The 68,899-nt window shown below is 34.1% G+C and overlaps 2 protein-coding genes across 2 annotated transcripts in view; one reads left to right on the top strand and one right to left on the bottom strand.

Moving 5' to 3' along the window:
- Positions 1-25,173: 25,173 nt before the first annotated feature.
- On the top strand, positions 25,174-37,349 carry LOC133190659 (uncharacterized; the record flags this gene model as incomplete). The annotated part of the gene is made up of 6 exons (XM_061326351.1): positions 25,174-31,340; positions 31,964-32,021; positions 32,163-34,470; positions 34,559-34,642; positions 35,242-35,325; positions 35,417-37,349. Coding segments are annotated over 6 exons (8,751 nt in total), but the record flags the coding sequence as incomplete, so codon positions are not given.
- Positions 37,350-49,041: 11,692 nt separating this feature from the next.
- LOC133190274 (ankyrin-2-like) overlaps positions 49,042-68,899 on the bottom strand; it is a 103,559-nt gene continuing 83,701 nt past the window's right edge. The window contains exons 52-59 of the mRNA XM_061325793.1: positions 67,813-67,857; positions 60,987-61,352; positions 60,398-60,484; positions 53,602-60,030; positions 52,041-52,136; positions 51,848-51,934; positions 51,070-51,115; positions 49,042-49,804 (exon numbers count right to left, since the gene is read on the bottom strand). Coding sequence (XP_061181777.1) covers positions 49,603-49,804; positions 51,070-51,115; positions 51,848-51,934; positions 52,041-52,136; positions 53,602-60,030; positions 60,398-60,484; positions 60,987-61,352; positions 67,813-67,857 — 7,358 coding nt within the window. The 3' untranslated portion in view covers positions 49,042-49,602. The remainder of the gene's footprint in view (positions 49,805-51,069; positions 51,116-51,847; positions 51,935-52,040; positions 52,137-53,601; positions 60,031-60,397; positions 60,485-60,986; positions 61,353-67,812; positions 67,858-68,899) is intronic.

The raw sequence follows: 68,899 nt of genomic DNA, 5'->3' as shown, positions 1-68,899 counted from the left end.
TGATTTCCATGTTTGCTCAAGTCACAGTCTTTTGCAGGGATTTAAGACCCATCTTACTTCTTGCTTGCCCAGTAGTGACTGTGGTTATTTAAGGAACCACTTTCTAGTATGTTGGGTATGCCTGGCCATTAACGACAGTCGAAAATGTCCCATGTTTCCAACTTGCGTCAATGTTCCTGGCACACCCAAGGAATTAGACAGCGATTCCTTATATTTACATTTATATGTGAAATAAAAATATAAATCAAAAAATGCTCTCTAATATAGAATTGAAATTCGCAAAGCATTCCATGTTTATTAATTCCAGTGTTTGTTCCTACAGCCGATGCATATATTAGACATTTGACCTTTCACTTAGCGAAATTTACTTGTTGTAAATATCGAGAAAATAGCACACTTAACTTTCAGAGGAGTTATCACAGAAAAAAAGTTGTAAATATCTTCAGATCATCCAAGGGTGAGGTGATATTCCCGCGGCTGGAAATGCCATTTTTATACGACCTTCAGGGCATTTTCCTACATCAATAATTAATGATGACTACGATTCATTATTGGACACATGAAATATTAATCAAGTAAGAATGAAATATTTAGTGTCAGTCACATATCCTGAAAACAATGGTACTGTGCTATTTATATCCATCTGAGAAATATTTATTGTTTGTAAAATTTGGTTATGGAAGCTCTGAACACTGCTCACTGACGAGTTAGCTTTATGTAGAGAGAGTGATTTGCCCTTTGACGTAGAAATCTACAGTAAATGACACTATACACGCTATATCTGAAATAGATCAAAGTATTCTTTACACTTTTTAGACCAATGTAAATTATTTAAGAACATTATTTGCATGTATTTTTCCCAATGTAAGTAAACAATAATGATTTCGATTGAAAATGTTTCCTGGAGAAATATGGCGGGTTCCCTATGTGGAATGTGAAGTAGGTAAACTCGAGATATACGCTTAATTTGATAACATTTTCTCCTAAAAAAATAAAATAAAATAAAATGAGTGTTGAAAGCTACTTTGATACATGTCTAACAGTGGTAATTATGATCCAGAGTTTAGTTTCAATAGTCTAAAGCTATTAAAGAAGTCATTATCTAAGGAGCTAAGCCCACGAAGGGTCAAAATATGCCCTGTAAAATGGTGAAAATGAAACTGAAGTTTTGGCCAAATATTTTTTACTTAAAAGATAGTCTAGGTATTGTAGTTTATCAAAGTGGAAAAAATCTTGGAGTTCTGTACCTACATCATAAGTGTTGCTGAAGGGATTTTAAATTAGGAAAGGAGCTGTATGGCAAAAGCTCATGCTAGGGATTCCTTTAAAATTGAAAAAAGTGTTAATAAAAGAGTGTAAGGAAGCATTAGTTCGATACACTGGTTTCCATCTAAATACATGTACACGACTCTTGCAGTGGACCCCTACACGGAACTACAAGTAATAAAGAAGCGCATGTCTCATTGCTTATTTATAATTCTTGAGATTAGTAGTATTAATCAGCCTAATGGTTTTGCGATGGAATTAAATCAACATTTAATTTTAGGAGGTCAGTGGGATTTGGGTCTGGTAGATCTGTCTTGTTGTAATTTACGTGATGGACGTAATGTGATTTTGGAATGAACATAAATTCAAAATTTACAACATACATGTATTACCCTCGGCCAAGGGGCCTCTTTCTATAACGTCTTATCCGAAGGTTGGATTCCGCTATCAAAAGTCTTAAAGAATTATTTTGTCAGGCATATTGTTAGTATCTACACATAAATTTAAAATTCAAAACAAACAATATGTGTTTGTGAAACACTAATGCCCCCGTATAGCAGCTTATGGCGAAGGTTAAAGTTTCTCAAATGCAAATCAAACTCCAGGTCAAGAGACCAAAAATGTTGGTACCTAAGGAAAGGTCTTGTCTAGAGGAATATACCTGTAAAATATGAAAGCCCTTGCACAACCGTTGAAAAGTTATGGTGATGGTTAAAGTTTTTTCAAAGTAAGTAAAACGGCAAGGTCAAGGTCAAATGGTGCCTAAGGAAAGGTCATGTTACAAGTGATACACATGCATGATCGTGAAGTGTGAAAGCCCTAGAACCAAACGTTCAGATGTTATGGCCAAGGTTAATTTTTTTTTAAGTAGGTCAATTTCCAAGGTCAAAGTCAATGCCAAAATCGTTGGTATCCAAATGAATGTCTTATCACAAGGAATTTACATGTGAAGTATGAAAGCCCTAACACCAACTGTTCAAAAGTTATGGCCAAGGTTAAAGATTTCAAAAGTAAGTCAAACTCCAAGGTCAAGGTCAAAGGAGTCAAAGTTGTTGGTATCTAAGGGAAGGTCTTGTCACAAGAAATACATATGTGAAATATAAGTCTTCGCACCAACTGTTTAAAAGATATGGACAAGATTAAAGTTTTTCAAAAGTATGTCAAACTCCAGGGTCAAGGTCAAGGGTCAAAGATGTTGGTAATCAACGATGGTCTGGTCACAAGGAATACACATGTGAAATATAAATCCCTAGCGCCACGTTTAATTTATGGCCAAGGTTAAGTCTTTCAAAATTTAAGTACGTCAAACTCCAAGGTCTAGATCAACGATGTTGGTATCCAAAGGAAGGTCTTGTTACAAGAAATACACTCGTAAAGTATGAAAGCCCAAGCACAAACTGTTCAAAAGTTATGGCCAAGATTAAAGTTTTTTCAATATAGGTCAAACTCCAAGGTCAAGGTCAAAGTTGTTGGTATCCGAAGGAAGGTCTTGTCACAAGAAATACACATGTGAAGTTTGAAAGCCCAAGCACCAACTGTTCAAAAGTTATGGCGAAGGTTAGCGTCTCATAAAGTTTTGCAAAAGTGGGTCAAACTCCAAGGTCAAAAGGTCAAATATGATGGTACCCAAAGAAAATCAAATATTCGATCTTTCAGCACTCACAAAATGTCATTTTATTTTTATAACAGGTATTAAAGTTATTTTGAAGTCTTAACCATTTACTGAGTTTGAGCAGAATGGTCAAAGTCATTTTATATCTTCAAAAAAGAAAATTAAAGGTGGGGGTCTATGATGTAATTTTTTAGAATTACTAAAAAAGTGTTAATTTTAAGCTAATTTGGGGCTGTTTTTCTGGGCATGTATTTGTCACAATATGATGATAGCATCCCAAGAAATCTTGCGCATTTTCTCCAATTTAGATTTAGACAGAACTACTCAATCAAAGCGCAGTTAACCCTAACATGATTGATTGATTGTATGTTGTTTAACATCCCATTCGAGATTTATTCACTCATAAGGGCTTCAAATTTAGACCTATGCTGGCACTTAGGGCCATTGAGCAGTGAGGGTTCTTTATCGTGCCAATGTCTACCGTATCACGGAGCCTCGGTTCTTAAGGTCTCATCCGAAAGACTCTTGACTTTCACTTCTAGTGCCGGGCGCTTAGCGAAGGATTTTACGTCTTCGGTTTGACGCGGCGGGGCGGTGAGAATCGAACCGGGGCCTCCCGATCATGAAGAGTGTCTACCACTAGGCTACCGTGACCGGTTAAATTTAACATGTTTAAACTTTAAAGCAGAAATTGAAATTTTCAGAGAAGAGAACAATTGAAGGCTTTTTAATCTCCTTTTTGGGGGGGGGGGGGGGTCTTTATCTGTTGTGCTCTGAAATAAAAATCGATAAATTTTTTCTTAAAAAATGAAAAAAAAAAAAAAAAAATAAATAAATAGCAGGCTAATTGGTCACTAAACATTTAGTTTTTAATGAAATATAAAATATGGGGTCAAGAGACACTGGAAAAATGAAGGGGATTCACAATACAAGGCTTGATCCATAAGTAATGGCTATCTTTTATTATTAATGGGAAATCAACCAAATTTTATATGCTAATACTTTTGGCTGTTGACTTAAAATTTCATTTAGATACATGTATATGTAATAAGTCTTAAAATCAAAGATAAACACAAAGTTTGGTTTTGTTTTTCGCCGCCCGACAGCAACGTTAACCTTATGACTTTATTTTTCGGAACTCGTTTTCATTCATCAATAAATCGATGAAATTTTACCCACGAACGTCTTATTCGCATGCGTTTTAATAATCTTTACAGCCAACTTTGCCTTAAAATGTTTTATTAAAATTATTTCCGACTTTAAACTGTAAAGTCCATTTCCATATTCTTTCTGTTGCACGTAGATCTCGTGTAAAGTCGGATTCTATGATAATTAAGTGACGCTTCAAGTTGACTCTTCCAGTTCCATGCACTTTTTTTTCTTCCTCGAATTGGTGTTTCTCTCTCTATAAAGTTTATTTTTCCCTTACTTAGTTAAAAATGTTTTAAAGTTACAACTTGGCATTTATATTAGGTATCAAACTTTTTCTCCATTTCAAAAGAGGAAGATGAAAGGTGTGTGGTAAATCAATCAACCTTTACTGTCGCTTACTCTTACGTTGGACAGCTCAAATAATCCTAATAGAACATCTCAAAGAAAATAATTTATAGCAATGAAAATTATTAAATAAAAGCATGGAAATTAAGACGCATGTGAGGAATTTTATAGATCTGTGGGTGAACTTGGGATGAAAATATATTTTAATGAAGGTCAGGGAATGAACGTGAAAGTTTGCATTTTGAAAAAAAAAAGCACGTAAGGTCACATATAACAAAGGCAACCACAATTCATACAACTACACATACACATTTTTATTTTAAAACTCGGAATAGTCCAGAGTAAAACTTTGTGTTTTCCTGATGACGGAATATCCAGTGCATCTATAACATTCACGTCCGGGATAGTCTTAACACTTTTATGCAATTAATATATATCACACATACGAGTGGGACACTTTGAGACAGAGGATTGACACTAATTCCTTAAATAAATATTGAGTGACAATTTCCTTTCTACTGTCTAAACAATTGTTAGACAAATAATTTTAAGCATATGTCAAAAATAAGCATTAAAAATAATTCTTTTTATAAAATCAAAGTCTGTTACAACGCCATAACCTTTAGGTACAAACCCTATCGAATACCGTTCGGTATCCAACACGTGGGAATCTTCCGAATTTTCAACCTTGTTAAAATGTTGGTTTTTAGTTTTTCTTTGTTTTGTTCTTTAATAATAAGAATAAAGATGTATATTAAAAATATTTGAATTTTTTTTTTATACACTGGATTCCCTATCTGATCACTAGATAATATAAAGTCAATCATAAATTATACGTCAATATTCAGAAAATCTATGTAAAAGTAACTTGAAAGCTATATATTGCGTATCTGAGCTAAAAAAAAAAAAATAAAAATACGAGATTGAGTGTAGATAAACATGATATATTTTATTTACGTTCAAATTAAAAACTTTCACCGGCTTTGAACTTGAATGATCTCATGTGTCCATAGTTATATTGACTTTAAACGGTGTTATTTAAGGTCAAGATCTAGTAAATGAGTTTAGACTGTCTTTTTTGATGCGAGATCAATTATGACGTCATAATCAATTTAAACTTTCTTTTTCCCATATTTTACGGCTGTAATAGAATTTTGTAGAAAATGAAGCATTTTCATGGAATTCAATTTGAAATCGTGTCAAAAGTAACCCCGATACCTACATTCAATTTAATATCATTTGAAAGTAGAGGTCAAGAAGATACGAAAAATCATTTTCTGAGAGACTGTGGGCAATACTGATATATTTCCTTTTTCTGAGATGAAAAAAACTCTGAAATTTATACCTGACTTTCTTCATTTTCATTAAAAATGACTGCTTAAAATATGTTTTTTCGTTGAGTTTACCTAAAAACTATATCCCGATACACCTTATTTTGCCAAGCTATATTTGTAAATGATCATTAAAAGAACTCGTTTCTAAAATTTGAGAAATCTGTAGGCACCTTTCATTTACTATTGTCCTTAATGCGGAGTCGGTAAATAAATCGATTATTGTTTTAAATTTCTAATATCTTTGAAACATGATTGATTTAAATTGTGTAATTTACAGGAAAGTCCTATCTTTATATAAAGTAATAAAACAAATGGAAAGTTTTTTTTTAAGTTTAAGTTAGTCTGAACTTATTCAAAAAAAAAAAAAAAAAAAAAAAAAAAAAAAAAAAAGCCATATATTACTTTGAACTATGGGGAATTTCAATCATTTTTTTTTTCATTGAAGATGTGAACACTGTAAAAATTGTGTTTAGGAAATAAACACTTCTATTACATGTTTAGATCTAAACGTGTATAGCATTGTGTTTAACAACTAAACACTTAGGTCTTAACATGTTTTATATCTAAACGCGTTTAGAAATTAAACACGTTTTACTGTAAAGTGCAGAGTTATCTTCCCGGAAATGACACACATATATTTGAACGTTAATTTGAGCGGCTATCTAAACAAAGAAAACACAACAAGCTAAGGTGATGTATCAATGAGAGTTATGACAATCCAATTCAAGGGATAACCATGACGAAATAGTGAAATACGTGAAAGGGCATCTTATTACTGAAATACACTAAAGGTTTGTTTTCTTTTTCTTTGCATTAAATAACCACGATGAGCAACGTAAATAAACAGTTAAACAAGATAAAGTTGACTTGGGATATCTTGAATTCGTTCATAGACTTGCAGGAGAGGAAATAATATTAAATGTCATTAAAAACATCTATATTTATATCAGTATACTTTCACTAAAACTTGAACATTTTTTGTTTTTTAAAGTTATGTAAAATATCAGTGATAGTGTACTTTTTCTAAAATCTGGCTTTCTTTCCTACAGGTGCTGTAGTCCAGATCGAACTCAAAATACACGTATCAGAGTACCTGGTGTCATCTTCAAGTGCAATTTTGTTGTTCCATAATCAACACTTTGAAACTTCATTTTGTGAAGACTACTGATCATGAGTAATTCGACAGTATTTACATTTATACTCGTGCATTCGAAATGGATTACTTTCCGGCAGTTATTGATGGGATATAGATTATAATATGTGGTGCTTTGGGACTTGCTGAAAGTTAATAAAATTTGATATTTTTGTGATTGACATGGGGAAAACTCTGCAGCCGATTCAAATTATAAATGTTTATAATAAATATATAATTATATAAATATACATTTTGTATTTTTAATTTAAAAATTCTTTAATAAAGCCTTTTAGAAATAGTCAATGAAGTTTTGATATTAAATTGTTAGCTTAATATTTTTTCTTAATAATTTTGAATATTAAAAGTTTGTTATCTATGTGTAGGTTATAAATTATGTGTCATTCTGACTGAATTGTTGAGACTAATCAAATCTATTGTTCCATATCCTACATTATTTGTGTAAATTAAGTACATGTACATCGCACAGTGTCCATTGTATTGTATAATTAAATACATATCCAAACGTTCAGAGTCTTTATGGAAAATAATTTAATATCGGTTACATATTTTGAAAATTTTGACAATTATGCGCATTGAAAAGATATATACTTTCTGTGCCTACATTTACGAGAGTGTTTTGTTTTTCTGCAGGTACAAATTATACTTATGATGTGTTTAGATATTAAACACTTCTGCTGTTACGTGTTTAGAATTTAAACGCTTGTGTTTATGTGTTTAGATATGTTTAATTTCTAAGCACACAAGTGTTTAAATTCTAAACACTTTCTAAGACATGTTTAGAAATTTAACATGTTTAGGAATTAAATATATAAAAAAGGAGGTGACAAGAAAGTGTTTAGAAAAGTGTTTGAATTGTAAACACATTTCTTACAGTGAAGGTATTGATCATATGGGGAGAATGCAAGAATAAGGATAACCTAAAAGAAAAACTTCATGTGTTTTAAATAGCTAGATTAAAAAAGTGTACATCAAGTGGAAATACGAAATAGTCACGCTCTACAGGTAAATTTCATGCATTTTAAACACTACAGGGGTTCTGACCATATCATGACCGTGATTACATAATGTGTTACACCCCCACTGGAGCCGCCCAGGGTGAGCACTGAGTCAGTGGTCGTAACCACGTGATAATAAGCTCATATATAAGCCCATATGCAGGCACTTGTTTTCTGTAATAAAAGAATTAATAAATAAATAGTAGGGGGGGGGGAGTTTTATTGCAAAATAAGTGTCCGTGGATAATCCACACCTAGCATGCCTAGGCATCTGTTTACACACTGTCTTTTTTTTTGGTTAATGTTCATAAACGTTTAAGTATTGGCTTACATTAATTAAAAGTAAATAATAAACACGTTCAATCTGTTCAACAGGATTCCGAAATTTAATCGGGATCGACAATTAGTTTACAGAACTACTGTCAACACAGAGCAGAGGCGCGGTAAAATTGAAGACAAAACAAACACGACTAATTCTTTTCAGAACGTCGCCGATGATGCGATTTAAAGATAGGTATGCATTTTTTTTAAAACCTTTGGAACATGTCATGTAGAAAACCAAATATCGACTACTGACTTTTTTTTACTTGAACATGTTGAACTAAAAAATGTAGACACTGTAAGTTTCAATCAGGTGGTCGTTGACCTATATCAGTAAAGAATGCAGTAAAGAGAGCTCAGTAAGATATCGTCAGAAATTCTAGCGCATACAAACCATGCACATGCTGCTGTTTCTTTAAATGACAAAGCTGTTTCATTAAAACTCACTCACACACACACAAACTTGAAGAAAACCATAATGAAACTGGTGAAACCTAGGCTTTGTTAATAATCAAACTGAAATTTTCTGAATGAGTAGGAATTTTTCCCAAAGCTTTCAGGTATGAGTTTTTTCCTTAACATCTTTTCATCCAAGGACAGGTATTTTTCGTGAAAACTTGAATAGCCTGCAATTCTCAAGGCAAATAGTTCAGTTTGTTGTTGGTTAATCTTTTAATGAAACAAAATTTACAATGAGAATGTGTAGTGTTACTTTTTGATTATTCTTATTCAACAAAATTACTAAGATAAGAAAATGGATTAGATATTTTTGAGCAAATAATGTTGTGATTGAAATTTTAATGAAAAATTAAGTAAAAGATGTGGAAGAACAAAGCTCTAGTAAAAAAAAAAAAATCAGACAAAATTAATTGTTGTGGGACTGAGATTACTGCCATAATGTTATTTCAATTTTGGCATTGTCTCTAGCTTTCTTACAGGATCTTGCTTTGAATAACTCCTAAATACCAAATTTCCTTACCAATTTTATCACATAAATACACAATTATTGTTTTCAATTTTCAGTGTCATTTAACAGGGTTGATGTTTCTGTATTTATCCCATGTTTACCCCTTTATCCCGTGGATATGACTCATTGGATAATTTTTTCATATCCCACAGTTAAGTGCAGTTGTGATGTCACAATGGTTTTTGCGTTAGCGTGATGAAGTAAAATAAAGTGGAGTCCTATATAAAAATGTGTAAAACATTAGTTGTGAAGTATTAAACATGGGATAAAAAGAATCTTCCATGATTTGTAGTTGGATATGACTTTTATCCAACTCGTTGTGTGTTTTTATCCCCTTGCCAAGGCTCGGGGATAAAAAACACACAACTCGTTGGATAAAAATCATATCCAACTACAAATCATGGGAGATCCTATATATATTATTTGCCCTCACTGAAATGTGTTGGTGAATGCTGCCACTGTTTTTTTTTTTATTCAGGTCAATTTGATGTGACAAAGAACAAAATAAAGGAGTTACTGTATACAATATTTAGTGTTTGTGAGCTAAATGAGTTCATTGACTCAGTTTATTACAGAAAGCTTAAATTTTTGTTTACTGATTTCTGATACATGTATTTCCATGTAAAATTATTTTGGCAGTGTTAAAAAACAGAATATTTAAGTTTTGACCATCATGTAAAATTTTGGTGTTCAGAAGTTATTTAAAGTTTCCCAAGCAAATCTTAAGAGTTCATTGACTGCAAAATAAAATACCTTGACCCTGTAGTTTTAATTTCTTTTGTTACAAATATATAAATATATACAATACCCCATGTTTATTCATAATTTCATGTAAAATAAGCAAGTTAATGTGTATATGAGTTAAGATATCATTTTAAAGTTACCCTTTTTTCCTTTAAAAAGGTGCTTGGATATTTTAAGACAATTATAATAAATTCTATTTCTTATTCTTGGAAAAGAAAGTGTGTCACTAAATGCACTACATAAATTTATAGCTCTTAGTTTGGCTTTTTACAAGTGATAGCAGTTTTCCATCTTCATCACAAGTTTATTTGTAAATATTGTTAGGATTATTTGTTTTTGTAAAAGAAAGCTTTTTACTTATAATCTAAAAGCACTTGATCAATAAATACTTGTACTTTAATGATAAACAGTGTGTGTACATTAGTTAGTTGATGCCATGATAAAACAATAATAGCAGGGGGTATGTGTTTATTACAAGGGGTTGACCCCAGACTCAGACACCAGCTTGGAGCTGAGAGTGTGAAGTTTCCTTTGACCTAGATGCTCATAAATCTCTGGGGATGGGAATGATTTGATTAGGGAAAGGGGGCTTTTGCTGAAAATCAAATATAGGACTCACACGCCTATTGAAATTTTAGTGCATGCTGCTGGGAAAAGTGCACCACTTTGAAAAAGAACAGGTATTTATTTGATTGGGCTCTTCAATAACTTTATTATTTTACATTTAAAAAAAAAAGATGGTAACCTTCTCTGATATGTGTCACTGGAACATATATAAAGAGGATTTTCCCACTGTTATAAGATTAATCTATTCAAGTAAATTTTATTCATGAAGAGGTATTGTGAATGACAGCTGGAGAATCTATAATGAGTATGGTAATGATAATTAGGTTTGTTACTCCTAGTATTTGAGGAGCTAAGTATCTCATCTACAAGAATTTATTCATATCTATGAGTTTTATATTAAGGTGTAATTTTCTGTTAGGCAAACCTTCTTGTTGTTGATAGTTATAAAAGAAAAACAGCAGGAGCATTGTAAATCTCACAGAGGATGCTGATTCATAGTGAATTTTAAAAGTTGTTACAGGCCATTTAAGAGTTCTTGTCAATATATTATTACCCATTTAGAAAATCCAAGTCCGAGAATAATTTAATTAAACCAAAGGGGTCAGAGAAAAAAATTCTTGTTCTTTTTTAAACTAAAACAGAAAATAGGCAGTTTAAAAGGAAAATATTTCCTAGAGTCATCCTAATTTTACCAGACCTTCATGCATTTTGTTTGGTTCATTAAATAGAGCTGAGTATCATATGTACTCGCCTATTCGTTTTTTCTTTGGGAATTAAATTTTGGTCCAAAACTTCATGTCTGATCTATAGGCAAGTCGTAAAAAGATTGGTATTTTTCTGAAATGCGAAATATGTATGCGGCACATTAAGCTTGCCGCCAAAAACAACAATTACAAAGTTTTCAAATAATTGTTTAATTCAGCAAAGACAATAGATATGATGGCATATTGATCTATATTATAAAGCAGTTCAAGTGAATAGAATTTATTTTAACCGGTATATATATAGTAACTCTTGTTCACACTGACACAGTCATACAGATTTGTCAAACACAAATTGATTCCATAATACATCATTGTTCTTAAAAACAAAGAAATTATCTGAAAATAAATATTTTTGCTATGTAGACAGTTCAGTTAACTCTCTAATTTATGTAAATCATATGTTGCACCTGGATCTTTGCTGTCTTTATCTTACGCAGACATTGTCAATTTCAATACTTTGAGTTTTAGAGATCCATCATTGTCATTGACTCAAAATCAGGTGTTCAATTGATCTTGATCATTTCCATTTGATGCTAATTATATAACCATACTGATTAACCAATAAAAAAACAAATTTGAATTTTGATGCATAAAATGGCCAATTTACAGTACATGTATTTTAAAATATTTGATTTCTACATTGTGTTTTGTATTTTTTAGCTCACCTGAGCTGAAAGCTCAAGTGAGCTTTTCTGATCACATTTTGTCTGTAGTCCGTCTGTCCGTCTGTCCGTCTGTCTGTAAACTTTTCACATTTTCGACTTCTTCTCCAGAACCACTGGGCCAATTTCAACCAAACTTGCCACAAAGCATCCTTGGGTGAAGGGGATTCAAGTTTGTTCAAATGAAGGGCCACGCCCTCTTTCAAGGGGAGATAATTAAGAATTAGTGAAAAATGAATAGCATCTTTAAAAAATCTTCTTCTCAAGAACCACAGGGGCAGGAAAGATGAAACTCATATGGAAGCATCCCCAGGTAGTGTAGATTCAAGTTTGTTCAAATCATGACCCCCGGGGGTAGGGCGGGGCCACAATGGAGGATCAAAGTTTTACATAGAAATATATAGGAAAAATCTTCAAAAATCTTCTTCTCAAGAACAGTAAAGCCATGAAGAGTCATATTTATATGGAAGCATCCCCAGGTAGTGTAGATTCAAGTTTGTTCAAATCATGACCCCCGGGGGTAGGGCGGGGCCACAATGGAGGATCAAAGTTTTACATAGAAATATATAGGAAAAATCTTTAAAAATCTTCTTCTCAAGAACAGTAAAGCCATGAAGAGTCATATTTATATGGAAGCATCCTCAGGTAGTGTAGATTCAAATTTGTTCAAATCATGACCCCCTGGGGTAGGGCGGGGCCACAATGGAGGATCAAAGTTTTACATAGAAATATATAGGAAAAATCTTTAAAAATCTTCTTCTCAAGAACAGTAAAGCCATGAAGAGTCATATTTATATGGAAGCATCCTCAGGAAGTGTAAATTCAATTTTGTTCAAATCATGACCCCCGGGGGTAGGGCGGGGCCACAATGGAGGATCCAAATTTTACATAGAAATATATAGGAAAAATCTTTAAAAATCTTCTTCTCAAGAACAGTAAAGCCATGAAGAGTCATATTTATACGGAAGCATACTCAGGTAGTGTAGATTCAAGTTTGTTCAAATCATGACCCCCGGGGGTAGGGCGGGGCCACAATGGAGGATCAAAGTTTTACATAGAAATATATAGGAAAAATCTTTAAAAATCTTCTTCTCAAGAACAGAAAAGCCATGAAATGTCATATTTATATGGAAGCATCCTCAGGAAGTGTAGATTCAATTTTGTTCAAATCATGACCCCCGGGGGTAGGGCGGGGCCACAATGGAGGATCAAAGTTTTACATAGAAATATATAGGAAAAATCTTTAAAAATCTTCTTCTCAAGAACAGTAAAGCCATGAAGAGGCATATTTATATGGAAGCATCCTCAGGTAGTGTAGATTCAAATTTGTTCAAATCATGACCCCCGGGGGTAGGGCGGGGCCACAATGGAGGATCAAAGTTTTACATAGAAATATATAGGAAAAATCTTCTTCTCAAGAACAGCAAAGCCATGATGAGTCAAATTTATATGGAAGCATCCTCAGGTCGTGTAGATTCAATTTTGTTCAAATCATGACCCCCGGGGGTGGGGTGGGGCCCAATGGGGGATCAAAAGTTTTACATAAGAACATATAGAAAAAAAAATTTCTTCTCAAGAACAGAAAAGTTATGTTAGTCTTATTGATATGGAAGCATCCTCGGGTAATGTAGATTCAAGTTTGTTCAAATGATGACCCCTGAGATAGGGAGGAGCTACAATGGGGGGGTCAAATTTTTACAAAGGAATAAATGGGAAAATTCTTTTAAAATCGTCTCAAGTAGAACAAATTCATTTGTTATATTGACATGAAAGCATCATCATGTAGTTTAAAATTCAAGCCCCCCCCCCCGTTCATTACTGAACTGATTTGTGCCTTAGTCTAGTCAGTGTGCTCAGGTGAGCGATGTGGCCCATGGGCCTCTTGTTTTCATTTTCTTATATATTTATTTTACTGATATAAATGCCTATTTGGGAGACTTCAGTGTCCTTTGAAGTGTTGATTTAAATTTTGTGGTTGAAAAAGTAATGGTTAGTACATGTAGAATTGAATCAGTTCAAATATGTTCATGAATATATATTTTACAATAGATTGGTAAAATTGTATGAAATATTAATGCACTAAAAGTTCATAAAGTATTGAAAATAAATACATACAGAAAAAAAACATGGAAAGTGTACTGACATTGAGGAGAGGGAATTTCTCTTATGTATCATGCACAAACACTGAGGAAGAGGCTACACTGAGATATCACTATTATCAGACACAGGCAGAGTTGGGAAGGTTATACTTGAGATATCACAAGCAACTTAGCACTGGGGGAAAATATTACACTGAGATATCAGACACATTAATATGCACTAGAGAAAAGTCTACAGGTAAATATCACATATGATACTAGCATTGAGGAAGGTATGAGATCAAAGCTAACTGACACTAGCACTGCAGGGGAGAAGGCTACACTAGCTGAGATATCAGACAGACAGACACTAGCACTGGAGAAGGTTTCACCAAGATATCAGACACTAGCACTGGGAAGATGGCTACACTAGATGAGATATCAGGCACTAGCACTGGGAAGAAGGTTTCACCGAGATATCAGGAACTAGCACTGGTTAGGTTACCCATTAGATATCAGACACTAGCACTAGGGAGAAGGTTACATTTATAGATATTGGATACTAGCACTGGGGAGAGGTTACAGTAAGATACCAGGCACTAGCACTGGTTAGGTTACCCATTAGATATCAGATACTAGCACTGGGGAGAAGGCTACACTAGCTGAGATATCAGGCACTGGCACTGGGGAGAAGGTTACACTTAAGATATCGGATACTAGCACTGGGGAGAAGGTTACAGTAAGATATCAGGCACTAGCACTGGTTAGGTTACCCTGTAGATATCAGATTCTAGCACTGGTTAGGTTACCCTTTAGATATCAGATTTTTGCACTGTTTAGGTTACCCTTTAGATATCAGATTTCAGCACTGGTTAGGTTACCCTTTAGATATCAGATTCTAGCACTGGTTAGGTTACCCTTTAGATATCGGGCACTTTCACTGGGGAGAAGGCTACACTGAGATATCAGACACTAGCACGGGGGAGAAGGCTATAGTATCTGAGATATCAGACACTAGCACTGGGGAGAAGATTATGCTGAGATATTGGACACTAGCACTGGGGAAAAGGTTTCACCGAGATATCAAGCAAGTCAAATGTGCTTATAATGCTCATGAATCATTTGGTCAAATTCTAATGAGATTTTGAGCATTTGATTAAAGATGTTTTGGAATGGTATACAACAATATTGGAAGAAGTATTTGAATAAATAGCATTAAATCATCTCAATGTTTACATTTTTTTTCTCACATTATGTAAAAGAGCTGGGTTTACTTGCTTTGCATGATACTGGTTGGTACCTGATTCTTATGTACTGCTTTGATTAAGAAGTCTAATAATAACATATATATATTACTAAAATAGAGTTGCTGATCGTTAAAGAAATTTTAGAGTCATGAATGAGTTCCTTGAAATAAAAGGGCATCTATATTAGCAACTTTACACTACCAAAGTATTTTCATGTATAGCTAACAATTTCACCTTTGCCAAGGTGCCACCAAACTAGTTTGTAAGCTTTGCTTTATACAATAATGACACGAGTAAGGGGAGTTGATTTTCAATGCATCAACACCCTTTCTTTTCTATGTGTAGTAATATAAAGTTCGACTAATTGGCCCCATCTTGATATCTCAACAACATTGCAATTTCAGTTCATTGTATCTTCTTCTTTTTTTTAGGTTTATCGACTCATTTTCCTTGAAAAAAAAAGGATTTGACAGTTTCAAATGAATGATAAGGTATGTAAATTTTCATTGTTTTTGAACTTAAGGAAACCTTTGATGAACTGGATCATCCTAAACATTCTGTCCACATAAAATTATCAGTCCTGTACTCGGAAGTACTTGATAGTCAAGTGCAATTAGGATAACATCATAACTGATTCATTACATGTAGTAGGTTGTTTGAATGCTGGGGTCATTAGTTTGAGGTAGTTTTAAGATAACTTGTGGTATTATCCCAATTGTTTACTTCCTTTCGATTGTAGACATGTTCAATCACTTCCTTATCAATATGCAATGTACTTGGAGAGCATTGTGTGTTGCAATCATCTTAGTTTTTATCCATGTAAAATCCATTGATTATGTAAGATTTAAGATGATAAGATTAATTTATTTGAAGGCATCTAAAGCATAAAGTAACAATACTGAAGAAAAAAAAGGATCCAAATGGTCTGTCATAAAAAATTAAAACTCAATTATAGCAGATTGGGGTTATGCAATAAAATGCACAGTGCTGTATTTTTTATTTTAAAAATGTTGAGGAAATTTTTTTTGCCTAAGCAGTTTAACAACAGATCATCTTCATTTAACATATAATCCACAGATTTTTTTTATTTGATGAACAATATGATAGCAATGAAAGGAATGAATTATTGGTCTTGAAAAAAAAACCAAACAATTATTTTGTGACACTGGAGTTGTAAAATGATATTAACCTTGCATTTGCAGGTCACTTACCTCTGTTTGGTGTGGAGAAAAAAATTGTCTAAATTTAACTTTGGGTGCTAGTAATTGAAATTGTTGCCTATAATTATTATTCCCCTTTATTCTTACTGCTCAGTCTGTCAACCAACTGTTCATGAGTAAATTAGATTTGAAAGCTCACCAAACAATTTTGTTATTTTAATCTCCATGACTCCCTCAGTTTTAGGGACTTTCCTGACTTTTGTTTCAATGTAATTATTGTTAGTTAGTCTATCTTGATTATATATTTTGGTTTCATATCCTTGGAACTTAAGTTCTCAGGGACAGAGTAAATGTCATTGATATTCTGAGACAGGAAAGATTACAAATTACTAACATGTGCAAATTAAATGCCTTTTCTGAACATCAAATGAAACAATTAAACTTCAATTACAGATGTCATTTATAAACCCTGAATATACGTAATCAAAACACCATTTTCGAATTCAAAATGTTAAGTCAGCATTTAAACTTAGTTACAGCAATCAGCAAATTATTAGCACATTTATAGTTAGAACAGAACAGAATACTTGTAACCCTGCACCGAAGGAGAGGGGTGGGGGTATACTGTTTTTTCCTTGTGTGTCAGTGTGTGTGTCTGTCAGTCTGTCTGCCTTTGTGTCTGTGTGTCTGTCCATAATAAATTTCTGTCGCAGTTTCCTCAGCAACTACTCATAGCAGATGCTTGAAATTCTAGCACACTCTTTGTCTAGGCATGCCATATGATTGGATTCATTTTTGTACAATGTCAACTTTCAGTTTATGTTTGTGTCTGTCCGTACCAAATTTCTGTCGCAGTTTCCTCAGCAACTACTCATTGCAGATGCTTGAAAATTTAGCACACACTTTGTCTAGGCATCCCATATGGTGGGATTCGCATGAGCATATATTCACATCAGAGTGGGGGTATTACTAATACTAGTGAGCATTGGCTGACATACTTCTTGTTATTTCTAATTTAGAGCCCAAAATAGTCAAATATGAAATGATTACAATAATTAGAAAAGACATGCCAATGAAAGAACAATGAAGACAGACAAGCTTGAGAAAGGGGAGGAGGTTATACAAGTTCTACTTCCAAATTATTTTTTGCTGTATATTCTTTATATCCATTTTGGAGTCTCCATCCTCTACATTTTACACCAAGCCTTCTTTTTAGTGAAACTTGGGGTTAAGCTGCACAAAATTCTGAGGATAATCTTCTTCCATGGCTATTTTGATCAGAATTGCATGAATGATACATCTTCCTCTACCAGTTAGGCTTCAGAGGCTGCATATTAAATCAACATTTCCCATAAGAATAACCAGATTAATGTTTTTAAGCAGATTAAAGTTTTTGGAGCAGGGTAAGTGTTTAGAGCAGGGTAAGTGTTTAGAGCAGGTCTTATTCCCAAGTACTGGTAACTATAAGCTGTGCACGAATCAAACTTGCATGGATTTTACATCTAGGGATGCATACTATCAGAATTGCTTCAGATGCTGTATTTGACCGCCATTTTTCATGTGATGGAACAGATTTCAGTTTGCAGCAGCAGGTCACTTTCTAAGTATTAACTGTAAGCCCTTTTGAGACCAAACTTGCATGGATGATGCATCTAGAGATACACACTCACAAACTTGCTTCAGAGGCTGGATGTGACCTACATTAACCAGGTCAAAGTTTTTTTTTATATAGTAACTCTAAGCCCATAATGACCAAATTGCATCCAGTGATATGCTTTAGATGCTGAATCTTAAATTTAGTGGTTGAATGAAGAGAAAATGCTTTCAGAGCAAGTCAACTAAAATCCTTCCCAGTCCAAACTTGCATATATAATTGTTGCATCTAGGGAAAAACACTACCAGAACATTTATCTGGTGTGAGAATTTGCCTTACGTATGGACAACATTCCTTGCGGTGAATTATGTAATCTTTGATTACCTATGCTTAATACTTATAGGTGTATGTGTTTAAATAAATAAAAAATTGTCTTTCAAATGACTGGTTTAAGTTTTACACTCCCTATTTAAAGTTTGGTGCCATTCACAATGCAAAATATTTAGAGTTATGAAACTCATATCTTTGACTGTACACATAATTTATAACAATCATCCAGTTGTTCTAAATAGCATTCCTGTTGGTATAGAAATGGCACTTTAATTATAACAGTGTCCTATTGTCACTGGATTTAGATAATTGCTGATGTGATAAGATCGAAGTTTATTCTGGATCACAGGTTTTGTGAAGTTTTGTCATGGATTTTTGGAGTAAGTTTCCCAGGCAGTTGAAGCAAATTTGAACTATATTATAATCTTATTAAATCTATAACACCCCCCCCCCCCAAAAAAAAAAAGAGAAAGAAACTGCATATTTCAGGTAAATAATTAAAATTCCGAAATGATTAAAAGAATTAAGAATATTAAAAGTAAATGTGCATATACTAAAAGAAGTTTTAAAAAAAAAACAAACAAAAGAAAGATTTTAGTGAAGCACTTTTTCCTGGGTTGTTGACATACTTAGTTGTTTTTTGTTTTTGTTTTTTTTTTGTTTTGTTTTTTATTGACATATATTACTTAGTTTTTATGCTCAAAGCTTATTGTTCTTTGAATTTTTACAAGGACTCTTCATACCTGTGATTATTCATTAGTTCTCCATGTACAGAATAAAGTACACTTTTCTTATTTAATATGAGTAGACATTTTTGGTTTTTGGGAATTCTTAAGGCAGGAACAATCACACAGGACTTTATCATGTTCTTCATTATGGTTTATGCAGATACAAGTGAAGGGTATACAGTGTAGTCTTATTGTGAATAATGAACAATAATATATATAAGTTGTAAAACTTTTCGAAGCACATATTTTCAGTAATACTTTGCTTTTAAAATTATCATATTCTTTAATATTATTGTTTCTAATACTATGCAAATAAAAAAGCTAAAAGCACAAACTCAGCTGCTTATATAAAATAACTGAAATTTCATGAATTGTGTAAAAAAAATTTTGTAAATGAATCTTTACAAAAAATGTTTTCTTTGTTAAAAATCAGGTTTCTATGTGATCAATTTAACTATTCAGAAAGAAGTAGATTTCATTGATAATGTCCTTTTTGCTGACATTTTTTTTTTATCTTGAATGGCGGGAATTTAAAAGTCGCTCAGGCGTGTAAGAGGCAGGTGAAAAAGAGTAATGCATTGTTTATTCTATCTGGTAAGTTTATTACATTAATTATACTGATATAATTAAAAACACTGACATAATAGTGGATTGAAAAAGAGTTTGGCCAGGAGCATTTGGACAAAAGAAGGTGGGATATGGGAGAGTCTATTATTGTCCAACCAGTGGAACATTCCATGTAAATAAAAATCCATGTGCTGCTATTTATAGTTGCCTGTGAAGAAGGGCTGATGAAAGTGTGTAAGCTATAAAGAATGAGTTTATGTTGCAAGAGTTTTGCTGAAATTCTAAATTTGCTGCAGAGACAATGAAGATGTTTTACCAGAATTTGAACACTTAGCATTAGAATTGCTATTGAGAAATTGGAACAGATGTAAAAATACCTATATTAAAAACAAGGAATGAATCCTTTATCAAGCAGTAATGGGCAATTCTGTCTTTGGGAAAGGAGTTTGCAGAGTTTATATGATGAGCCAGGTAAGCTGTGTCAGTTTGCATGCTTTTGCAAGTATTTTCCTATTGAATGGATGGGTTTTATAATGTATGTTAGTTAAATTTCTGCAGGTATTTTTGGCTGCTCTTTTAAAATGTGTAACTGTGTAAAAGATTTCCAGAATAAAATGTATCACTAATTACTGAATCCTTGAGAGGTCATAAAGTCAAAACAGTTGTTCTGGAATGTATAGTCGCTAATGCAACTGTCAGTCTTATCATCTATGTCAGGGAGTGAGCAGGAAATCTATGAATATGTGTTTGGAATACTTAGAGCCAGTTGTAATTGAAGTGTTTACACATACTGGTGTATTCTCCCTGTATGCTTAGTTTACTCATTTACTAAGGAGAATTCTGCCTGCATGGTGATAAAGTAGCTTACAAGCTGTGAATTATAAATTTGTGTTGTAATTGTTCATATGGAAGGCAGGAGAATAATTGGAAACATAATACTCTTAAAATGTGAACATGAGTACTCTGTAGAATAGGAAAAGGTGTTTTTAAAAAAATTTGTAAGAAAGCAACCATAAAGAGGCATTTTTAATTATTCCTTGTGAAAATGAATCTTCATTCTACCCAAGGAATTGTTAACTGAGGGAATTTTAATATTAAAACTACCTCCAGATTATGGCATTGGCAAAGAAGTTACTCTTTGTCTTGTTCCTAAAATCAAAATGACAATAATTGATTTAATTGATAAAATTTTATGTATCATTATGTTGTAAGTCAATTTAAATCTATAATTATCATTTATAGCATTTTTTTTTAAAATTCTGTATTTAAGTTATTTTTAGAAAGAAGAATGGTGTATTACTAAGTGAACATTTAAAGATTTCCACAAATAAAAGTTTTGATAAGAGTTTTTTCTTGACTATAACTGAAAACACTCCATTTCAAGAAGAACGGATACTAGTGAGGAGTCCTAATAATGATTTTTACGAGTCATCCTTGAGTTTGACTTTGTAAATTTACTTTTTTAATAAAAGGAAATAGCATTAAAAGGCTAAAATATTCAATAGAATCATATTAGAACGTGTCAGTTTTTGCTGACCAGAGTGAAAAATTAACAAAAGCAAACTTCATAGTTGTCATTCACAGGACAAGAATATTGTTTGATAATTAAGGTGCCAAGGAAAATGGAATTACATAATAAGTCTTAACAGTCCAAATAAAAGCCTCATAATTGATGGGTTCACCTTCTATAAAAATTTTAAGGACATTGTAATACAATAAAGGGTGAATGCAGGACAGGGATTGATTTTAGAAAATTGTGTCAATAGAATTTAAGGACATTGATTGTAGATAAAGGATGTTTAAATGATGTAAAAGTTATTGGTGGTTTAATGAATCATATTGAATCCTTAGTGCACTGGGAACACTTAGGTTCAGTTGCACTGGTTTTAATGAGGGTACATGTAGTCGTCTAGGAAGCAATTTAAGTGATATTTTATGAAAAATTATATTTTACTGGTATCATGAGTTGCAGGAATTTGTTATTCACCGGCCTTTTGTATGAGGAGAGCAATGCTAATGGGAAGGAATGCAATCGTGGGAAGCTTGACCCACATTTGACAGGTACATTTAGCTTGTAATTTCTTTCTCCTTTTGAATAGATCTGCTCTCTCCATTGAACTCTTTGCTAATCAGCCAAGTAAAACATATCTTCTCGGCCTGAGATGCAAGAGACTAATTTTAGAACAATATTAACTGTAGGGGTACTAGCTGTATTTTCATGTTATGTAAATGCATTGGAACAGTGATCTGGAAGTAGATATTGGACATTTGAAATTAAGTCGGATTAAAATTAGTAAGGTATTAACAGAATTTAATTCTACTCATATGCTATTGATTATTCTATCTTTCTTGTTCTCAGAATGTTAAAAAAACGTAAATTATTTACAAAAGATATGATAATACCATACTTAAAAACATTTAATAACAATGCAGATATTTAAGCCGTTTGATTCCTTTTGACATCCCGTCCTCCTCCTGTTTATTCAAATTCTCTGTTTTTAAGTTTGCAAAATCTCTGTTTAGTCTGCTAAATGTAAAAACTCTTTAAAACAGGCAAAGGTATTTAAGTGATAATTTGATTGACTCAATATGAATTGACATGATAGAACTTTAACAATGAGTAATTGGTAGGTACAATTGATATCACACCTTCTTTTCTTTCTCTGTCACTCTCTCTCTATAGAGTAATTAGAGAATAAGTAAATTAATTAACAAAGATATTACAGTACCATACTTCAAAGACATTTGAAAACTGTACAGATATGTAAGCCATCTGAAAAGTGTTTTATTGAATAATTATTGGATAAGTGAACATAACATCAAAGATAGCAAATTTCCAATTTATCCTGCAACCACCCCTTGCATTGACCAATAAGGGTGACCCAATAAACCAAACCTATATTCAATCAATGCTGAAATATAGCCTTGTGGATTTTGACGTCTAAATGCATTGTAACTCATCGATATTGCATTATTTATGCCATAGCATTATAGTTTCAACTGCAGAAATGTGCCTAAATTTGTTAAAAAATATTTCATTTTGGAGGTCACATGAATAAAAAATTTGGCAAAAAATGTTTTTGCAGTAATCCAAAAAAGTGAGAAAATTTTTCTATGTCATTCAATTCCACAAAGTTTATTAAGAAAGTGAAATGCCCAGATTACCAGTATTGGAGTCCAGGTACAGGTATTAATTGCCATCTATAATTAATGCTTTGTGTATGCGTGTGTTGGTTTTTTGTTTTTTTTGTTTTTTGTTAGAGTGATGCTATCTTTTAATTTTCTGTACATACTTAATTATACCCTCAAGGATTGGTTTAATAATTGAATTTTATCTTAAGGATAAATAGCACAAACAAACTTTTTACAGAAATCAGCAATATTTCTCTAAGAATAACATTCAAATAGGTAACCTAGCTGAATGATATTTTCTGGGTAAAGTGGGAGAATTTTGTAAGATTTTGTCACAATGTCAAAAATATGTGCAAAATTTTGTATAGAATTACATAGAAAATGATACAAAGTTGCTTATCTAAGCACCAAAGAAAACTCATGATTTCTTTATATTTTAGGGATTGATTATTTATGTCATTTCCATTCAAAATCATGCAGTCAAAAAATATATATCAATCCATGCATTGAATTTTTGTTTGTGGTATGTAGTACTATGTACCCTTAATAAGTTATCTTATATGTATCACTTTAAAGCTAAGGTTGTATCCATTTAATCATGATGAAAATTGCCAAGAATGTGATTTAGATTTAGAAAAGATAATGCATACATCTACATAATCTATAAAACCTATCTTGTAGTTACTTCAAAAATGTCTTATTCTTTTACAGTTACCCTGAAGACATTTTGTTATTCAGCATTACATAGGTTGTCATTCCAAAAAACCTCTTTCTTTGACAAGAGAAATATTTCTCTTCAAATTTTCCCAGAAGAAAACTTGTCGACATTGGTATTTTTAAAAGTGGAAACTTCATATTTTATGTTATTCTTTGCAGTGTGAGAATGGGGGAATGTATTGTGAGAATTTGTTGATTGATACTTCGGGAATGCTGGGCAAGCTAGCAGTCAGATTAAGTGTTTTATTGCCTTGACCAGTACACATAACATGACCTATAAAGAACTTTTTTTTATCGATTACAATATCTAAAACGAATAAAAATGAAAATAATTTTTTTTTTTTAGATTTTGGATTTTTAAAAAACAACCTCTGTTGTATGCACCAACAAAGAAAATTATTTCTTTCAATAAAGTAGATTCTTCAGATAATTTAAGTGGAGCTGGCTGGTTCATTGTACTAACAAAATTTATTTTTGCAACCATGGCATCTAGAAATTGAGTAAACAAATCTTTGTTAACTATATGCTTTGACCATTAGAATCCTATAATGGGATTTTATGGTTCAGTGACTTTCTATCAATGTATATTGTGGTAGAAATGCTTTAACTATTAGAATATTATAATGGGGTTTTATGGTTCAGTGACTATTGTGGTAGAAATTCAATGGAATTTACCTGACTGTGGGAAAAGCCCTATAACCTTTACCAAGGTGTCAGATTATTATTTCAAGGTTATTTTCCTTCTTTGGTTACCAAGATTTCAATGGGATTTAGCTTTCAGTACATAATACCTTTTGAGGTAATGGATTTTTTTTTTTTTTTTTTTTGCTTTTGAACTTGAAATAAACTGTAATCAGTAAGTGTGATGGAAAAAGACCCCTTTTCCTCCAAATCTGATGGTTGATTAGTGAACCATGATCATGGCATATATCCATTCATGATGGAATTTTTTTTTTGTAGACTGAGGGGATTTTCCAGTAACCTTGAACTTTGAACCAGATTTTAGACTCTATTTTCATTTGCTGGTAAAAATAGAAATATGTCATGGAAATAACCCAATGTTAATCCTTGATATTCATACCTTCAATTGAAAAGTATATTTTTTCAGTATCCTAAGGATGAATTTTTTTATTTTGGATAATAGGGAAGTGTTTTATGATGGAAATACTAGTTTAAAATAAAGGTGAAGTAGGACCATTTTATAGACATTTTTTCCCTTATTTTCCCCAATGCTTTTGTGTCAGGTTTGATTTGATGTGAAACAATTGACCTGAATATAAGCAAATTTTGGTTCCCAGAGGGTGGTATAATGATAAAAGCAAGTAAAATATCAACAAAGGAATAATTTACAATATGATTTCTGTTAGTTTCATGTATATTAAAACAATAGTACATCTATATGAAAACAGGTGTGTAAAGTTTGTGTTAACTATGAGGGTTTTCATGTACACATTCATTAGTCAGGAACTTGGGTGAGCAATGTAGGGTACCCTTTCTTTGCATTTAGTATAGAACATTTAAGAATTTAAAACAATTTACAATTGTACATTAATTTTTTTTTATTTTTGCAAAACGTATGACTTTTAATTTTTTGTTTTTTTTTTGCTTTTCAGATGTAAAAAATAGCATGGCGTTCCAAGAGAAGGAATATGACAACTACTATGGAAGAGAGAAATTAACAAAAAGCTATGACAGTGATTATTCAAGGGACAGTCCTAACTATTCACCACGTACCTATGGCTATTCCAGGACAAAAGTAAACTCAGATCAGCGTGATTTTCGCAAAGTCAGACCTTTTGATGAATTAGATGAATCTGTGCAGGAATTTAATACAACAGAATATGATCAATCATTCAGAAGAACAAGAGGCAATCTGAACAGTAGAGGTAGAGGTGTGCTTAATTTTCAAGGTAGAGGACTTCCACACAAAATTTCTCTCCAAAACAGAAACAGAAATCCCTCTCCAATTAAAACATTTCTTGAGAGCCTGGAACAGTCTACGTCAGAATATTACCCAAAAAATATATTAAAAGACAATCGTCGGTCAGCAGAATTCCGTAACAACAGTCCCTTCCAGTATGACAATCAAAACAGGAAAAGACATTATACTTATGATGATGTTAACCCGTACCAGTCAAAGAAAACGAGAAGCAGTTCTGGATTGAGAACTCAAGATCGAGTAAGATACAGGTCTGGTTCAGGAGGTCAATCAAGTACGCATTCTCAGAGTCCTTTCCGAAATGACGGATATAAATCATATCAATATCAGAGAAATTCCAAGGAATTCTTACGAACACAATACTACAGATCAGGAAGTCCATCAAGTTTAAGTTCTAGGAGTTCATCTAGAAATGGTAGATACCGATCACGTAGTAGACAAAGATCTAGAGACAGACGTGACAGAACAAGAAGTCTGTCAAGTTCACGTTCACAAAGTTCATCAAGGAGACGTTACAGGTCAAGAAGTTTATCAAGTTCACGTTCACGAAGTTTTTCTAGAAATAGTGGATACAGATCATATAGTGGACAGGGGTCAAGTGACAGGAGAGACAGGCGCTACAAAACAAGAAGTCCATCTAGTTCACGAAGTTCATCAAGGAGTAGTGCATACAGGTCAAATAGTCGGCGAAGGTCAAGAGACAGAAAAAGAAGAGATTACAGATCAAGAACTCCATCAAGTTCACAAAGTCCATCAAGGAATAGAGCATACAGATCAAACAGTCGACAAAGATCAAGAGACAGGAGAGAAGATAGACGATACAAATCAAGAAGTCCATCAAGAAGGTATTTTAGTCCATTGAGATACAGATCACAAAGTCGTGAAAGAAGTTCCAGACGGAGGTCAGGTGACAGAGCTCATAGATCAAAAAGTCGATCACGAAGCTATTCACCTGCCAAATATAGTAATGCAAGATACAAGAGGAAAAGCAATGAAAGATCACCTTCCTCTAAAAATCAATCTCATGGACTTCAAAGGAGGGAATCAGAAAGAAGTTTAAGTAGTATGTCATCAACAGAGTCCTCATCAAGATCAGGGTCTTCATCAAGAAGTGTAAGTCCAAACTCAGAAAGAAGTAGAAGCAAGACACCTATTCGCAGAGAGAGAACAATTTCACCATCACAGAGAAATAAAAATGTAGGTGAAAAAAAGACATTCAAGCGTGGAAGATTTCTTGATCGAAAACCAAGCAGAAATGAGGCCTTTGTTAGGAGAGAGTATGAAAAATATGAGAAAGAAAAGGAAGAACAAATGCTGGCAAATGTTGATGATCTGTTAGGAAAACTTGTTGGAAATGTTGCAGAGCATAGTCAGTTGGAGCTAGGAAATGGAACAATCACTTCTAAAGAAATTGGAGAATCTTCTACATCTGAAATAACAAAGAGTCAAGCAGTGGAGAGTGAATACAGAACTATTCAAATTAAGCCAAAATCACCTACAAATACAAGTCTTCCCATATCTCGAGATGTCAATCAGCATCCATCATCTCTGCATGAAAATCTACGAATTTCTCTTCATTCAGATCAGGAGAGAAATGTAGTGTGTGAAAGAGACCTAGCAGAAAAAAAAGAACCATGTAGTGCTAAAAAGCGAAAACATTCTTTGGAAGGATTTGACAAAGAAAATCTGTCAGACTTTACTGGTGCAAAGAAAAGTAAAAAGATCTTGATTAATCTGAAAAACAGACAAAAGTTAGATGATGGAGGAGTCAACAAGAGGATGGATTCTACAGATAATTCCATTGAATTGGAGATGGGTAAAGGAAATGCAGCTCCAAATATGAACTGTCAATTAGGTTTACATCAAAGTAATAGTATTCAAGAGAAAGCAACACCAAACCTTGCAAGTGAAAACAGGGAATCACAAAAAATAAAAGTTCCGGAGGCTGAAACTAAAATCATACAGACACATGAGAGTGCAAATGAGATCATGCTGAATAAAGAAAATATGACTCAAGAAAAGGTAAAACAATCCATTGAGTTATCAATAAATATTTCAAAGCAACAATTACCTCCTTCTTTGTTGAAGAGCATTGCTTTGATTAAAGAACCTGAAAACAGAAGCACAGTAGAAACTGCTCCTACAGAACAAATGCCATCTCTTGGAATACAAGTTGAAAAAAATCCTCAGCTGAACTCTGATTCCTCAGACTTAGGATTGTTGTCATTTGATGAATTCACAGATTCTGATCAGGAATTAAGTTCTAAGGCTTCCAATAAAGAAGGAAATTCCAGCAATATTTCCAAGACAAACCAAGATGTGATTCAACCAAAATCTAATGAATTATCATCCAATGTTGAGACAATGAAAGCGATGGGCATGGAAAAGTCAGTGAATCAAAAATCAGATAATGCACTTAGTAACATAGCTGATTTTTATGATGAACTATCCAATGATTCAGTAGATGAAGCGGGAAAAAATTATGGTCAATCATCAGGACCTAATGATCAAGCAATGGTTAAAACATCTACACCAATCAAAAACATTGAGGTCTCTAATGGAAAAATAAAAGAGAGAGACAGCGAAGTTGTGAAACATAGCCTATTTACAACAAACTCTTCAGTGATTGATCACAATAAATCAAGTCGCAGTGAAATGCAGAATAGCCTGGATGCTTTGAATGAACCACAGATAATGAAGAGTGCTGAAGATCAAGAATCCGAGATAACTAACATATCATGTGTGGAGTTTCAGGAAAAGTCTTCTAAAGAAAAAAGCCTCAACTCTGCTATGGGAAGCTCAAAAACTTGTAAATCAGTTGTAGATTGTTCAGGTGGGAAGGAGTTTCAGGAGAAGTCTCCTAGAGAAAAAAGCTTCAACTCTGCTGTAGAAAGTTCACAAACTTGTACATCAGTTCTAGATTGTTCAGATGGTACCAATAGTGATCAGAAGAGGAGAGACACTAGTCAGAAAAAGGATAACAGTGCTACCAAAAGTGAGAAAAGTCTTAAATCCAAAACACCAGAGAATAAATCTTCCAAGGAACTCTCAGTGGATGTTACAGCAACAAAAGACAAAATCAGTGATAAACCTGATGAAAAAGGTAAAAAGATTTTACCTAACAAGACACGAACAGATAAATTTAAACCCAAGTTAAGTGAAGTACCACCTAAACTCAGTTCACACACAATAAAAGTGCAAAATACTAAAGATATTAAATCACCAGAATCTAAGAAAGAAAACAAGAGTGGGCATAATTCCTCAACAAATACTATCTGTGATGAAACTTTGCCAAAACTTGTGTCAAGGAAGGACAAGAAAAGAGATGCATCAACAACCTCTATTGAATCAAGTGACATGGAAAATTCCAAATCAAGACTGAAAGAAGGAGCAAAGAAGAAAGATAAAGAAAACCACAAAGAAACAGATCAAGAAGCACTGAAAGCCTGTACTAAAAACTTAACCGATACAAGTGATACTGAAAGAAAACAACTGGCACCCAAGGGAAATGATAAGAATTCTTCTAAATTTAACAACAAAGAAATACTGAAGAAATCAAGGAAACAAAATCAAAAATTACCGAAGATTAAACTGATTGATCAAGAAGACCTATTTCAACCAGATGCTCCACTGAAAAGATCTCATTCTGGTTTATTGAAATCAAAAGAAACGAAAAGTAAAGAACATGGAACCTCTTCATTCACAAAAGACAACAAAATGAAGTCATCTGCAATGATATCCTCAAAAACTACTACTAAAACAGCAAATAAACTGCTAAAAAATACTGCATCTGCTCTTACAAGTAAACCAAGCAAATCCCTAAATGCAGCAGATCAGTCAACAAAGGTATGTGATAAAGAATCCACTGATGACACAGAGAGCACTTCAGAAACAGACAAATCATCTCCATCAAAGAAAGCAGGACAGGAAGAAAATGGCTCTGAAAATAGAAAAACGGAAACCACAGAGAACAGTATCTCAAGAAGTCAAGTTGCAGATGGTAATGACAAAGAAAATGGAAGAAAAGTTGATGAAGTTCCTAAAATTTCCCCTCTTGGAGGAAAGAGGCAAAGTAGAACTTTGTCTGTGGAACAGCTCAAGGTTCTGGAGAAAAATAAGGAAGTAAGACAAAGAACTTGCATGGAATTAAAGCATGGGCACACAGGTGGAAGGAAAATGTTAAAATCAGAGAAGTTCCAAAAATTGAAACATCGAGTACATGCAGAGGCTCTTCATGGTAAAATTGTGAATAAACATGGAGTCTCAAAACTTAAATGTCAAAGTAGAGATGAAGGGAAAAGGAAAGTCTTGTCGAATTTATCAACCCAGAAAACCTCAAATGAATCGACTAAAACTCAAGAAATTAAAAAGCCATTGCCAAAAAGTAAACAAAGTGAAACAGATATTATTGCCAAAAGCATTTTGCAAAAAGTACCTGGTAGAATAGAAATTTATGACACAAATTTTGAAAAAGTGGCATATTCATCAAAGGAAACAACTAAAGAAGCTACCAGTAATGCCATTAGAAGAGAAACTGAAACAGATGAAATTCAGGTTTCTGATGGGAGCCTAAATCTGCAAGAGTATAGAAATGTTAATGAAGATGTAGAAGATGCAGATATTGCCTCTGATGATGAAAATCTTCAAATTGATCTAGAATCAAAATCGCCAGACAAGAGGAATGCTTCTAGCAACAGGGAGCAAAATCACCAAGAGAGAAACCAAGTAGATGGCAAAGAGAAGGCAACTAATATCCAAGACAAAACAGTGGAATTTTCTCAGGACTGTGCCAAGACAAGTAAACAAAACATAATAAAACCAACCATTAATGAAGAGGTGAGGAAAGATGTCACTGAAGAAACATCAAGAGGGCCTGCTAAGAACCTATTAGATATAGAATTGTTTTCTCCAGCAAACCCTTTGGGTACCATAACAGAAGATCAAATTGACTACAGTGACATACGGATAATGTACTACAATTGTGGTATACCCCAAAGCCCATATGTGGCTGAAGAAGACATTGGCAGTGCACCAACACCTGGTAAAATAAAACCTCAAAGAGAGATTATACCAAGCAGCAAACCAGGGACACCTAGTAAAAACAGCAGCCCAGGAACAGATCGGACTACCAAAAAGATTTTGAGTGAAGAGGACTTCCCAATGTTATCTATTCCTGATACAAACACGCTGCAAGGGCAAGAGAGTCAAAAAGACACAATCCCAAGCAGTAGACCAGAAACCCCCAATGTAAGTGGCAGTACAGGGACTGAACAAACTGCAAGGAAAATTCTACCAGAGGAGGAACTTCCAATGTTGTTCACAACAAACACAACTTCACTGCAGACAGAAAGTAATAGTGGAGCAACTAATGTTAGCAATTCCCAAGAAACAGAAGCATCATCAGATTACGGAACAGACAGTAACAGGGGAACTCCTTATTCAGATATATCTGAACCTTGTGATGAACCCGACAACATAAAAACTGATAAACCCTTTGTATCAAACCTACCAACAATTATGCCAGGCCATAGAAATTTAGGATTGAATGCAAATGAAAATTTTCAACATCATACAGATGCACAGCGAGTGCTCAGTTTTCTTTCAAAATTGAGGAGAGAGAATCTGGAGAACTTCAAACCTATTGGTTTTACCCACCGCAAGTCTTTTAAAAATATGCAGCTGCCAAATCCAAATGCCAGCTTGACTGTTGGTTTTCTGGAGCCAGAAAAATTCAAGGATCCAAAACTGCAGTGCATAAGGTGCAATTTGTGCAGTAAATATTTTGATCCCTGTGGATTCCTGCTGCACTATGATAGTGAGGTGATGAAACTTGATGAGAAGAAGTGTCTTCTGACTGAGCCCCAGCCTGCAGTGGGTGACATGGAGCCTCAGGTCAGGAAGATCTGGGATTACCTGATTACACTGAAGAATTTCTTGGTTGATGCAAAGATAAGTAGTCTAGGGTGAGTATCCATAAAAAGTTTTTTAAAAAATCAATTCTGGTAAACAACATACTGAACCTTTCAGTTTTAAATCACAAAGTATTTGAATTATAACATAATAAAATGGATTGATTTTTTAGTTTTGAAAAGTTTGACTAAGAATTAGAGTGAAAAATTTTTATTAACTTAAGCACTGTGTATTTTCCTAAGTCAGTTTAATACATAGAAGGTCACAGTATGAGGGATTAGCATTATCCAACTTCAACTTTATATAGAAACAACTTCCTGTCACAAAAATACTTGTATTCTTGATTTAGGATGTACATATTGTGAGTTGTACAGACAACTGAAATGCTGGTCAAGAGTAGACAAAAATTCTGTTACAGTACAAGGTCACTGTTCTTGACAAGGAATTTAATCCTTTTTTTCAGTTTTCATTATATAAGGGTATATAACCATTAATAAAAACAGTTGAGAGTTTTATCATCATAAATTTTATTTGTAAGAGTGCAACAGTTTTTATTGACGAAAATCTTAGAAGTCATTGAGTTGGGCCACATCAATACATTCAGTCAGCACATTGTATATTGTATGCAAATAATATGTATTAAGGCATTTAATGTATTTTGTTTATAATTTTTCAGTTTGCATATGGAAAAAAATACAAAGAAAGGAAATGGCGATGAGACACTTGGAACACAGGTAAATCTAATCAATTTGTATTTTATAATGCCCATACATCAAAGTGTGAGAATCTGATAAATTTGTGTTTTGTTATACCCAGATGAAGTTGGCAATATCTGTGTAATTTAAATAAGATATTATTCATTCATCTCTTTTCAGGAAGAAAATATGTTAGATATCCAAAGCAACAGGAGAAACTCATCAACTGATGAAAGAGGAAGGCATACTCTTGGAAATGAAAATGCACCAACTGCTAAAGTTTCATCATATGACATAATGGGGAAAAAATCGGTACAAAATACAAATGCTCCTAGGCAATTAGAACAGTTGTTGAGATATAGTCAATGTGAGGTAACTACAAATCAGTCAACAGTTACAACAGATTTACCAACCACAAGGATGCAAGCTTCTACTACTATTGGAGGATTTAACTCCTTAGAAGTTACTAATGTGGAATTTGTGCAACGGCAGAATGCTGCCAAGAGAACAGGTTATAATCATGTGACACAGGGTTCCACTGATTCTCTATCTACAGGAATGTCTCATCCATCATTAAGAGCCCAACAGGTTCAGAATATAATGCCACCTCCTGCTCAAATGCGAAACAGCTTCCTGCTTCCTAGCTGTACTCAAAGTGATCAAACCAGAAGGAGATCTCTGGAAAGTTTTCATCCAAATTCAAATAATGTGGCAGCTGAGATCCGGAACACAAGATCTGTCAGTGATGATTTGATGGCAGCTAAAAACTTCAAAAAAGACCTGCACCAGAGGTATCAAGAGCAACGAAATGCAGCATATTATCAGCAACCAAATTTAAACATTCAGACATCAATGACATTTTCTGGACCTCAGAATTCTTCTCAGTTTTTGATGAGGTCAATGGGATCACAAGAAACATTGAATCTGAATGAAAATCCATTAAACAGGACAACTCATCAAAATGTCAATTATCAAAACAACCCATCTGTAATACAAACATTGCACCAGCAAGTAGCAAATAGGCTAATGGCACAGAATGTCACACAGTCATCAGAGCTGCAAATAAACCAGCAAAGGGCATCTAGTTTACAGCAATCTGTGGAAAGTCATACAAGACACCAGATGAGACTTCCACCTCCACCCTATCAAGCAGCTTGTATGAATAAACATTCCACTGGGTCTCCTGCTCAGGTAGGACCAACCAATCATGACCAGTTCTTTATGACACATCCTCATCTTCAACAAATGGGAACTACCCAGATTCAACCTTCTGCAGTGCATCTTTCACAGCAACAAATGGGAACCAACCAATTTCAATCTTCTGCAGTCCATCTATCACAGCAACAGATTGGAACCAACCAAGTTCAAACTTTTGCAGTGCATTCTTCACAGCAACAAATGGGAACCAATCAGGTTCAACCTTCTACAATGCATCCTTCACAGCAACAGATGGGAACTAACCAAGTACAAGCTTCTACAGTGCCTCTTTCACATCAACAAATGGGAATCAACCAAGTTCAAACCTCTGCAATGCATCTTTCACAGCAACAAACGGGAATCAACCAAGTTCAACCATCTGGAATGCATCTTTCACAGCAACAAATGTACAATCAAGTGCCGCCATCTACTATATCCCCAGCTCATCAAAACATTACCACAGATAATCAGGTTCCATCAACTATGATTGCTTCAGCTCATCTGAACTTGTTAGCCAATCAAGTTATATCAGCCAGCAATCATTCCTCTCAGCAAAATATGGGCTTCTACCAGCATCAGCATCCAACCATGCAGACCTCTGTTACCAGTTCCACCACCACTCATTATTCAAAATCTACCCACCAACAGCAAATCAGTCATATTTCTCAAAGACAAAATAATGGCCAAGGAATGCATTCTGACAGAGCATTGACAGTTAGTAATCAACCAGTCAGTAATCATAATTGTAGATTAGACCAGTCTAGTTTCAGTGGTCAGATATATCAGTCAAAGCCAAGTCAAAATTCTAACACCCAGGGTGCTTCACCACAAATGAGCAGAAGTGAAAACAACCAGTTAACTAGTGGACAAGTTATATTAAGCAGAAGTGAAACCAACCAAACAACCAGTGGGCAAGCTAAGGTTAGTCCAGTCAGTGAAGCCAATCAATTATCTTCTAGACAAGTGGAGAAGATTAGCCCTGCCAGGGATGTGCAGAGCTTTCTTCAGAAAGCCAGTAAAAAGGTGTCCAGCTTCAATCCAGGTTGTGTGGATTCAGCAAGTGTTAATCCATCAAAGTCAGATTCTTCAATTGACAGCCAACAGCAAAGTTTGTTAGCACAGGAAAATGATGGAAAACAAAACCATCTTTCAAATGAGAATACTCCTGTTTCTGCAACCAATGCAATATCCAGCAAACAAGGAATGAACACCTGTTCCAATGAACCAAACAAAAGTAAAAGTCTCCTTGAATCTGCAGCAGAGTTAGCACAGAGGATTAATGGGCCTGCAGGTACATTCCCTGAGTAATATTATGTTGTGTGCAACCAGTTTGAAATAAATACATTTAGAAAATAACATCCATGTAATTTTTTTTTCAGAAGTACAAAAAAGAGTGGTAGGTTCCTGTGTGAATATGATGGCCTCTGTGATGTGGTTGTATGAACAATTTAAGGAAACAAGAGGTAAATGAATTTTCAAATGTATTACATGTGTCGTCAATTCTAATAGATTCACTGGTTGCAGCAATGACTTTTTGCATTTATTACAAATGGGTCTATCCTTCCGTAAGTCTGTAACACTTGGGGATACCCATCTCTTATCTGCAACTCCTCTTACACCAGTGGATGAAATTTAATGAGACTTTCACAGAATCTATATTTTATAGTGCCATTGTGCACCTCTTATTGTTTTTTTTGATCAGACAGATAAATAGAGGTTTCCCATAGCAAAACGGAGACACTGCAACTTTTTCTGTGATGTGGGATACCCATCTCTTATCCCCAGTTCCTTCTATACCACTGATTAAAATTTAATGACACTTTCACAGAATCTTTATTAAATAATGCCATTATGCACCTCTTATTTTATGTTTTGAGTTCTCATGATCGCACAGATATTTGAAGTTTCCCACAGCAAAACATGGACTTCCCAGTTACATGTATATGGGAGCGGGGGTATTATTTTATTTTTTGAGCCTTGTGCTCACAGTATCGCTAGTTTTTATTTTACTTCTCGCTGTTTTATATTTTTTTGTGCACAGTATATATGTTATATTTTGCAGCTGAAGTGACGACAGCAAAGCAGGAACTGCAGCACTGTAAGGGAGAAATAACAAAGGCAGTGAATGAATATCATGCTACAGAGGGTATGCTTAGTGATGTGGAACTCTTGAGTTTATTCAAATATGTGTATTTTGGTGTGAATTAACTAATGTTGAGCATTGTTTAATATCATAGAGTTGATGACACAGAAGATAAATGAAGTTTTAGCCAAGATGCCGAAGTAAAAGAACTGTTTGCCATCAGATAAATGATCTGAAGCAACACAGGAAAAGAAGACAGAAAATACCTAGTGCAGAATTTTTTCCTCCATGAATTATGGTGAAAAATTGGAGAAAAAAATCCCAAACAGATAAATAGGACAAAGGATGAAAAGCTATGGAAAGAGAAGGACTTTTTTCAGCCCTTTTTGCAGCCACAAGCTTATTAGTTTGTAGAATAATGGATATTCCCATGTGACAGTATCATGAACAGTACTGTTTGTAAAGAATTTATCTTAGTAGGAATACCAGCATGGGCTTTGAAAAATTGTAGAAAAATAAATACTGTATACAGGAAAATTTTTGCCGCTGTTTTATTGTCCCCTTTGTTGCAGGTGGGCAGATTTGGGGGAAAAAAACAACTAAAAAAAACAGCACCATCTCTCAAACACAACTGTGTCTGCGCAAATTTAAAATAAGGCAAAATTGAAAGTGTGAAATGGCAAAAATAAAATAGGGTGAAAGATAACCTTGTATACAGTATTTACATGTGAAATTGTTATGAAAGTTACTATATGTACATGATGTAGTTTAGTTGAAACGGCAGCATATTAACCTATGTTGAATGGTGCATTCTTGTAAATTAGTTTAGTCTCAGGATGTATATACTTGTAATCAACTGTATGTTTCTCTCTTGTTTTAAATTCAAACTTTCTACTGCCATGTTTGATATTTTTGGCATACTGTTAGTTTGGATTTTAAGATGAAAAAACTTCAGCCTTGCTTTAAATATCACAAAAGACAAAGAAATTCTTTTGTAAATAAGATATGTGTGTGTTTTTAATAGCTAGATATGCTACACCATTGCTTTTTTTGTCATTGATTTTTGTATAATTACCTCTTGATTATTCTCCGTCCCATGTCTTTTTAGGTTTGAATCTGAAGTAGACTGTTACCACTCAATCAGTGTGTTCATAGAAAAATACTGGAAACAAAATATGCATTGTTTTATGCAATTTGCATTATCAGCCAATACCAGATGTGTTCAGCTAATTTTCTTATCAGCAGTTACGGGTATATATCTAACATTATACATTAAAAGACAATCTCAGATGTAATAGACTCCGTGTTCTCAAGTGTTTATATGAGAGGAGGTTATAACCTTCACATACTTTGAAACCAGTTTAGTGCTATTTCTATCTTTCTGTATGGCTTATACCTGCGTACATGAACAATGATTAGCATAATAATTATTTAAATTCAAAACAAATATTATATATATTTGTTATATAGCAGAGGTTCACTTTGTAACAATTGGTTAAATTGGTTATGTCAATTTTTGCTAATGAATTGTAAAGTGATTTTTTTTTTTTTTGGTGAAAACAATGTTAAGGTATACATCAAAACATGATTTTTTTTTTTTTTATAATTTTCAGAAAACTTGAGATTGAATTTCTAAAGTAGAGAGTACACCAGAAGTTACATTTTATTTGTGGATTTGAATGGGATATTGTTTCTGTTTGTTGTCGAGCTTAAAACCTGTATCATCCTTTATTTTTGAAAAAATATAACCGAGTGAAATATATGGTACTGGCATTGTGATTATCTGATCTGTTCTTTACATTTTGAATCCATGTTGTGAAATATTAAGGGAGATACTACAAATTTTTGAGCACTATGAACACATTAAATATATTTTGTTTATTTAATCTTGTCTGAGAATTTAAAATATGCTGTATAATAAGGCACTAAAGAGTGTGCCATGTATGATTTTAATTGAAATGTGTATTTGGAGAGTACTTTTAGCAAAAATGTTGTTGTCATTGTTGAAAATCTAAGAAATCCATAAAAAGTGTTTTTTAAGCTCTTTTACACTTTTATACTGCTGGAATAAATCAATTTACCCATGATACTTTTCTTTTTTTCTGAGTTTAAGGACTAATATTGTTTTAAGGTTCATCAATCCTCTATTTTCACGCATATAAAATTTTAGTTTCATACTATTAATTTTTCCAAAAGAAATCTCATTAAAAAAAAATCAGCATGTTGTGCAGAAAAAACTTTGACAGAAATTGCCTTTTGTCAATTTTATAATGAAATTATATTGGTCATTTATCCTAGAGAGAGTTGTCGGAGGGTCAGTGGACCTTAATTTAAAAAAAAGAAAGAAAAGAAAAGCAGTTTTTTAAAACACTTTAGTTGACACGAGATACATAATTGTGAAGAAGTGTAGGAGTTCTACTCTACGTAAATAGAGAGATCTTATTCAAGGTGCTCACCTCGCTCTTTGTCATCTTGTGACCAAATACATGCATATTTTTTGAATGAAGGTATTTTAGTGTAGGTAAATGTACGGTTGACACACACTTCCATCGCATTTTAAGAGGTGAGATGTTAGATGTCTATGCCCCCCCCCCCCCCCCAATGAACAGGATGCAAACAATATGGTATTGGATGGGGGTAAAACGAGATTTTGACAAGAAAGACAGCTGATGGAAACGGTTTTATACAATCTAATAAGTGATACCCCATTTACTAGAACATGTACTAAGAATCATAACCCTTTGTGGACTTTGGTTACGTTTTAATGCAGTTGAATCAATGTTAGAGTGGTCACTGTGTCATTTGTTGAAACGCTTCCTCTTATTGTACTGAGTATTTGAGGATCCAGTACAGGTACCTATGTGCCAGATTGATACATTACATAATTTTTAGGTCGTCTGAGTCACTAGGTCACCTATTACCATCTGTTTTTGTCCGTCGTCGTGCGGCATCCAGCGTGGGTTGTCATTTGATCATTTTCTGCTTCTCTGGAACTGCTGAACCAATTTCAACCTTTTATGGTATATAACATCAATGGGTGAAGGGATACAATAATTGTAGATTTTATGGGCCCGCCTCCCCTGGGACCTGAGGGATGGGTGAAAACCATCATAATTTAAAACTTTCTTTACTCCTGGACATCACATAGTCAAACTGCTGGCATGATTGTAATAAGCATTGAGTCCTCCACCAAAATTGTTAATTTCATGGCCCCGGGGTCAGGGGTTCTGGAGTAAGGGCGGGGCTCAAATGATCACATAGTGAAAATACATAAATTCTTTAAAAATCTTCTCTCCCCCCCCCCCCTCTATATTTAGCAGATAAACTATGTGCATGATTAAGAGCAAGGATACCTCTTTCTAAATTGTCAAAGGACAAGGTATGGTAACGCCGAATCTGGCCCTTAAGTTGATGTAAAATCAACACAATTAAATTGTGATAGTTTGTTGTTAAGAACTTAAAATGATGCTTGTTTTAAAACCAGCACTAATTTTGATTCAAAGCTTAAACGGAGGCCACAAAAGGGTGCAGAAGTAGGACATTTTCCCGGATTTCTTCAATTGTTGTGGAATTTCGTCAAATTTGAGGTAATTTTCACTCAGAGAAACATAGAGCACAAGCTTGCCTCTGAGATTTTTATACTCAAGATGAATCTGATACTAGTTTATGAAATATATGAATTTTGTAGATAGGTAAGTTTGTGCTCTATGTTTTCTGAAACAAAACGTGCTGTAAAATCGAGGAAAATTTACATAAAAATGAGAAAATTCGGAAATTGACATATTTTCTGTCATTCCTGTAACCTCTGTGTATCCCATAACTTAGAATCAATACTCATTTTGTGACAGGTTTGACAACAGGTTTTTATTGAAAAACTGTTACATCATTCTAAAAGACACATCAAACCAGGGGCCAAAAAGCGGTCTTAGCCTATCTTGTCCTTTGACCCAGGTCAGGAGTTCTGGTGTTGGGGGGCTATTGATTTATAATGAAAATGCATTAGTTCTGTGAAAATCACTGCTCCTGCATATTAAGCAAACAAAGTAAGCACATAGTTATAATGAGCAAGGGTGCCTCTTCCAAAATTGTGAATTCAATGGACCCTATGTCAAACTTTCTGGTGATAGGGCAGGGCTCTATTGATTATACAGTGAACATGCATTAATTCTTTGAAAAATTCTGCTGCTGCGTACTAAGCAGATAAACTAATACATAGTTATGGTGAGCAAGATTCCTTCTTCCAAAATTGTGTTCTTTATGGCCCGATGGTCTTGGATGGTGTTAGAGCAGGTCTCTAAAGATCAGATATTGAAAATGCATAAATTCTTTAAATATTTTTCTCTGCTCCTGGACAAACTAATTGCATGGTTATCATGAGCAAAGGTGCCTCTTGCAAAATTATGAGATGAATAGCCCCGGGTCAGGAGTGTTGGTGTTAGGGCTCTCCTCTGTTGAATACATCATGAAAATACATTATTTCTTTGAAAATCTTCTCTGTTCCTGGTTATTTAGCAAACATAGTGCATGGTAATGATGAGCAAGTGTGCCTTCTCTAAAATTGTGAATTTCATGGCCTCTGGGTAAAGGGGGTTCTGGTGTTAGGGCAGAGCTGTGTTGAATCTATAGTAAAACGCATTAATTCTTTGAAAATCCTCTTATCAGTGGACCGAATAAGAGAAATCATTGCTGCATGCCATATGCACTCGTTAATCACGGGATCTGAAACTGTTGTGATAGAGTGACCAGTTGTGTCCATCAATTATAATTTTTAATCAAAAGAAGTCCCAGAGGGAGAGATAGTAGATAAGTTGCAGGTGCGCGGCGCTGGCGCTGTAGCACTTTTCCCAGAGTGTCGTGTGAGTTGGTTAGAGAGAAAGAGAGTGAGCGAGAAAGAGTCTATAATTTGTTAGTTTGTCATTTCTGCTGTCGTTTGTTTATTGTGGATGATAGAGTTCTCAGAGATGAAAGTGAGCATTAGATTGATTTGTGTGAAAAACTAGGGAGTAAGAGATTTGGTATGGCCATGCCCTGAGACGATGTGAGAAAAAGAAGTTAGAGTGAGTTTGACTGTGAATGTATGCAGACATAACGTTTTGTGAAGTATTATATATTATATGTACTGCTGTAAATATGTAAATAAACTTGTAAGTACATAAAGTGCGTGATTATTACCAGTGACCAAAAGACGGGAAGGACCCCTGTCACAATGTCATAAAACCAAGCCATGGTTCTGTGACAGTTTCACATCCCTTGATTACATGTAACATGTAACCGTTTTGAATTCCCCTTACTTGTATTTACAAAATTGAGATATGCCACACCATTACTATAGGGTCTTACACTCTAACTAAACTAAAGTAAGTCGAGCTGGTGTAGTATTACTATAATATGTCATTTAACAACAGAGGAAGAGATTCTAATTTAAGGTAGTCTGATCCCCAGGTTCTGAAAATCATCAGTTACGTAATTGAAAATGCTTTAATTACAAAAATTGTCTCTGAATTCACAGTGTGTATTTATCCATGGTACACGTATTTCTACAAAGTTCATCGTTAAAGTTAATCAAATAATAAAGGGAAATTATCAGATCTCTGACATATTTTCAGGGAATGCGAATAAAAGCACCAGCTATGCATTTTCTGATTGAAAATTGATCAACAAACATATTTTAGGATCAAATAGTATAGGTATCCAGGCATTCGGAGAAAATTGCATTTTTTAAAATACATTTATACGGTAATTTAGTTCTTCTATCTACTTAAATTGTCATATAATACAAAGTGTTAAAACTTAGTTTTTTCATTGCAAGACAACACAAATCACTTGTAATTTCATCTCATGCTAAACTTTGTTGTTGGTGATTAAGGATGCATTATGACCTTGACTCGTGTGACATTTAAAGGTGTATAAGAATAATAATACGAAGTTTATTTAATAAGTATTGGACTGTCTTTAAAAATATTTTCAATCCCTGCATTGCATTGGATATTTATTTTTCATAATTCAAGGACATGTATGTCGTCAAGTTCATACAGTGATGGCCAGTAAAGAAGAAGAAGGAAGCTTAATTAAAGAGCATAGTATTTGACACTAATTTGATATTTTTTTTTTTTTCGTTATAAGCAAACTACATCTTTATAGAGTCTGATAAGAAGTCTGTGAATTAACTTTTAGGAGAGAAATATTTGTGACTGATTTGCTCTTGCAAATTTTTGTAGCCACCAAATAGTGTCATCATTAACTTCTAAAATCAAATAAAAAAAGTTCAATTTTTCAAAACTTATTGGTTTTTTATTGGTTTGAGATAAAAAGAAATTTGTATATTCTCTGAGATAAATTTTACGTACTCTTTGAAGGTTATACTTATAAAAATATTTGGGTTGATATATTTCTCGAAATTTAGGATAAAATTGCTCCAAAAGCGCATTATTTTTAAAACGGAGACATTTCACCGGACACCTAGAAAGGATTTAAGTACATTTTGTAGATTCCGAACTTGAAGCCATCATTTACCAATTGAAAGCGGACGCTGGCTTAATATACCAAGACAAGGCAGAATTTGTTCCCATTGTAATCTAAAAGAAATCGGAGATGACTTTCATTATATACTAATGTACAGTTCACTAAAAAAAGAAAGAATGCTATGTTTAACAGAAAAACACATAAGATTTAAGAATATAATAAGTTTTAAAAACATCATGAATAGTAATAAACACTGTTTTCTGAGAAAAAATATGTTCGTTTATAAAGAAAATAAATAAAATATGCTCCCCGGCCTAGAATTCCCGTACTCCACATCTATAGCAACGTACTAATTTTTGTTCATGCTATTGCTATGTATTAAATCACCCATATGTTGTAAGTCTCTATATATACATGTAGCTATACACTATTGTAAAATGGTGAAGAGATTCAAATAAATGATTGATTGACCTGCTTCATACATATAACACTGGTTTACATTGTGTTCTTTCATACATGTTCATTATAAGTGTGACATGAAAAGTTATTAATCGTACTGGATTTACATGTATACATTCAGTCTAACAAGATCTAAAGAAACGGACACCATGGTCTTGGCCATTTCTATGGCCCTATTTCAATTTCACCAACTTAATTATGGCACCCTTTTTAGAATACATACATATTTGTATATACGCTATTTGGCGTAGAATTAATAATTTTAATAATCTCCTGCATGTCTAGCGCATGACCACAGTTTGTAATGCTGGACATCCAAAAATGACTTACTGGTATATTAAGCAACAACAACAGCTTTACTTATTAAAAGCGTAAAAAGTATGTTTGAAAGTTGCTTTTATGCTACTTTCTTTTTAAATACGTACATATGTCAAAAACAAACACACATTTTAAGCGACATCTATAACGCTTTGAATAAGGACATACTTGCATCACATTGAACATTGTGACGTCCAAGAGGTGTTTGACCAAATGATGTAACAATGACCATGTGACGTAATCATAGCATCTTTACAACCAGAAGAAAGGGCGAAAAAATGTGAGTAATTTTTTAATGCCTAAGCAACAAATAGCTTCAAGTTTTCTTTTCTTTTGTCTTAAGAAAAAATATTCCTTTAACAGCTAACATATATATTGTATAAACACAAGCAGATTTTTGGTTTTTAAAATATGATAGTGATAATGTATACACCAGGGTCTGCGATATCCCCATAAAATAAGAGGATCAAATTCTCCTACACTGTAAAAAATGTGTTTACAATTCAAACACTTTTCTAAACACTTTCTTGTCACCTCCTTTTTTATATGTTTAATTTCTAAACATGTAAAATTCCTAAACATGTCTTAGAAAGTGTTTAGAATTTAAACATATCTAAACACATAAACACAAGTGTTTAAATTCTAAACACATAACAGCAGATGTGTTTAAAATCTAAACACATCATAAGTTTAATTTGTACCTGCAGAAAAAGCATATGTTTTTTTAAATGCGCATAATTGTCAAAATTTTCAAAATATGTAACCAATATTAATTATTTTCCATAAAGCCATTGAACGTTGGGATATGTATTTAATTATACAATGCAATGGTCACTGTGCGATGTACATGTACTTAATTTACACAAATAATGTAGGAGATAGAACTGAATAGATTTGATTAGTCTCAACAATTCAATCAGAATGACACATAATTTATAACGTACACATAGATAACAAACTTTTAATCTTCAAAATAATTAAGAGAATAATATTAAGCTAACAATTTAATATCAAAACTTCATTGAATATTTCTAAAAGGCTTTATTACAGAATTGTTAAACTAAAAATACAAAATATATATTTATATACATGTATATATTTATTATAATCATTATATTTTGAATCGGCTGCAGAGTTTTCCTCATGTCAATAACAAAATATCAAATTTTATGAACTTTCAGCAAGTCCCAAAGCACCACATATTATAATCTATATCCCATCAATAACTGCCAGAAAGTAACCCATTTCGAATGCACGAGGATAATTGTAAACACTGTCGAATTAGCACAGTAGTCTTCAACAAATGAAGTTTCAAAGTGTTGATTATGGAACAACAACATTGCACTTGAAGATGAGACCAGGTACTCTGATACGTGTATTTTGAGTTCGATCTGGACTACGTACGGTGCCTGTAGGAAAGAAAGCCAGATTTTAGAAAAAGTACACTATCACTGATATTTTACATTACTTAGAAAAACAAAACTGTTCAAATTTTAGTGAAACTACACAGATATAAATATAGATGTTTTTAATGACATTTAATATTATTTCTTCTCCTGCAAGTCTATGAACGAATTCAAAATATCCCAAGTCAACTTTATTTGCGTTGCTCATCGTGGTTAATTAATGCAAAGAAGAAGAAAACAAACCTTTAATGTATTGCAGCAATTAACAAGATGCCCTTTCACGTATTTCACTATTTCATCATGGTTATCCCTTGAATTGGGTTGTCATAACTCTCATTGATACATCACCATAGCTTGTTGCGTTTTCTTTGTTTACATAGCCGCTCAAATTAACATTCAAATATAGGTGTGTCATTTCCGGGACGATAACTCTGTACTTTACAGTAAAACGTGTTTAATTTCTAAACGCGTTTAGATATAAAACATCTTTAGACATAAGTGTTTAGTTGTTAAACACAATACTAAACACGTTTAGATCTAAACATGTAATAGAAGTGTTTATTTCCTAAACACAATTTTTACAGTGTAGTTACATTTCCCTACCTCCGAGTTCGTAACTTTAATAGAAGTAAATAGCGTTTTGAATCTAAGCATTATGTATCTATATCATACTATTAGCTATTTATTATCGGTTGAAATATGGAGTAACTTGCTTTGTAAAATCAGCATAAATATTCTAGCAGAAATGATGAATAATCACAGGGAAAAAAATATATGCAAATGGTAGACGTATCTATATTAGATTCAACAGCTTTTACGAAATAGTTGGATAATTATAAGACGAGATTTTCCCCATAGTATGATATTTGCAAAAAGATAATCACGAGCTTAATGAATTCACATTACGTAACAAAAGGTATGACGTCACAATCATTGCTACAATACATCACTTGGGAAAGATGGAGACTACAAGTAGGACGACTAGTAAATTAAAAATGTTCTTTATCATCGATTTCATAGAAATAAGCGATATTAATTACTGGTACTGTTGTAAAGGTGTACTTTATTATGTGTTAATTATTTTCTTTGTCGATGTTCAAAATGGATGTGATTTTAGATGTTGGTGATGATGCCGTGCGAGATGTGGTAAGTTAAGTTATTAAGGTCAATGATAGAGGCACGCGTTTCACAAAGTTGTAAACTGTACAACCTACTTACACCTTCATATTTTATAATACCAAAATATAAGTATTACTTGTACATCCTGAATTGTTTTGAACATAAGGAAAACGAAAGGAAGCAAATGAGTAAAAGATAGTATATTAACATACAATTTTTGAAAAATACAACTTTTCATGAACTTTTAGAATTGAGAAATGTCTTTTCTCAGAACGGGAGATTGTCGCCGCCTTGTACACATCCATTCTTTCAGTTTGTGTGGTTACTGTATAGCATACCGTTTCAAACTACAGTGTCATGAGCTCATAAACATGAAATATAAATGCTTATATGAAAACCCTGCCTCAAAATTCAAGAGACACAAGTTACCGTTAAATCAAACCGTCCAGAGTATTTTTGCAAAGTAGGTCAAAGGTCAGGGTCAAGTGGATTGTAACGCTAGTAATATTCATGATGTTTTATGTCAAACAGTGCACACGGTAAAAAGCATAAATGTACGTCTTAAGAATGTACAACACATCCACCCCCCAAAAATTCCTGTCGTTTAATTTTCGTTATTTGTGTGTATTTTATACATGACTATATCTACTATGTTTATGCACAATTTGGACAAAATCGTTTGAGTCGTATTTGTCTAAAAGTTAACCCCCCCCCCCTTTTGGCTGTTCAGGAGGAGAGGAAAATTTTTAACCGACAAACTATATAATCCTAGATTTTCAGAAACGTCAGGTAAGCCTAGTTATCAAATTTTTGGTGACTTATTCTTTTAACCATTAAACACACTATTGGCTACTTCAGTAATACTCATTTTCTACGGATAATTATTTTTATGTCCGCGTGACCAGTTTGAACTTTGGAAGATCAGACACAAGCATTCAGTTTCATACCGGTGTATGAATTCGATTTGCATTGAATTTAATTTTCTTTTAATACTTTTTTTTGAAAGTGAACGCACACTGGTGTATATAACTCTCCTGTAATGTTAGTTTCGTTCAACCAGACGCTCGGCTGTCTCCGTAAACTCCGACCAGCAGAGAGTCTGGTAGATAAAGACTCACGATTATGATAGCTTTTGTAACGCCAAAACGAGGCTTACTGAAAGGAGTATTCTACTTAAGTATAGTAGTGTGGTCCCTTTTTACACCCTTGGTTTACCGGTTAAATATTAGCGTACGGTATTTTGATTGTTTTCATTGTGTATAACGAAGTATTTCTAATTAAAACACTGTGTATTTATAATGAATAATTAAACATATCAAAAAATACAAGCCTATTTTTAACACCTATCGCACTAAAAAATCCCGGAACATTTTCACCCGATCAGACTACGGTTTCTCTATTACATGGAAATGGGCGGAGACATTTAGATTAGATACTATAAAAAGAAGATCTTGGAATTATATTTTTCGTTCAAAGACGAATATTATATGTTCAAGATTCACAATCAACTACAAATACAATTTTCTATTTACAAAACTTTGGCAATAAAAGCTATAACAAGATGAACCAAACAAGTCCATGCTGATCGATATAAAACTGAGTACGTTTCAACTGAGAACTAGCACGTTTACTGGGGGCATTTACCCGTAACGATACAAATCCACGTGGCTTGCTATGATTCTAAACAGGTCATAAAGAGGTTAATCGCATGTAAATGAAGTCAACGAAGAGATTCAAAATCATAATACTTTTAATTAGAAAACATAGAGCACAAGGTTGTTCAACAAAGATATTTTCACTCAACCTTTACACATATAATATACACATTATATTTCAAACTCGACTCTGAACAAACCTGTGCTTGGTGTTTACGAAAGCTTTGAAGTGTGTACCTGTCACTGATTTCTTTTGATATTCATGAAAATCGAAGGACCCTACCTTCAACGCGCAGCTTCATATGCTGCCTATATCTATTGTTAGACATTCTAAGATGATGATTCAAATAATAAAGACATTAGTTAATAATAAAATTTAATTTTTAAAAATTTTAATAAATGTTCGAAATTTGACGAGTAACCGGGGACCACAGATAAGCCTTATTGAGACTTGTTCTTCTGGTAAAGTTTTTGATTGGCTGAAAAGAACAAACCTCCATAATTTAAACAAATACATGATTAATCGACAGAAAAACAAGCTAAAGTTTAAAAGTTGAATGTCTAAAAGTTATAGCAACTGGAAAGGAATTGTTCGGGTAATTGCCCACCGGTTGTGAGTAAGTTTGTTGTACACAGTCTTGCAAAAATTATTGTTGGCAGTAATTAAAAGTGAAAGTTGTATATTCTATCGGCATAGAACACATTTCGTTGATTGTTATTTCTCCTTTGGTATCCCTAATGAAGGATCAATTTATTAATATAAAATTCACAATCCCACAGAAAAAAACAACAACATATATATAACATTTGTTTTCAAAGGGGTTTTCAAATGAAAACAAGGTGACACACTCTGTCGATTACAGACGCTATCGTTTGAGTCTTTACCAGGCTCTCTGCTGGTCGGTGTTTACGGAGACAGCCGAGTGTCTAGTTGGACGAGGCTACTGTGATGTAAATGGTATTTAAGAACCCTCTCTACACTAAAGAGTTCCGATTCTATGGTATTTTTCTGCAGTTAGAGTGATCTGCCCTTAGATATAAATTCCAATAAATAGAAATTTACAGTATATTACTCAATTTGTAATCAATTCAAGTATTCTTAACATTTTAAAAGGCCAAGATAAATTAATTGAACACATTATTTACATGTATGTTCTCCATGGAAATAAACAATAGTGATTTCTGTTCACTGATACTGTGTTGTGTTTGAACATTTTTCCTGGGGGTAAATGCCACGCACCATATATTGAAAATTAAATAGATAAGCTCAATATTTACACCTTTATTCAATGTAATTTTCTCAATGTCCAAAAAACATTCTGCACTGGTGTAGAGAGGGTCCTTAAAGAATGAAGGCGTGCAAGGCCCCCACTCTGAGAGAAGACATTTTTCAATTCTAAAAGTTCATGAAAAGTTATATTTTCAAAAATTACATTGTCAATATAATCTTTTACAAATTTGCTTCCTATATTTTGTTGAATAAATTATTGTCAAGTAATTTATTTTTCACTAATGTTTTTAAGGTATGTGAAAAAGAAAAAAAAAGCTTCACGCATGACTCGAACTCTCTCCAAATTTCACGGTTAGGCGTAAGACTGAACGCATTAACCACTACGCTACGAAGTCTGCTTGTCTTGCTGTGAACCAGTGTGATTAAAATATACGAGTTTGTTGATGCGTATTTTTTTCCCCCCAAGAATGTTCGATTTTCATGTAGAATGGGTTTAGATTCCATTTTTTTTTAAAACATGAAATGGATTTTACATTCACTTTTCCGTCATTTAAACGTTAATGAAGAATGGAGACTTGACCCATTCATATTCAAAAATCATTTTTTATGGCTCTAATAAACCCATTTTCTACTAAAAGTGCTTTACTGTCAACTTTAATAACAAATTATCAATCAAAAAGTCCTTCAATAAAACAACCGAATCAAATTTGTTGAAGATGACATTACTGAAAACATTAATTTAGAAAAATATAACTTTTCCATGAACTTTGAAATTTGAGAAATATATTGTCCCACAGAGGGGGATTGTCCTCGCCTTGTGAACCCTCTTTCTTTTATGGTCTTCAGTAATTTTGCTGCTGCTATGTCCGGTGATAGGCTGTTCCACTTTTCAATAGGTTGCAAAAGAATGACTTCTCCAAGAGTGAAACTATTTAGAAGCTTGCTCGAAATCTTATGCATCTTTTTTTCATTAGAGCGATACTAGTCCATGTAAAATATTGAACTCATTCTTTTACAAGAAAGGAAAATACTACGTCGTCTTCTAGGAAGCAGTTAACCTCTTCACAAAGTGAAACGTATCCTACTGGGAGACCATCTTTGGCACAAGGATTTATAACGAAGTATACAATTTATGTAAGGAAGCATTTTAATTTCAGGAATAGATGAATTTTAAGATCAAATTAAGAGCAAATTGACTAAGTAATGACAGCAATATAATTAACAAAGACATACATGTACAAAAGCTCTACAATATTCTTTAAAGTCAACAAAATATTACTTATACATAAATCATTATTTTGATTATTAAATAAGATTTATACATGTACAATCATAGTACTATTTATCAATTATTACAATATCGTCCACAATAGCCTTGATCCGATTACTTGATTTGAAAATCCATAACACACTCAGTCAATGTATTTCCTTTTTACCAAAAACAGCAAGCTTGAATTCAAAAAACAAAACTACAATGCAACGTGGTCAAAGATACAAAATGCCAAACGACAAAAGCAATGCTCTTCAATAAAATATACTCGGTGGAATGGACATGATGTTTTTGTTTTCCTTCAATAAGCATGACATAAATCTGTTTTTCTCATTCTTGATAAAAATGTCTGATGGAAAAAAGGGGGAATATGTGATAAAAGATTAATGCTGTGATTGTGAATTGTCTGGTTTTGGGGACTTAGACGTCATGTTCTAAAGCCTTGTACTGGTCAGGTTGGGCGGGAGTTTCCATGAATTGGTCGATTATCTGCTGCATGCTCTCCTTCAGTTCTTCCGGAGGATCCTCTTCTTGTTCTATTTGGGCCTCCTCGTGCACGTAGGTCTTCTCTTTGCCGTCTTCAAGCATGGTTCTGGTGTGGATCTCCTTCTTCATGGTTAGTCTATTAAAAATACGTATATATGTACTCGTGTAATTCTTCACATTCATTTTGTAGAAACAATACCATAAACAAACATATGTGACTTGCTAAGTGAAAAAAAAAATATCAAAATCCCTCCGATATTTTGGACCATTTTCCTGAATTTATACTTAATACGATCCTGTTCAAAACAATATATAGCCCATACAGATTTACTGTCATTTCTTTCAGGATAAAACCCTTAAAACTAGAACCCAGCCACCTCACTAGTAAATTCCAATATTGATTGAATTTTCATTGCACGGCCGAAATGCATTACAGTATAGCATGTTAGAGACTACCATGAATTCCAAACCTCCCATGTACACACAATCATGACCAAAAAAAAAACTTCCATAAAAACCAAGCCTTTGGGGGGTAATTTCTTCGATGCATCGTTTTCAGAGAAAGAGTCATTAACAACTGTCATAACGGAACAGTGCCATTACGAAGCTCACATCGTACTTTCCTGACGATACAAGCCTGCCTTCGAATTGATAACGTGATAGTAAATGGACAGTTAATTACACATCAGAATGTCACTTACTGCTGTCTATACATGTACTACTGTAATACGTGACAGCAACACGTTTTAAAAATTCAGAAATAACTTTATCATAAAAATAGCTACTATTTACATTTAAAGAAAACTATATATACTTGGAAGTATCAAATGTGGCTGTTCACAGTTTAACGAAATATTTCGATAATTGTGATCAAAATATATTTTCTCTAGATTTAACAGAAGAAATGACGTAATAAACGTTGATGGTTATTTGACATGGAAACTTTTCAAACAGTAATTTAAGAACCAGAAAGATTAGTTAGCGATATGGAAAGCATGCAATGTCCCATTTTACAGTTATTTACTCCCATTGAACATTTTCAGAAAACCATCCATTAACTCTGAATTAGTTAGAACCAGGTATTAAAGCCACATGTATTCAAGAGAATTGGCTCTTCCATCAATGAAGCAAACCATGACGTACAGATCAATAATACAATATTTAACGTACTTAAACCTACTTTATACGATTATTTATATATACGTAAATATAAACAATAAAATATCTTATGCTTTCTGTGTTTGTTAATGCAGGATTACCTGTTGCAACCATTGCAGAAAAAAATTAAATAATCCGCGTAAAACCCGCTTACGCGGGTTATGAATTTTTTCTGGAAAAAAATGCAACCGTAAATTCCCGCATTAACAAACAAAGAAAGCATTTTATTGTTTAAATAATTACCTATGAGTTTCCATTTCCCCTCCTTCAGCCCCATCAGTGAAATCTTCTGAAATGTTAATATCAGCATAAATTTTAAGAAATTTCTTATTTTTGTTTGCCCCAGAGGGCAAGATGTTTTAAAAATTGTGTTTGGTGTAGTTTTTTATCAAAATCAGATCTTTGAATATACATGTATATATACAGTGTATCTCATTACACCATTATCAGATAAAATAGCATGTATAGATCTATTATTTTGGGATACTGATTGCAACTTATCAAAATTTGTTCACTTGAATAAATCAGAAACGTGCCTTTACAAACAGTTACAAACGAGTGACATATGATATCGACAACCTTTCTTCAATTTCGCTCAAAGCAAAGATGATTTAAATAGGAAATTCTTGCTTCAATAAGTTTTTAAAGAAAATTGTAAACATGCAAAATTAATAAATACTTACATATGCAGACGTCATGCAGAACTAGTCATTTTTTGTTTATCGAATTATACTTACGCATTTTTAAACAAAAAAAAATTACAACAGACAATAAGTAATCGTCATATGTCCAAGGGTGTCCATCGTAGTTCGGTATTAGTTGGTCATGGCAAAAATCAATAGACCACAGTAAACAGCATACCAGTTGTTCCACGAAACAGAAACCCCAAAAAAGCCTTAACAAATTATAAAGCTAGGATGGATTGGGACATGGGGAATGGAAAGATTTTCACTGAACCAACACCTGTATAAAAGCAAAATTACAACACCAAACCAAAGACGACATCGTGACTAACGCTGACCTTTTCTAACTGTCGGATAGTCGACTATTTCATCCTCCTCCGAATCTACGGTTTCGGGATCTATGTATATTGGTCCTGACTTTTGGGCTATCAAAATTGATAATTCGCTAATAATGGTTGCAATTTGTTTGACACGTGGATATTTTAAATGCAGAAACATCACAGACAACATTTAAACTGAAGACAACTTTACCGAGATACTCAGGTATACCATGCATCAAATCACGGTGTTCAGTGACATCATACTCAACAAAATCATCATCATCTATCGACGCTATTCTCTGTGGAGCTAATGTAGATAAAAGAACTTGGTCAGTTTCTATCTAAATCATTAACTGAAATACGTTTACCCTTTATAACATAATATAGGAATCTTTGAAGTAAAAGTCAACCTTTGGAATCTAACATCCTCATTCCATCGATACTAAAATTTTCATTCATGATTAGACACGTTTCTAAACATAGATATAAGCCAAGTTTAGAGTGCCAAAGATCGGATTTAAAAGAATCCACAGAAACATATCATAGACACAAATTCACAAGAAAAAAAAATCCAAGCATAAAATATGCATGTCTCTTTCGAGTGTTCATCTTCTCAGCATTAGTAACAAATTGTATCACTCATTATCTAGCATTATCGGTAGAGTTATTTTACAGAAACAAATGCACGACTAAAGAGGTTGGAAAGGATCACGTGAAGCACGGGGCTAACCATCGATCGATACATAATTAATCAACAAGCTTACTCTCCCGAGGGTAAATAAAATGCTTGCTATCTACGTTAATTACCAGAATTACGCATTGCACAAAGCCTGAATTTCGTTAAACATAATACCAATAAAACTAACTAATTGTGCAACCATACATCAATCATTGAAAAATTCAATGCATAGCAGTGATGTTGTTTCGGCCAAACTCATTAATATGCAATTTCTAGATTGAAGAAAAACAAATGTTAAAGTATGTTAGTCATCTTGAATCATTAGCTCTCTTTACAAAAAAGAAAAAAAAGACGTAATAATTAATTTCATTCTTAGTATTACTATATCAGACCTAATTTGATTTTATAAAATTGAAATATCTCCACTGCATCTAAACGTAAAAAAAGTATACGAAATAATTGAACAACACCGCTGTGAAGGCATCTGAAAACAAGAAATAAAATACTGAAACAAAAATAAATAAAAACGTATAAAAAAAAAATGAATGCAAATAATGTGTCATAGCTGTACAGATACCCAAATAAGAATACATATGTAACACCAAAATGTTTATACAAAATGTGATTTATGCTAAAAATAAAATGGAATACGTAAACTGCAACCTGGATGAAGCTCAGTAAACTACTGAAGTCATAAATTACAGTACAAAATGATTGTGATACAAAAGAAATAACAACACCTGAAACAAAAATAAACACTGGGTTTCACAACAAAGTCACCAGATTTTTTTTTTGGACAAAGCATAAAATTTGTGTAAAATGAATTGGATTTACACAGCGGCATATTATGAAAATTTACTCTACCCGCTAGTATTTGTTTTTGGTTCTTTCTCTTGTTTTTTTTTTTTTTTTTTTTTTTTTTTTTTTTTTTTTTGTAGGGAGTGAGCTGCAGTTCATAAATTGAAAAGATCCAAATTTAACTTTAGCAGGTCACCTAAGAAGTTTCTAGATGTATGTCCGCTGTGTAAAGAAGTGTAGAAAGGAGATGTAGAACACAGTGAACAGCATACACCAACATGCATTGCTAGAATACCTGAATCTGACAGATGACTTCCAAACCTAGCAGTAGCTTTAACTGACGTGGAGGAACGCAGTTTTTCACAACTTGTGTAAACTTCTGTTTCAGAAAATGATTTTGTTGTGACTGTTGTATTTGTTATTAATGTGACATTTTGTGACTCGACAGTCGTAGTTTCATTTTTTTCACTACGAGATTCTGTCGTCTCCGTTACCAGAGACGCCCTTCGCTTTTCCTCTTTCATAGCCTCCCACTCTGCCATGGTGTAAATCTTTTTCTTTTCTTCATAGGGTCCCCATGAAAAAGGTTTATTTTGCACACTTTTATTATCTTCCTCTTCGTCTGACTCATCCCATCCGTATCCGTCATTATCATCTATTCGGAAACTTTTCAAAACATTTCCTTCTTGATCTATTAAAGGTTCTACACCATGTCCGCTTTCACGATAACTGTGGTAGTTATCTATTAGCCACTGCTTCTCTCGGCGCTTCCTTTCCTCGTAAGATTCTGCAGAGACCTGCATTATTTCTGTACTAGAATCACTTCGCTGGGATCCTGCAGATTTCATGGTCTCAACAGATGACCTTGAGAAAATAGAACTATCCACACTGTACATAGAAGACTCCATTAAGTTTTCTCTCGATCTCGATTTTGACGATTCAAGGGAATCTATTGATGTCTGCATGATATCTGCTGCCTTAGGTCCGTCTTCTTCATCACAGAGAGAGTCCGTTTCCACTTTGTCAACTGCTGCATTCTTTTTGTCAGTTTCAAGCGAGTCAGTTGATTTTTCCATGATGCCTTCCTGTCCAGCAAGAGAATCAGTGTCATATTTGTCTTTATCACTAGAGGACTTTAACCCTAACTGCTCACCCAAGGAATCTGAAGAAATTTTCATTGATTCTTCATCACGTAAAGAGTCTTCATCACATTCTTTCATGGCTTTTTGATTTACAATTACACTCGATGTTAGGGATGTCAACTCTGATACGTCACCCTCTAAAGAGTCTACTTCTGCTTGATCTAATTCTTTTTTAGATGTTTTTTCCTCACTAAGAGAATCTTCAAAGTCTTCATTTTCTTCAGCTTGAAATTTTTCTGTTTTCTTGGATGATGTCATATAAGACATTAGAGTAGTAGATTTCTCCGATTGAATTTCTTCAGTAATTAGTGTCCCAGATTCCAGAATTGATACAATCTTTTGTGCTTCAGCTTCCAGTTCATCTGCTAAAGCTATTTCCTGCTCTAATCGCTCAAATTCATTTAGTGAGGCAAGGGAGGATGTTTCACTTCGCCGTGTAATACTGTCAACTGAATCTTTCCTCTCAATGTCTTTGTCTAGTTTATCCACATCATTTAAAGAAGCCCGAGAGCCCTCTTTGTCACTCTCTTTGCTGTTACTGTCTGATGTAATTTTCTCAACAGAGCTAGTCGAGCTTGACTGGCCAAGTTCGCGCTCCAATCGTTCAAATTCGGCAAGTGATGAAGTTATTGATATATTGTCTTTTTCATTTTCAATTGAGCTTCGCGAACCTGATGCCAGAATTTCATGTTCTAGCCTTTCGAATTCCAGTAATGATGAAGTTATAGATATGTCATCTCTATCTGAACTTTTATTGAAGAATTTATTGACACCAGGACTAGGTGGAGGGAAATCCTCTGGAGATCCAAATATACGGTCTGACTTTTCTGATTTTACATCTTCATTGTCCATGAGCTCAAACTTATCTTCATCTGAATTTTCTGTTATGACTGAAAGTGCAGTTTTGTCCATGTACTCATACCGGTCACTATCGATTGATGACTCACTTCCCTCTTCCCAATCGATAAGAGGCCTATCTTTCTCATCTCGCAAAGCTTTAAGGTCTTCAAATCTCTGCAACAATTCTTGTTCTTGTTTTCTTTTCAACTCTCTGCGTTTTTCCTCCTCTTCACTTTGTTTCCTATTTATCTCTTCAAACTCTATGACGTCTTCCTGTGTCCAGTCTATGATAGGAAAATCTTCCATTTTCTCATCTTCATCTAAACCAAGAACATCTGAGTGGTAGGATGAGGACATTGAAGCAAAATCATCCAAGCGGTTTTCATTTCCATCATCATCATCATCTTGATCAACAGGAACAACGGTTGTAAAACTTTCAACACTAGATGTATCGCCAATATCATCTTCTCCAATTTCATGATAAGCATCTTTACCCTTTTTTCCATCAGTGGATTTGATTTCTGTCTGCCGTAAATCTTGATTTGTAGCAGGTTGTAAAATTTCCATGTTAGTAGTATCTGTGGTTAATTCCACTCCTTGAGATGCAGTTTCTAAATGTTGCACATCATCTTTATAATTGTTTTCTAAGGAATCATCACTATCGTATTTATCAATATATCCAGATCCTGCTACATCTTCCTCAAACTTTGAATATTCGTTGGTAAAAGGTTCATGATCTGTTTTGGTCTCAGCATTAACCCTGGTATCAATATTCGAAGGAGAATGACTCTCTCCGTAGTCCACTTTATCAATGGGAAAAACAACCGTCAATGGTCTTGTTGAGGACTTTATATGAACTTCCTCTTTTTCTTCGCTTTCATCTTTAATTTCAATTTCTTCAGGAATGCAGACTTTCCCAAAATTGCCATGAGATGATTGATATGAAAGCTTTGAACAATCTTCCAAGTTAGCGTCCACTATATCCTCTGGTTCCTCTGGGATACATTCACTTGAAAAAACAATGGTTTGTTGAACTTCTGCTTCTATTGGTACATCAGTGTCAATTATATTTGACTTTTCACTCTGCAATATTTTGTCCTCAATACATTCTGATTGATGAGGGGATGGGGATTCATCATCTTCATCATGATAGTGTGTTGTTAAAGTGATTCCAGGGATATCTTCAGATATCTGCTTCATAAGTATAGAATGTTTCTGTTGTGACGAAATCTTTTCCCCAATTCCAGTGTCTGACTGCTTGTCTTCTTCAACTGTATCATTAGCGTCTTTCTCCGTTTTAAAGTCATTTCCCTCGTCTAAAAATCTATTTCTCTCTACAGATACATCAACACTGTACAGGGTGTCACACTTCTTTTCCGTATCAGTAGTTTTACTCTCATTGTTCGTGTCAAGAAATGACGATTCTTTACTTATTCTACAACGGGCTTCTGTCAATACAGATTCAACAAATTCACTGGCTTGAGCTTCAATTTCATCATTTTTAACAATAGCCTCAGCTTCATCATCGAAAAAGTGCTGATTTTTGTCAACTGGAGTCGGTGTAGAAGGTCTATCTAAATCATATGCATCCATGTCCAGATCAAAGGGTTCTGAATGCTCAACTGAAAACAAAATATCTTCCCTTTCATCACATTCATCATCATTTAAATTTGTATCGAAGGAATCCTCCCCAGTGTTATCAAAATCGTCTTCAAAAGTTTCATCATAGGGACCAACACATTCCGGTTCCATTTCGACAGTTGCAAGTCCAACAAATTCTTTAATTTCTAATGCCCGTTTGCCATGATAAATTTCATCAATACTCTTATCCTGGCTTTGGTCAGTTTGTTGCTGTTCTGCATGAAGTTCTTCAATGTGAATATTTCCCGAATCTAACTCGGCAGGGTTTTCCATTTCTTTGCTTACACTTTGATCAGAGATGTCCTCCTCCGTTTGGGAAACTAGTGCCCCTGTTACATTTACAGAGTCTGATTCCGTATCTGGTTCTTGACGTGCATACTGAGTTGAAGATAATGTCATAAGTGTATGTTCCTCTGATGGCATCTCGAGTCCGTACAGTGTCTGGTCTGAAGAAATTAAATATTCTTGGCTTGTTATAGCCAATTCTTCTATCATGCTTCGAGTTTGAGCTGTTTGTGATTCACACAAAACATTTGAAGCAAGTCCTGTTGTGTCAATGGAAGTGCCCTCCACTACTGGTTCATTGTCCGGTGGTGATGATTTCTCATCCTGTGATGCACATTGAAGTAAGTCTGGCTGAGAAACCACTGGGGAGTAAGACTGTGATATTTGCTCGCAATTTACATCTATATCTGGGTTGTATTCAACCTCTGTTGGGCCATTTGGTAACGGAGATGGCACATCAGATTCGACTGCAATTTCTACTAAGTCAGGAAGTGGCTCAGTATTGTGTTGCAGTGACGATCCTATTGTGTCAAATAATGAGTCTTCTTCTTTTTCACTTGTTTCGCTACTTATGAGTGAAGAATGGTCAAATGAAGAATCGCTTTTGGGTGTTACCTGTAAAGTCTGAGATTCTCTTTCTTCTATTGGGAAAGACAATGTCATTGTAACCTCTTTATTTTCTTGCTCCTCATCAAATTGCGTACTCGCTTTGCTTAATCTGACTTCCTCAAAGTGCTCTTTATAGTGTTCATACCCATCTAATTCACTAGGTGACATCATTTCAAAGGGTGATGATGATTCACTGTCCCTTCCACCATATGCGCCTTCTATTTTTGAATCACTCTGAAGATCAATTTCTTTTAAATCAGGTAAGGTATTCTCTGTTGCATGTTTTGTTTCATTTGATCTGTCTGATAATGCTTTTGACTGAGTATAATTTGGCTCAAACATCCGTTTATTCTCTATTTCAAATACATCATCTTCTGGACTCGAAAGTATAGCTTTTGCTGTTGGGGGTGCCACAAATTGTTTTTCGACGGTGTCTGGAGAGACATCGTATGTTGCTACAACTTTTGACACTTGTCCTGAATCAAGGTCATATGACGCAGCTAGAATTGTTGGTTCCATTTCTGATGATGATGTTGAGGTCTTTACTAAGTCTTCACTTGACCCAGAGCGCAAATGACATATTTCCCTTTGAAATGTGACATGCTTTTCAACGATTGGTGGTTTAGTATCCTCTTGTTCTTCATCTGGAAAGTCATCTTGAGGTGCTTCATCTATTGGTGATAACTTTTCCTCTGTTGTATCACCACCAGTTTCGGAGGATTCATAGATCTCATTATCAGCAATGGACTTCCCTATTGACGGTAGTGCCATTGGAAATTTTCCATGTAATGACGTAGGCATCTCCTTCGTAAGAAGCGGCGCTTCATTACCATCTTTGTCTTCTGAAGGTTCTGCTTCCGTCACAATAATTCCAGCAAATGGAGAGGTTTCTATCGTTGGTGTTACTGCTGTTTCGGTAAAATCATCTCTTTCAAACAATTCATCCCCAGTTACACTTGCAAATTCCTTTTGATTACCATCATCAGAAGCACTTAAAGAAACCTCTATTTGATCATCTCTTGTGGAAGTGCATGAATCTTGATACTGTATTTCATCTGTGCATTCTTCCTCATAATGATGTCTTTTTTCCATTATAGATGCAATAACTGCCATTTCATGGATTTTATCAATTTGTTCATGAGGCTCATGGAGGACTGTACTTTCATAATTTTGCTCTTCACTTTCATCACTTTGAGAACTTTCGAAGTCTGAATCTTCTGTAATATCCACCGTTTGTTCTGCAAAACGAACTTCTTTCTTAAACTCTTTTCCAAGTGAATCATGCTTTCCAGAAAATAAACTACTTCGCCGCACAAAATCAGGGTCTTTTATTTTGTTCCTTCTAAAGAAAGACCCCATGTCTATGCTTTTCATGGCTCTCAAATACTTTTTTTCTGTTTCATTCTGTTCGTAAGTTTCTGAAAACTGACGTGTGAATTGATATGCACTTTCCCAAGGGATTCTCATGTAAACTCCCGAGTATTCATCAAAAACTGTCATTTCATTTGTCTCAGAACTACTGTCTGAATCAACATCATCTATATCCTGGTCATCCTCCTCATTTCCTTCTTCATCATCTTTAACACTATCTAAAACACCTTTTTCAGCTAGCTCAAATTGGAATTCTTTTTCTTCAAGGTCCTCAGGAGATATTTCCTCAACTGACTCGATTCTTTTTCTTGATTCCATTTCCTTTGTCCTCGATGTGTCTATAACCAAATTTTCTGCAACACTTTCAAAATCCGGGTATTCAGTGTGAAGGTTGGCAGAGGTGTCTGTCTGTATATCTGATGACTGCTCTAAAACAACCTCTTCCTCTGTCTTGTCAACTTCGTAGGCGCACATCAGACATTGCTCATCAATTTCCTTCCGTTGTTTTGAATCTGGCTGTATGTCTACTTCTGGCTGCTCTTTTTTATTTTCTTTTGAGGATATAAAACGTTCTTGGTGTTCTGATGGCGAAGTACCAACAGTACATGATTCTGGTTTTGACAGAGAGGTTTTATCATGTAAATCGGGTGACTCAATTGAATAGGCCGGTGAATATATTTCAGTGGGCGATTCGGTAATAGAGAAAACAGGTTTTTCTGTTTCAAAATGTAAGTCTATAACAGGTTTTGGAAATGATTTAGCAATAACTGGAGAAAATTGTTCCTCTACGTCAGTTTCATTCAAATTGCTTTCAGTTGCTTCGCAGGCTTCAGCATCTAAATAGTCAGTTAGTAGTTATTTAGTTGGGATTGTAAATCTGTATAATAATGTCCATAAATCAAAAACACGGTTTCATTTATAAGGTATAATCTACTTTTGCTATTGTTAAATCCTTTCTGGAAGGATAGGTTTAAGCAGACGGTTGCATTGATCAAGCAATTGATTTCAAATTACCCAGTGTTTATAAAATTAGAATAAATTAATAAGTCATTTGTTTGTCTTTCGTGAGTAAAGAATATTTGATTAATGAAAAATGTAACTCCGATTATTTAATATTCTTTTTTAAAACGATTAAATTACATGAAAGTAACACAAGACAAACAAATGACTTTTAAGAAATTAGTGTAAAAACAGGATGTGTACCTTCATCAGATGCATCGTCATCATGCTGTGCCACCTCCGAACTGGAGGTACTTATTTTATCATCAATTTTATCCTCCTCAATAGCAGCTTTAAGTCGTAAACATATGAAGTTATTCAAGGTTATTGAAAACTGTTAGTGTTGCACACATATGATCAACAAACCATGCAAAATTGTCCTAAAACTTCCTTTCTCAAGAAAATAAAATCTTTCATCCTTCGAATTATTGCTTAACTGATATACAGTACAGGAATGAAATTTGACTAGTTTCTTCAATATAAACACTTTAAATGATTTTAAACAACAATCACAATTTGTATCAAACATTTAAATTCATACTAAAAAGGGGGAGGGGATTAATAATGATTCTTGAAATAAAAACTTCCGACGCTTAAAGCTTTATATTACTAGAATATCAATATAAATTTACCTTTTTTGTATCTAAATACATGTAATTTAAATTTCTCTCCTGAATAATTTAAATATCTTTGCTGAATAATAATACTATGCATCTCAAATGCCACAAAGGAAAAACTGAAATACAAGAGAAAGACTAAGAATAAAAGGATAAGGAAGTGAGGCACTTCTCACCTAAGTCTGAGTGAAGAGACTGATCTGTCGACTCTTTGGCATACACCTGTTCGTAACTAGATGTGCGATTATCTGAGCGTAAATGAAGATCCATTTGCTTGGTGTCAAATCGGTCTCCAATTTCTATCTCACTAGCATCCAAAGACAACCTATTAATTTTTGGATCAAGTGGAACTCCATCATAGACATTTTCATAACTTGAGAAAACATTCCTTGCATCTGATGTTAATTTATCTACTTGGAGCTGTAAGCCAGGCAATTCTGTAGATGCATTTCTTGTACCCATTAAAGTTGATTGGTTGGGTGGAAAAGTCTCAAAATTTTTTTCTAGCTCTGTGATAGTATTATTCTCAACATATCTGTCATCTGTGTAAGAAAATTAAAAAAAGATATAATTATAATCAAACAAACAAAGGATTTTTTAATAATGATATTTTTTTCTCAAAATTGTTTTTGTTAAACCATTATAGAAAGAATCATGCATGTGATGAAACAAACAATATAGTTACTGTGCACAATGATCTTTGCTACAGATAAATTTGAAATCTTTCTTTCCATCATGTCAAAAATATTTAGTGCCCTGCATTCAGGAATACTAATATTTACTAAATAAGACTAAGAGTACAAATATATCTACCTGAATCATGCGTGACTTGTGAGTTCTCATGCAGAATAGTTTCCTCTGCTGATTCTGAGAGGGTGTGAGAAATTTCTTCATCCAATTTTATTTCAGATTGTTTTTCAATAAATGTGGATTGTTTTGCATTTTCAACATTGCCTCTACTTCGATCAAATTCTAATGCCAGAGAGGATGCATTTTCATCACTTTCAAGCTTGTCTTGTTCATACACTGATGACAAATAAAACGTTTTCTCAAGTCCTGTCCCATCTGTTTTGCCTTGGAATTCGCATTCCGAGTCTTGTGTATCACTGCTTTCAAGACCTAGCATTTTTGATAAACTTTCTTGGTCATAAGACATCACAAATTCTTGACTTGTTTCCATACTTGTCTCTTCAAGTTGCTCTTCATTGTTGAATTCTTTTTTAGAATCTACTTCTAATTCCACATTAGTTGCTTCGGAGTCCAAATTTTCATTTGATATGCTTTTCTTTTGGAGAATAAAATCGTGCAATATAACAGTTTCTTGGCTGTTTTCCTCTAAGGATTCCGTTTCATCTAGACTTGCGGACTTGAGAAAGTGATCTTGTACTTCTGCACCTTCAGTAGCTAATTGATTGGTATGAAAGAGCATATCAGATTGGTCCTCCGATAGTTCTTTTTTCTGTGCAGTTTCTGAAAAGTTATCTTGTAATCCAAGAGCTTTAGAAAGCATATCTTGATCCTGCGACATGACCAAAGTAAATTCTGAAGGAGAGGGTGGGCACTGAATATCTTTCGGGCTCGTCGAAAGAGATGTTTTTTCAACCAGTTCATCAGTCTCTTTTATGTCACAAATATCTAATTCATCTGTTTCTTGTTTATATTTTGGTATATTATCAATTGCATCCTCAAGTTCCTCAAACTCAAACGTCCTTGATCCATCCATATCTGTGTCAGTCTCGAGAGTGTATGAGCTTGGGGACAAAGGTCTTTCATCCGTTCCGGTAGGCGTTCCTGCATCAGGCTTGTATTGTTTGATGTCCTCCACATGACTTGATTTCATAGTTAACGTGTCTTTTTGTGTATCATCACCAATGTTTAGAGAAATATCTTGGGTTACTTGATCCAGTTGGGGTTGGTCATCATGCATTTTTTGTTCGTCCTGAGGCTTCTTGTCATCCGCCGATTGACTAAAATCACAAGAAGAAACATTCGGTCGGAAATCGTCTGGAGAATCTTGAAATAATGTTTCTCGGGAAAGAATTCCTGACCTATCATGTTGTTGCACGGTAATATTATTAGACTCATCAATGACAGTAATAAATCTCTCAGTTCGATCAATGTAAGTTTCATCTGTTTCTCCTATCACAGCATCATCTTCAAAACCAGATTCCTTCATTTCTTTCTCCTTGATTTCATCTGCAATGGATTGAGGTTCTGCTTTTAAAGTCTCAGTTGTTCGTGTGATGTTATCAAATGATATCTTTTGCTCAGTTCGATCAATCTCATGCTCTTTTTCTAGTTGTTCTAGAATTTGCGACTCACTAAATGTATCATATACTGTTTCAAGCTTGCCTATCGTTCGTTCAAGTTGTTCGAACTCCAGTAAGTCTGCAGATTTATCTAATGATGTTGTAATGCTCTGTGTTTGATCTGAACTGTCTATCTGATCTGAATAACCCTCAGAATCAGCCATCATTGCACTTGTATGGTCTGATGTATCCTGAGAAATACTTAATACAGACTCTGTTTTCTCTTCTTGAACATCGGAAAATTTTGCATCGACTGTATGATCAGGCATCTGATCCTCAATCTCGGGGTAATCTTCAAATCCTAAGTTTTCAAAACCACTCTTTTCATCTGATTCGCTGATGTCAGTTTGGGTTGACTTTAAGAATTCACCTTCAATTTTATCGTCACTGCCAACAATATTGGCAGCCTCTAGGAAGGCATTATCAAGGGTATCATTTAGAACTAGTGGTTTTTCTTCTTGTGGTATATGTATTTCACTTTTAGTACTTTTGCTACCTTTTGCATCATCAGTAGCCATCTCCTCACCAAGTTCATATCGTCTGAGTTGAAGCTCTTGCAGGTCAACATGCTTTTCTTCTAACTCACTTTGTTCAGGACAATTTTCCAAATGTACTTTCTGTTTCATTTCTTCTGTTTTTTCTAGATCAGACTTATCGCCACTTTTAGTGGGAATGTCTTTGAGTTGGAGTGGCGCTGTGAAATCATACTGATCGAAGCCTTGTTCAGTAACAACAGTGCTTTCCTGAAAATCATCTCCACTGTATTGTAATTCTTGTGTAAAGTCATCCGAAGCAGAATGTGCAATAAAATCAACCGGCCTTCCTTCCATTTCTGCATCTGCTGTTGAAATAATGTCATTTTCAATTCTTCCCTTAAATATGGTTGTTGGTTCCTCCCTAACACTCACCTCTTCATCCTCATCTTCTACTGTTCCTGTGCTCACTCGTCTATTGACAGATTGTTTAGTTACACCTTGAGTAGGTTCCTGGAGGGATTTCGATGTTTTCTCTTCCTTGTTTTGATCTGTCGCATAAAATACATTTGAATCTACAATGTCCTCAGCTACTTTCAGGGAAAGTTCATCACTTGATGCATCTAGTGAAATTGAAATTCGTTTTGGTCTCTCGACTAGCTCTTCGTCAGAGAATGAATTGAGAGATAGCTCTTTTTCCTCTACAATTAGAGATTCCCTTTGTTCTGAAACTACATCATTATCTGCTTCTGAATCTTTTTGTGTTTCCACATTTTTCTCTTTCAAAATTTTTATTTTACCCTCATCTTCTCTAATTTCAAATTTAGCTATCGTTTTAGTTTCCGGTTTGATATCATCTTCAACAATTTCTGATTGTGCTTGTTCTTCAAATGTAGGATAAGATTTTTGTTCTTGACTTTGTAATTCTGGTTCTTCTTGCATTTCAATATCGACAAGCTCAGGTTGTTCTTTTTCAAAAAGAGTATCACCAAATACATAGGTGCATTCAAATGTCCTATCCACTTTTACTGGAGTAATCAGCTCCTCTGCAAATATTTCAGATATACCTGATTCAGATTTAAAGATATCTTCGGAACTTTTTTGATCAGTTGCATGTAATGCACTAGTTTCTGAAGAGTTCGGTTTTGAAGTCTCAGTTTGGTCATGTTCAATTTTCTGAATGTCTTTTCCAAGCTCTTGGGTACATGTTCCTTGTTTGCTCGTTGCTTCCGCTTCCTTTTCAGATTTCTCCAAGACTTCCTCAAACCCCTGTGTAAAAGTTCCTTCTGCAGGTAGATTCTCAACTGCCAACTCTTGTGTTGGTGTTGTCATTTCTGGTTCCTGTTCAAATATTTCCGTTTCGTAGAATTGATACTCTGTTCTTGCTATGTCAGATTCACGAGATTGATCATCAGGTAACTTTTGAGAAGAAAGGTGTTCATATTCATGCTTTTCATGAACTGATGTCTTGAACTCTTCTTCGGTATCTGTATCAATAGTATCAATTGACTGCACTAAAGTACTTTCCATCGGTATGCTGATTTCGTACTGATCCACAGAATAATCAACTAGTTGTTTAGATATGGTATCTTTTTCTTTAATTTCTTGATCATATTCATATTTTCTTATCTTATACTCCTCTGTAGATGAAATACTTTCGATATCTTCTTCTTCAAAAGAAGTGGTGCTATCTCTGATAATATCTCTTGTTTCCACTGATGATTCAATTCCAGTTGATGTTGACTTGACCTCTAGTACTTTATTGTCAAATTGTACAGTCTTTGTCTCATTGCTTTCCTCAAATTTCTCTAAGGGCTGTTTGAATTCTATAGGGCTCTCTATATCACACGTCTCTGAACGATCAGCAATCTCTGTTGTATCCTCAGAAACATCCTCATCATATTCAAGTTCACCATCCACAATTGGAATACATGATTTCGATTGCTGGTCTTCAGATCCTATCTCTTGACGATCAAATTCAGGTTCAGAAGAAACAAAAGCATTTTCTGAGATTTCCTCAATTTCATCCTTATCCAGTAGTTCCCAGTCCTCGTCTGTCGTAGCTGATTTTTCAACACTATCACTTGCGGAAAGATCCTTGGTACTGTCTACAAGTTCATACTCGTCTTGAGACTCAACCAAGGTCTTGACTGAAATCTCTGTTTTTGCATCTTGGTAATGAATATCAGTAATATCTAATTTTTCTCTATCAGTGAATTCCTCTGAATGTTCTTGCCTGTCAATAACTTGATATTCATCCATACTTTTGACTTCATCACCGTATTTGTTTTGAACAGGAATAGTAATAGGTGTTTCATATAGTTTTTCAGTTGTAGTGTCTTTAATTTCAAGTTCCTCTTTCTCTTTATCTAATATTAGTTTCCTTGAAAGCTCATGATCTAAGGAAGTGAGTACCTCGTACTGTGAGCTTAATTTAATGTCTTCAGAGTCCAGCTGTCTTTCATCAGACTTTGCAAGTTGTGCAACGGGTGAAGCCAATACAGCGTTTTGTTCATCTGTATTTAACACTTCAAACTCATTTTCATTGTCCTCTGTAACTTGTTCATCTGTATATTGTTTGACAACCTGCACTGATGAGGACTCCAGAACATTTGGTTCCACAGTCTCTTCTGCTTCCAACATTGATTCCTGATCAACTGGGTGGTGCAGTAGAACTGATTGTTCACAAATGGGGGAAATGTCTCTTTCAAATATGAAATTTTCCAACTTCTCTTTAGTTTCTACTTCAGTTTGTAAATCCGTAAGTTCCAATTTTTCAGCTTTCTGAGGTGACATATTTTGATCTATTTCTTCTGCCAGGGTCTCTTCACGTGCAGATTCTATTTCATCAGCGTACTGTGTTTCTTCACTGACTCTTGCCATGGTTTCGTTATCTACACCTTCGATTGAAGATGTATACTGTGGTTCAAGTCCTTTCACATTAAATTCACAAACCTCTTCTGTAGGAACAACTTGTTCCATCATCGTTGCTTCTTCTAACTTTGAAATATTTGTTTCAATGTCTTCAACTATTCTGGCTACTGGACTTATTGTTTCTATAACAAGAGGCGAAATTGTTTCTTCAGTTGTTTCATATTCTTGTGACATTTCCTTATATTTCAATTGGTCAGGTTTTCCGATTTCTTGTGTAGAATCCAAAAAACGTGAAGTTTCGAGAGGAAGCTTTTCGTCTCTAGAAGTCCTCCCTTCTTCATTAATGAAGGTATTATATTCATGATCAGTTGGGGAACTTTCTGAGTGAGTTATTTCATGGCCCGATGTATCTCCGACCGATTTTGTCACACTTTGATCAAGATGTGCTTTTCTGTCTGTTGACGGCTCGTCAATAGATGATTGGCTGCTTATTTTTTCGAACACCTCAACCATGCGATGCACTTTCACTGGTTTTGAATCGTCATGCACAAATTCATCAACATGCTCCATTTCTTGTGTAACTTCAGCACTGTCTTTTTCAACTATAATGACTTCCTTCTCGGCAAAATAAGAAACTGATTGTTCACTCACATTTGAAAATTTATTTTCTCCTGACACATCAGCGCTAGAATCTTGAAAAGTATATGACTGAGAAGTTTGTTTTTGAGAATCTTTCTCGAACATGTGTACAATCTCAGCTACACTCTTTTGATTTTCTTCTTCTACATCCTTGAAAGTTTCTGCACATTCCATAGCAATTTCCAAAGAAAAGCAGCATTAAAAGATTGAGATTGAGATGCGTTAGACAGAGAGATTGTTAGGATTTTTTAAAAAGTGTACATAAGGTGTGTTTACAGTCTATTCTAATTTTCTAAAAATTAATCAATATGTTGCTCTGTTTGGAAAACATCCATATACGCTGAAAAATAAAGGGCAAATTATTTTCTTACGTTGAGTATCTGTAGCAAATGCAATTATGTAACTATCTTAGATTCAAACTGGAAAACAGTTCATTAATTTAACACTTTTTTTATTTTCAAATTTTTTTATTTTTAAGTTATCAAGATAAAAACATTTTCCTTTGTATCATATCTCTACTAATTCTGATACTGTGTCAGAACGAATCTAAAATAATCACACAAAAGGTGTAGACAAATCCATGCTAGATCACCCAGATATGATTCCATTGGAGAGCAGGACACATAACATTCCATACAAGGATTCTGAAAGGTGTGCTACTGATTAGAATAAGTCTACAACAGTAAGAAAGTGGATTCACGTTCTACCTTCATCTTCAATGTCGCTTTCATCGATCCATAGTTCGGTGTCATCTAAAAATAATTTCAAAATTATTCAAATGAATATCAAGCTGTCAGAATCAAGCAAAAAAAGGAAAACATTTCCTTTTTTCACTTTTCTTTCCTTTTTGAAAGAATACAATGCGTAAATCTTTTGATTCTTTTTTTTTTTTAAATGCAACTGTATTTTGTTTATTAAACATTCTTTTAAAATGATTTTCTTGGGCTCACCTTTCAATTCATCAAAATAAAGATTTTTATGTAAAATCTTAACATTTCAACATTTTATTATAAATTGCATGATTCTAACATACAAATGAACCAAACTGTGAAAAAGAAAACTAAAAGGTGAAAAATGTCACTACCTTAGAACTCAAAACAGCTCATGCGGAATAGAACATCACTAGTCATAAGAATATTCAAAAGACTGAAAAAATGGTGATAGGAAAAATATTAATTCTAATACCAAGACTAAATAAAAAGGACAAGGGTTAAAAAGATAACATTATGTGAAAAATGTACCTTTACATGAAAGGACAGAATTCCATGGAGAAGAAAACAATTTCACTTCCTCTTAACATGATGAAAGTCCATGTAAAATTCTTAGTTACCAAAGGTTATCGCAAATATGAGCAGTTACCCAAGTGACAACATCAAATATGCAGTATTAAAGGACATAATACAAATGACCACTCCACTGAAATACAACTACCCCATCTTTCTAACCTGGAGAAGACTTATATCCAAAATAAGCCAAGTGGTCGTCGCCTTCACTAGCGGGTTTAGAATTGTCTTCCGTAATAGTTATTACAGGTGTTTCTATCTCCGAAAAAACTGAAATCAAAACGGGCATAAATGCATTTGCAACATTATGTCAGTCCAGCCATGGCTCGTCACCATACTTTCAAGGTCATTTGTGAATGTCGAGGAACAATGTATATAACGGCAAAGTCTTGTCTTTTATAGGTATTATTTCGTGTACCTAAGTTCTGTAACTACCGGAACTCTACAGTACAATAGGAAGGTCGTGGCATTTCATCGCATCAAATTCTTGTCTTTAAGTAGTTCTGATTTA

Source organism: Saccostrea echinata, unplaced genomic scaffold (genome assembly GCF_033153115.1).
Source record: "Saccostrea echinata isolate AGI-Se365-2 ecotype Australia unplaced genomic scaffold, CSIRO_AGI_Sech_v1 ptg000022l, whole genome shotgun sequence".
NCBI lineage: Eukaryota > Metazoa > Mollusca > Bivalvia > Ostreida > Ostreidae > Saccostrea > Saccostrea echinata.
Note: the sequence above shows the minus strand (reverse complement) of the source record. Positions and strands in the feature narration are given on the sequence as shown.